The 71,733-nt window shown below is 47.5% G+C and overlaps 1 protein-coding gene across 2 annotated transcripts; it reads right to left on the reverse strand.

Annotated features, from left to right (window-relative positions):
- Positions 1-16,630: 16,630 nt before the first annotated feature.
- LOC119825357 (arachidonate 5-lipoxygenase activating protein) lies at positions 16,631-39,575 on the reverse strand. 2 transcript variants are annotated; one of them, XM_038346191.1, is made up of 6 exons: positions 39,466-39,575; positions 36,891-37,047; positions 32,721-32,820; positions 24,188-24,258; positions 19,342-19,423; positions 16,631-17,171 (listed from the first exon to the last, which is right to left on the reverse strand). In XM_038346191.1, exons 2-6 carry the CDS (start codon positions 36,934-36,936, stop codon positions 17,009-17,011), a joined length of 462 nt encoding a protein of 153 aa, XP_038202119.1. In that variant the 5' UTR covers positions 36,937-37,047; positions 39,466-39,575; the 3' UTR covers positions 16,631-17,008. The 2 variants fall into 2 exon arrangements, with proteins under 2 accessions (XP_038202119.1, XP_038202118.1); XM_038346190.1 differs by lacking the exon at positions 36,891-37,047 and having other exon boundaries at positions 39,466-39,571.
- Between the last annotated feature and the right edge of the window lie 32,158 nt (positions 39,576-71,733).

A 71,733-nucleotide genomic window follows, 5' to 3' on the forward strand; every position in this document is an offset into this window, starting at 1 on the left:
GTGACAGTTGCCTCCTCTGGTTCGGTGACACACTCAAAAGTTGACTTCAATACAGAATGCGAATCACATTCTCATGACACATTTTCAGGGAGGTTATAAATTTATTACATAGTTTTATATAAATACTTGTCTGTGCATGAGAAATGGATGGACGGTTGGATGGTTTGGTAAATAGATTAATGGATGGGTAGGCGGATGGTTAGATGAATGGATTGATATATAAGTGGGAGGATGGATGGGTGGGAAGATGGATGGATGGATGGATGGATGGATGGGTGGACAGATGTGTTAATAGATGGGAGGAAGGCTTAGTAGATAAGTAAGTGGATATATGGAAAACACTTCTAGTACAGAGCAGGGGAAGGACAGGATGTTATAAATAGGGTCACAAGAATCTAGTCAAGATGCAAATGATGTAGATAAGGCTAGAAGCAGTTCATGGCAGTGACAATATCCTCTTTTTATATGCTGGAAAGTCCAGTCACGAAGAGCAATTAGGAGACCAGAAAAGAGCAGAAGATAGGAGACCTGTGGTTTAAGTGGCCCTTGATGTGGAAGTGCCCTTGATGCATCCTAACCAGAACTAGGATGGCCACTTCAATAAATAAAAACACACAGAGAAATCTGAATTTCATATACATGCGTATCTACCAGTGTAGTACTAGAGACACTTTTTTTCTTTTGGTTTTTGATTTTTTTTTTTTTTTTTTTTTTTTTTTTTTTGGTTTTGAAGACAGGGTTTCACTGTGTAGCCCTGACTGGCCTGGAACACAGTCTGTAGACCAGGCTGGCCTCAAACTCGCTGAGATCTGCCTTCCTTTGCCTCCCGAGTGCTAGGATTAAAGGTGTGTGCCACCACAGACTGGCCAGTTAATTTTTGTTAACGCAATCACTTTATTGCAATAAATTCACAAATAACCACATCACACAGCTGGATTAAGGCATAGACACTCGCATGTGCTGGCCGATGGCCACTGTTACTGAGACTCATGTCCTGTCCTTCAGTGTGCTCTGCCTCTTAACCACCTGGAAGGAAGAAACCTGTAAAAACTTCATTTGGCCTCTTTCCTGCATTATGGAAAGTATTCTAAGTACAGAACATTCTAAGTCCAGAAATGGCGATGAACATTACAGCCACAAAAACCAGCCTTTGGTTTTCAGCCCACTGGGTTCATAAATGACTTCCACCCAAGCTGGGGACTATTGTTTTACTGTGAAACGTAAGATTTCATTCATAGTGTGATTTACTGAATGGAGCCCAGGAGGCCTTACTGCTTCCACCTTGGAAGGAAGTATACGTGTTCGTGAGTCATAGGGAGTTCCTGTCACTGCAGAGAGCCTAACAGAAAACAGTCTGTTGTTAGCACAGAAGCCAGTTTAGTTTGGTTTTGGGGATGTGGTGTTTTGAAGGAGCATAGCCCCCGTATATATGCTCAGATACCTGCAGGTTGATGAACTGTTTAAAAAGGATTAGGGGGTGTGGCCTGGTTGGAGAAGGCGTGTCACTCAGAATGGCTTTAAGCTTTCAAAAGCCCACAATAGGCCCAGCCCTCCTCTCCCCCCCTCCCCCTCTCTGCCTCCTGCCTGTGGATCAAGTTATAAAGCTCTCAGCTACTGCTCCAGCAACAGGCTCACCTCTTTGTCACCATGCTCTCTGCCAGGATGCTAGCGGATCAACCCTCTGGAACTGTAAGCCAGCCCCCAAGTAAAAGCTTTCTTTTGGAAAGGTCATCTTGATCACGGCGTCTCTTCACGGCAGTGTAACAGCGACCACGCCAAGTGTTTTTGTTTTTTGTTTTTTTTTTTCTCCCCTGCTTTGGTTTACTCTGTTTTGAGACGGGCTGGCCTGGAGCTCACTATGTAGCTCAGGTTGATCTTGAACTCATTCACGATCCTTTTGTTTCTGTCTTCTTAGTGCTGGGGTTATAGGTATGTGCCACGCATCTGGCCTCACGGATCTATCGGCCTTTAGATAGATGCCGTTCTCTTCTCCCTTTAGATTCACACTGCCTTGGCTTGTTTTCTTGATAGTTAATTCCAGAAGCCATGGGGAAAAAATTAAAGGAATCTTGCCTCACCCTTCCCTCATACATGAGTCATATTGCAAGTTAACATTAGAGTCTCTACAGAGCAAAAAAAAAAACAAAAAACAAAAAAAAAAAAAAAAAAAAAAAAAAAACAGTCATAAGCTGATGCGTCCATCTTCCTGGGCAGAAGACCGTCTGGTCTGTCACCCAGCCCCAGCCTGCTGGGATGTGCCACCTCCCATGGGTGGAGATTGACAGCTGAATCTGAATAATCACTCCTGACAGAACCACTGTCAGTCACCCACTTCTCACACGGGTCCCGCGCCCGCAACCTCTGCGGCAGCCCTTATTCTTATGTCTGCGTCTCCATGGTGCAGGCTCTACAGTCCAGCTTCTCAACCTGCGGTCACAGCCCCGCAGTGACTGTCTAAATACTGTGAACGTTTCGGCAGTAACCAATGCCTCTGAACACCAACCATTAATTCAGAATCAAAAGGGAGTCACAGATGTGTTCAGCAGCCCTTGCCTTTGCAGCATCCAGAACTTTCCGGCAGCCTCCGTGCTGAGCACTTAGCATGAATGCTTTGTGACATGCGTGCCATCACAACATATCAACAGGCCTTCCCAAATTCCTCAGCTCACAGTCAAGATGATTGTATGTTATGAATTTTTATATTTTTGTGGTACATAGGAGGCTTTCTGGTTTTATAGACACACGATAGCTTAGCTATAGAAAACAAAGATATTTTTTAGATTTTTTTACCTCAGCGTGTAAATATAACATTAGCATATCCTTGGATTGCGTTGTGTTAGAATGTTTGGTTTTAAAAATTGCTGTTGGAGTTGCTGGCTCGAGTCTCATAAATCCTGTAAATTTCCAACCATGTCTGAAATGGCCCTAAACACACGTCTGCCATTTCGAACTACATGCTTGTGCAAGATGACATTCTCAGCACTGCCAGTCATAAAGTCAAAATGTTGAAGATGCTCTCTGCCCTGCCGTACCAAATATTCAGCCCAGGTTTAATTCTTTATGTCAAAATAAAACAAACACGCCCATCTCGTTACTATGTAAATGTACTATGTCTTTACCGGATTGTAAAATTATATGTCTGCCAAAGATTTCTTTCGAGATCAATTTCAGTCTGAGGTGCCCGTAAATGTTCGGTGTGTATACCTATTTGTGCACCTATGTGCCTGGGATCACATAGAAACATCTTGGTCAAAACGAGGTTCTAAGTGGAAAAGGTTTGCCTAGCCCTGGCGCAATGTAAATGCACTTGGTGGTTAAAACACCAGGCAACTGCCGGATATGATGGCACACACCTGTGTGTGACTCCAGCCCTGAGGAAGCGGGGTGACAGGGAAGAAAGTGAGCGGAGGGCAAACCCAAGACCGGCCTAGGGAGACCCAGCTGCAAAACGGGGAGCATAGGAGAAGGAGCCGGTCATGCTCGAGGTGCCTCTTGCCGTCTGGATGAGATGAGGCCTGCAGGCGCATGGGTAAAATACGGTGTTCCAAGGAGGCTGGAGATTTCGGCAGAAGTATGCAAATGAGCATTACGGAGCTGTGCCAGGCTCTGCAGACTGGCCCCCAGGGCATGCTGGGAGCTTGATGGCCCTAGAGAAGGTTTTGTCTGGATGATCAGTTTTGAGATGAAACTTCTGTCATGGAGATCAGGTCCCATTCATCAGCCCCCATCTGTGGCTTCCCCAGAAGTAACCAGATAAAACAAGTTTGTGTCTGAAACGTCGAGGCTTTGGGAAAACCAACTTCCGCGGGATTTTCTCCCTGTGTTCTGATAAAGTAAACTGGAAGGCTCCTGAGTTCTGTGCATTCGAGCTGTGGGGTGGGAAGTTCATAAACCTCCGCGTGACGTCACCACACCATCACGTGACCTCCAGCACAGTCTCGGGGATCAGAGGCACTCTATCTCGAAAAGGCCATGAGCGAAATACAGCCAGCAGCTTGTTCTAACCTAATTTCTAAAGTATGCGCTGGGCAGGACTTCAAGTGAATTCCTGGGTATGTGTGGGTGCAATATGTTGCAACTTGTTGCCGTGAAAGAAGCATACATATATACCTTTTCTATAGAAATCTCTGGCAATGCTTAAGATATATGCAAATGGCTTGAAGATAAGAGAAACCATACACTTTCTTTTTATGTGCTAATTCTAAAAATATGGTTAAAATTCAGGCTGTTACCAGTGCTGAAGTGGCGGTTCATCAGTTACAAGTATTTGCTGTTCTTCCAAAGGACCTGGATTCAGTTCCCAGCACCAAATCACATGGTTCACAACCATATGGACCTCCAGATCCAGCTTCTGGTCTGCCTGTGCACCTGCACGCCCGTGGTGCACATACAGACAAGCAGGTGTGTGCGCGCACACATACACACACCTGCATGCCCATAGTGCACAGACAGACAGGCAGGCATGCGCACGTGAGCGCGCGCGCACACACACACACACACACATACACACACACACACACAATACAATAAAAAAATCAGGACACCACAGAGATAGAAGACAAAGTATTTTAAGAAAATGAATATTTCAATTATCCTTTCTGTCGACACCATGCCAAAGCTATCATTTTGCTCTGGCACACACCAAATGGAGCTAGATTGCTTTTTCAGTTAACAAAGGACTGTAGAGTTGGAAAATACTGCCAAGTTCTGGAGTCTGGTAGGGAAATTCCTTCAAATCTTGTTTGTTTAACAGACAAGAAAGGGACCAACCACACTTTCTTTGTCAGGGCAGGGAGCCATCCTGCTCCCTTTTGACCTAGTTGTGAACTGGAAAAATCATTTTAAAAAATGAGTGAAAATATACCTGATCAACTCATTCTTGCAAATGTGATTTTTCTTTTCCCAGTTTTTAACAATGTTTTTTTACCTGTTGTGAATGTTTTGCCTGCATGTATGTCTGCACACCACATGCATGCAATGCCTGCAGAGGCCAGAAGAGGGCGTCAGATCCCCAGGAACTGGAGTTACACTTGATTTTTGCTATGTCCTGTTTTTCTTTCTTCCTTCTTTCCTTCCTTTCTTTAATAAAAAGTTTGTTTTTTAAATGGAGTTACAAACAGACAGTTGTGAGCCACCATGCGGATGCTGGGACCAAACCCAAGTTCTCTACAAGGGCAACAAGTGCTCTTAACTGCTGAGCCATCTATCTCTCCAGCTCCCAAATGCGATTTACCTTACCTGACACGTCCTCCATAAATTAGGCCAATGCTGGTGTGTCTTGGATTAATAGGCCCAGATCAATGTCTGTCTGCAGAAGAGGAAGCCATCTTGCTTTGGGCCCCAGTTAGGAGGGTAAATTATGACAGGCAACTGTCACACAAAGTAGCTAACATTCTGAGGATGCCAGCTTAGATTCTCAGAGCCCTTAAGAGCCTTTTGAAAGTTAAAGATGCTGACCATGAGCCTCTCCAACCCTGGCTGAAGCAGCGTGACTGGCACACAGTCCTGAGCCATCGCGGTTCCCAACTCTGGGACCTGGGGCAGAGCAACCTCTCTCTCTGTCTCTAATGGCCGCTTTCTCTGAACGTGAGCCTGTGTTCTCACAGCGCCCGGCTGCTGTAGCATGGGAATGGCTTGTCCCTGGAAGGCTCATGGGCCGGAAGCTTGATCTCTGATGTGGCAGCAGTGAGAGGTGATGGAACTTAGGTCGTGGGGACACCACTTGGAGCCTGGCTCTAGAGAGTGGGCTGGGTCTTGCGACAATGAGTTTGCTACCAAAAAAGCAAGCTACTGTATGTGCAACCATTCTGTGCGTTTGGCATCTTGACTCAAGTGGTTAAGCATTTCCGTGTCACGTTCTTCTCGTATGTGACATCATCTACCACTGTGGCACAGGGTGAGACCCTTTCCAGAACGCAGTCACCGCAGTCTTGGTATTTAAACCGTGTTATGCTTGTTTCTTTGGCAAGCAAAGCACATGGAGCCAGATTGTTTGTTCCAGTAAGCGAATAAGAACTGGACGGTGTGTTTGCTTTAAAGACTAAGGAACAGGTGGGTCTGTGCATCTGAGGTCACTGACCACTCTGACTGCCAGTTTGCAGTTTCCTCGTATGGAAATCATACAACACTCGCTCTGTTGCTACGAGGAAACACCCTGACCAAAAGCAGCGTCTTCCAGCTCACAGCTTGCAGTTCCTCACTGAAGGAAGTCTGGGCAGGAACCCGGAGGCAGGCCTGACAGCGACCCCATGCAGGGTGAGCACTAACCAGAGCGCTCACCACCCAGGAGCACAGCAGAAATCGTGGAGGAGCACTCTGATTGCTCACTGGCCAGCTCGTCACTTCCTTACACAGCCCAAGACTGTCTGCTCAGGGAATGGCGCCACCCACAGTGGACCGGGCCCTCTACCGTTAAGACAGTCCCCACAGGTCAATCTGATTTACTCATCAATCCTTCAGCAAAGAACACTCCTGTCTACTGGAAGATTGCCTCTTTCAGCTGAGGGGTGAACTCAGCCAGATCAACCCAGTCAACTCTATTAGTCAACAGGATAGCAGGTTCTGCAGTCGGAGAACACTGGCACCCACATTTTATGCCACTGAAATTGTCACCGCCAGCTATCTCCAGATGGGTCCCTATTTCCAGTCTTCCAAGCTAATTGTTACAATTCTGCTGTATTATTTCTGCTAAATTCCTGCTTTTCGTGGGTCATCCCTTCTCTCCTTTCAGGAATTCTTCCTTCCTTTTGGAACGTTGTCCTCGCTGTGTGGCTCCTCCTTACCCTGCCCGCAATGCGGGCTTCTCAAACCTTCCCGCCGATATCTCCCAAATGACAGAGCGGCGGCGCCGTGCTGCAGAGTGATACTTTCCTTAAGACTTGCATTTTATGACGAGAGCCATGTGGACTTCGTAATTCTATCATAAATAGTCTGTTCACGTTCGTTATCATAGCTGCTATGGTTTGTTTGCCTGCGGAATGCCCCCTGCAGGTTACTGGGTTTGCTCTCTTGGTCCCCTAGTCAATGGTGTTGCTTTGAGCATTTGGAGTATCCTTTCGGCTTCCTTAGCAGAAGTGAGTTTCTGGGGAACGGACTTGAAGCTGATATCTGCTTCTGGTTCTGGACCAAGCTCTCCGCTTCCTAATCGGCTAAGACATTGATTCTCAACCTGTGGGCCGCGACCCCTTCACAGGAGTCGCATACTAGACATCCTGCATATCAGATATTCGTATTATGAGTCATAACAGTTGTGAAATTACAGTTAGGGAATAGCAATGGAAATAATTTTATGGTTGGGGGGTGGTCATCACAACATGAGGAACTGTGTTAAAAAAAGTTCACAGCATCAGGAAGGCTGAGAAGCTCTGAGCTAAGATGTAATAAACCACTCCTCCTACCATAGCCAAGGGTTCCAGCCTCTCCAGCAGCCACACCTTCCCTCCTATAAGGGGACAATTGTGAGCCAACAGTCTATCCATAGTAACCCTTTGTTTTCTGCTTCTGCCTCTTTCCATCAAATTCTGTCCGCCAAAATACTTAAAAGAGAAGTTATTTCCTCTCAGCGAACCACCTGATTTTTTTGGATGCCTAACTATTGTGTAATGGTTTTCTCTGAGACGGAAACATTTCATCCTGTGGGGAGGCTCCTTAAGTAAGAAGGTAAACCACTCCAAACAGCTTCAGGAAGTCCCTAAAACTGACCAGATTCACTAAACCCCTCCCTGTCAGAGTAAGCAATAACAGCTGAGCGTCCCTGTGCATCCAGCAGAGCCATGAAGTAGACTACTCAGACAGGAGAGCTGCAGAGACTCTGAGGCCAGATCAGCTGCCTGGAAGAGGTTTAGACCAACTGAGTCACTTGGAAAGGACACTGTCCAACCTGCTAAGGTGCCTATTGTGGAATGGTATTTTAAGGTGTGTTACAATTGTTTGTGCTGTGGAGCCTTTGTCTAATGATGCAAAGATGTATTGCATTCTTATGTTGCATAGGCTGGACAGCAGACAAAAAGAATGCATAGAAGGAGAAAAAAAAGAGAGAAAAGATACAGGAACGAGAACAGGAGGAGAGGAGGACTCCTGCGGCCAGCCACACAGCCAGACAGTCAGACAGCCACACAGTTACACAGCCAGACAGCCACACAGCCAGACAGCCGCACAGCCAGACAGCCACACAGCCAGACAGCCACACAGCCACACAGCCACACAGCCACACAGCCACACAGCCACACAGCCAGACACGGAATGAGAAGGAAAGAAAAGATATACAGAAATAGACAAAGGTAAAAGTCCAGTGGCAAAAGGTAGATGGGATAATTTTTTTTTTTTTTTTGGTTTTTCGAGACAGGGTTTCTCTGTGGCTTTGGAGCCTGTCCTGGAACTAGCTCTTGTAGACCAGGCTGGTCTCGAACTCACAGAGATCCGCCTGCCTCTGCCTCCCGAGTGCTGGGATTAAAGGCGTGCGCCACCACCGCCCAGCTAGATGGGATAATTTAGGTTAAGAAAAGCTGACAAGAATCAAGTCAAGCTAAGGCCTGGCATTCTTAAGCCTGGGGTCTGGGTGAGGGCCCCCCAAAAGAGTAAGGACTCAAAAAATAAAAATAACTAACTACAGCTGCCTGCAGGCTGTCTGGTGTGCCCCAGGTCCCCAGCTCTGTGAGCTGTCACCCATGCTGGGGTGGGCTTGATAATGCAGCTGTCTTTCAGTCATTTCTGCTCCTGTGGGTCCCCCCTCACCCACACTCCTGTAAGTAACTCTGATAAAACACATTGATTCAGGTTCACCACGTCGGTCCGTTCTTTGATCTGTCCCGGACTCCCTGTGTGGGATGAGCAGAAATGTATGTAGTATCTCCCCAGGAAATGTCTTGTCAGACAGCGCTAACCTGATTTCTTCCCCTGCCGGTAAACGTGTCCTCCCAGGCAGGGCTGCGATCTATTTTAATTCCCATGCTTCATTTGGACAGCATGTGGCACCTGCTGGCGCCGTGTCTAAGGGGCTTCTCTTGAAAACAGGAGGCTATGCTTCACGTGGGTTTTGGGCATGTTGGTGTGCCAAGGGAAATTTTCATTTGGAGATCAGTTCTACAGAGATGAAGAGAAAAGCCTCTCTCTAAACATTTTGATAAGACTGTCCTCCCACCTGGCCTAAGCCAGTCCGCAGGAGAGAACATTGCTGCTTAGTGCTCTCGTTCATACACAGATGTACGGGGCTGTCTTCCTCCACATCCAGACAACCCCAGCCTCTCGGGTGTCTGCAAAAAATATTTTAACAGTGTGTCACCTGTGATCAGAAATACTTAATGAAGTGCTCAGATAATCCTATGGTGGCAAGCCACAAAGAAGGCTTTTTTCTGATCTAGATAGGAGGACCCAGGTGCTGTGGGTGCAACTTTCATGGGTACTTTGTACCCCACTGTCTGTAACGCCTGAGGACCGGTGGTTAGAAGGAGGCGAAGTCTCCGTTTCAGCCCCGAGGCCTCGCCCAGTTCCCGCATTACTTACAGATCAATGTTCTCCAGTGGAAGGGGCTGGGGAGACAGCTCGGTGGTTAGAGGACCAGCTGCTCTTGCAGGGACCCTGGTTCAGTTCCCAGCACCCACATGGTGGCTCACAACCATCTGTAACTCCAGTTCTAGGGGACCTGATGCCCTTCCTGGCCTCTGAGGGCACTATATGAGTACTGTACACACACACACAGACACACACACACAGTTAAGTACTCAAAATAAAATACAATTTAAAAAATTAAAGAATGCCAAGTCACTTATGAAATGAATTCTCATGATTTACTTTATTTAACAATATAGCCACAAAACTATTACAATAGATGATGTGTATGAAAACATTATGTGACATTACACGTATCTCCCATGTTGTTTTCCAAATCCAGTGTGCATTTTTACACTTGCACATCTCTGCTCCGAGAAACTAAGTTGGTGTCTGTGGTGTCACGGCACAGTACTGAAGCGAAGCTCTCGTGAGATCCAGGGATCCTGCAGGCGTCCACACTGAGAAAACCCAAGACTCCTTTCAAGAATGAGATTTGCCAGGGCTCTGTCCCCAACCCACCAGCTCCTGTCTCTGAGTGGCACTGGAGTGTGCATTTTTAAACAACTTAATATAGCCGGCCTTGTGCTTGCTGTGTCTGAAACCATCTGTTATTGTTTGAATGTGACGTGTCCCACAGGCTCGTGTGTCTGAACACTTCGTCCCCAGATGGTGACAGTGTTCTTGAAGTTTGTGGAAAATGTGGGATGAACCAAACCAAATGGAAGTAGGAAAAGACAGGGCTTAAGGATCTATGGTGAACCCGTGCTCCTTCCCTCTCCCTTCCTCTGGATAGCAAAAGCCGTGGATGTGGCCAGCTGTGTCAGATTCCTGCCACCATACTCTCTTCCCATAAAAGATGTTCTCCTTTCTCAAATGTTATAGAAAAACAAAAACAAAAACAAAATCCTTTCGTTCTTTAATTTGACTTTGTCAGGTATCTTTTGTTGTTGTTGTTGTTTTTCGAGACAGGGTTTCTCTGTAGCTTTGGAGTCTGTCCTGGAACTAGCTCTTGTAGACCAGGCTGGTCTTGAACTCACAGAGATCCGCCTGTCTCTGCCTCCCGAGTGCTGGGATTAAAGGCGTGCGCCACCACCGCCCGGCTATTTGTCAGGTATCTTGTCACAAGAAGGGGAACCATTACCCCATCCATCAGGCTTCTTGTCCCAAATATTCTTCTAAGCCCCTTAGCCCTCATTCACTGTGGCAGTTTGAATAGGAATGGCCCCCATAGACTCATGTGTCTGAATGCTTGGCCCATAGTGAGTGAAATTATTAGGAGGCGTGGCCTTGTTGGAGGAAGTGTGTTGCTGTGGGGGCGGGCTTTGAGGTCTATAGTGCTCAAGCCCAGTGTGGTACACAATCTCCTTCTGATGTCTGTAGATCAAGATGTAGAACTCTCAGCTCCTTCTCCAGCACTGTGTCTGCCTGCACGCTGTCATGCTTCCTATCATGACGATAAGGGACTGAACCTCTGAACTGTAAGCCAGCCCCAATTAAATGTTTTCCTTTATAAGAGTTACGGTGGTCATGGTGTCTCTCCACAGCCATAGAAACCCTGACCAAGGCACTGACTGTCAGTCACCACAGCCTCCATCATATGGTCACAGAGGTGAGTGTACACAGTCATGTGACCCGGCCATTCTTTTAGGCATCATTGTTCATTGAGTATTGATTATGTGCCAGTCCAACAATGTGGGGAGAATTCCTGTAAGTAACGAGCGTTGGATAAACACATGGTCTGACTTCAAGTGACAGGGAGTCCAGAGAAGAAAGGTGAGAGGCAGTGGGGGGATGGGGTGGGGTTCCCTTAGCTGCCCTGTGGCATCAGAAAAGGCCACCTGAGGAAGGGCCTGCTGGCAGATGGTGAATCTATGAGAAGAGCCGGAATTAGGTGGACCAGAGCATCACGCTGGGGTTCTGTGGGAGGAGCAACATGAAGACCAGTGGACCAGAGCATCACGCTGGGGTTCTGTGGGAGGAGCAACATGAAGACCAGTGTGGCTGAAGCCAAAACTAAATTGAGAGCATCTGTGGTGAGCAGTAAGATTGAAAGGGTAAAAGGTCTCCCCACAAAGAGGCCAGGGACTGGTTAGAGTGGCTGCCAGTTCTAACCACGCCTTTAGAGAAGAGCTACTGGAAATACTTCTCAAAAATGTTCCATAAAATAGAGAGGGAGCACACACTGCTCAACAGATTCTAGGAAGGTAGTTGTTACTCTAATGCCAAAACCAAATAGCAACAACAACAAACCAAAACAAGTTATAGACCTATTCTGTTGAAAAGCAAAGACACAAAAATTCCTAGTCAGCTCTTGCAAACCGAGTTCAGGAGCACATTTAGATCATACGTGATAGCCAAACTGGTTTCCTTCCAGGAGTGCAAGGATAGTTCAACATAAATAAATGTCACACAACAATTAGACTTAAGGACAGAAAACACATGATCTTCTCAAGAGATGTAGAACAAGCCCTTGATAAGATTCATCTCACCTTTTCATAATAAAAACTTTGAAGCTATGAACAGAAGAAACGTATCTCAACATAAAAAGACTATATATGACAAACCTGTAGAGAATGGAGAAAAACAACGAAAACATTTCTTGTAAAACTGGCACTATCATAAGTGTCTTAATTATCGGTCTATTGTTCCGATACCACGACCAGGGTGACTCTTCTCAAAGAAAGCATTCAGTTGGGGGCTGGCTTACAGTTTCCGAGGGTTAGTCCATTATTAATCATGGTGGGGAGTATGGTGACAAGCAGGCAGCTGGGTGGTGCTGAAGAAGTGACTGAGAGCTTTACATCCTGATCCACAGGCAGCAGGTAGAGACAGACACTAAGCCTGGTACTGACTTTTTAAAACCTCAAAGCCCACCCCCAACAAAATATCCCCTCCAACAAGGACACACCTCCTCCACAAAGACACATCTCCTCCAACAAGGACACACCTCCTCCAACAAGGACACACCTCCTCTACAAGTACACACCTCCTCCACAAATACACACCTCCTCCACAAAGACACACCTCCTCCAACAAGGACACACCTCCTCCACAAGGACACACCTCCACAAGGACACACCTCCTCGTCCTTCCCAACAGTCCATTGTCTGAGGACTAAGCATGCAGATATATAAGCCTGTGGGCCACTCTCGTACTAATCACCATAACCAGTGTGCCCACTCTCTTCATCTTTATATAACATAGTGTTAGAAATCCTAACTAGGGCATTAAAACAAGAGAAAGAAATAAAAGAGATAAAAGTGGGAAACCATAAAGTCAAAGTATTCCTATTTGTAGATGAAATGGCCCTACACTTAAAAGATCTAAAGTCTTCATCAGAAAATGTTTAGAACCAATACATATTTTAAGCAAAGTAACTAGATACAGAGTCAACATATAAAAATCAATGGACTTTCTGTTGTAAAAAAAGAACCTCAAATTTGCAGAAAGAACTCAGTAAAATAAAAAAAATCAGCACAAATCAAAATTAAAATCAGTAAAATAAAAACTTCATTAAATACTTAAGAAAGAAACTAATCAAGGAAGTTGAAGGCCTATACAATTAAACTTTAAACTGGGGCTGGAGAGGTGGCTCAGTTGTTAAGAGCACTGCCTACTCTTCCAGAGGACCCGGGTTCAATTCCCAGCACACACATGACAGTACACAACTGTCTGTAACTCCAGTTCTAGAGGATCCGACACCTTCACACAGACATACATGAAGGCAAAACACCAGCACACATAAAATAAAAATAAATAAATCATTAAAACTTTAAACCACTGAAGGAAGAAATTGAGAAAGACGCTAAAGATTAAAAGATGTCCCATGGTCACAGATCCACAGACTTGATACAGAGAACGTGCCTCAATTACCCAAAGCAAGTCACAGCTCCAGTGTAGTCCCCATCGAAATCCCAACAGTACTCTCCAAAGAAAAAATGGGGGCCAGGAGACCCCAAAATTGAAACAAAAGCACAGAAGGCTCTGAGTAGCCAAAGTCATCTTGAACAGGAAGTAATGCTATTGGCATCATGACGCTTGATCCCAAACTATATTACAGCCATAAGGACGAAAACATGGCACTACACCACACATGCACACGCACACGCACACACACACGCAGAGAGAGAGAAAGAGACAGAGACAGAGACAGAGAGACAGAGAGACAGAGAGACAGAGAGACAGAGAGAGACAGAGAGAGACAGAGACACATACACACACACACACACACACAGCACGCACGCACGACCAACAGGACAGGACAGAGGACCAGAAAGGAAGCTGTAGTTTGCTTTAGAAGAAAGAGCCTCTTCAACAAATGGTGCTGAGAGACAAGTAAAATAAAGACACTAAGATCCACTAAGATCAAAAGCAAACTCCAAATGAACCAGAGTGCTATGAAAAAAAAAAATACAAAAACACTAACGACTCAGACATAGGCAAGGACTTTCTGAAAAGAACTCTAATAGTGCAGGAACTAATCGCAAGAACTGACCAACGGGACTCTCGCAATTCCAGAGCTTCTCGCAGGGCCAGCGAGACAGCTCAGTGAGTGCTTTTGTGCTGTTTTCCCAAGCCCAAGGCGCCGAACTCAGTCTTCAGAAGCCACATAAAGTAGAAAGAAGACTGACTCCACAGGTGTGCCATAGCACACCCACACACACGCCCACTCACACACACTCACACTCATAGTAATAACAATTAGTTAGAAGATCCACAGCCCAGAGAATGGGAGAAAAAAAAATCTGCTAACATATATATCTAATAGGATATTAGTATCTGGAGTTCATAATGAAATAAAAAATTAAACACACACACAAAACAATCAATAAATGGGCTGCCTGACAGCAGAAAAGACTGTTCTCGGGGGACTAAAAACAAGTGGCCAGGAGATAATTGAAGTGATGTTCAGTATCCTTGGTCATCAGGGAAATACAAATTAAAACTGCCTTGAAGTCGGGTGTGGTAACCTACACCTTTAAAAACAAACAAAACTGTGGCGAGGTACCTCTCACCCTCTGCAGAAGGTCCAGCATTGAGAAAGAAAGAAAAGGACAAATGCTGGCAAGGATTTAGAGAAGAGGGAACCCCAGCTTTGTCTGGTGGGTGTATAAACCGGAGAGTGCACTGTGGAAACCAGTAGGGAGGTTTCCTAAACGCTAAAAATAAGGCTAGCACATGACCAGCAACACCGCTCCTGGGTTCATCCGTGAAGGACCCCAAGTCACCGTCCCACAAAGTATCTGCACACCCATGTTTATTGATGTGCTGTTATTCATGGTAATGAAGACACAGCCAGCTGTCCATCAACAGATAAGCAGATTGAGAAAATGCAGTCCGTATACATGGTGGAATTTTATTAAGGTTTAAAAGATGAAACTGTCATATTTGAAGGAACGTGGATTCAACTGGAGCAAAATAAGCCAACTCTTATATAGCATGTGTTCTCTCTGATACATGGGATATAGGGTGTGTGTGTGTGTGTGTGTGTGTGTAGTCAGATTTTTCTTTGGACAGTTCACAAATAACCACACGGAGACATTATTGATTATGGAAGTTCAGCCGATAGCTGAGACTTGTTTCTAACTAGCTCTTATAACTTAAATTAACCCGTTTCTATTCATTTACTTTCTGTCTTGTGGTTTTATTACCTCACCTCTGTATTGACCATCCTGCTTGCTCTGCATCTCCTGACATTTCTGCCTTCTTCCCAGCATCCTCTCTGCCCCCAAAATCCTGCATAGCTATTGGCCGTTCAGCTTTTTATTAAACCAATCAAAATGACACATTCACAGTAAACAAAAAGTTTATTCCACAAGTGTGTGTGTGTGTGTGTGTGTGTGTGTCTAAGACAGAGAGAGAAAGAAATGAAAATATATGTGAGATTATGAGGGGCAAAGAGATCTAAAGGAAGGGCAAACAGTAAACAAGAGGGGACAATGGGATATATGTGACACGAAATCAGAAGGGAGACTTTTTAGGAGGAAGGAAGCCAACAAGGACAAAGAAATGGCAGAGGATGGAGGTATGGGATTAAAACCAAAGTATGGTGATATATATGGATGAAAATTCCACAAAGAAACCCATTTCTATGTAAGCTAACTGGGATAGCTAGTTCTGGTTGTCATTGACTTGACCGGATCTGCAATCAACCAAGACACTATGCACTCCTGTGAGGACTTTTCCTGATTGGATCATTTGAAGTGGGAAGACTCACCCTAGATCGGGGCCATACCTTCTGGTGGCAGCCCACATATGAGGACAGGGAAGAAGGAAGCTTATGCCTTTTACCTGCTTGCCCTCACTCTTGTGGTAAACTCATCTATCCCATCGCTGTGGCATCCCTTCGCTGGTATTAGGATCGACTCCTTTAGGATCCCAGTGTAGACTGAAAACCAGCAGTTCTCCAGTGATACTCCAGGCTTTCAGTACCAGATTGCGACTTCAGTGCTATCCGGCCTTGTGGAAGGACTAAGATTCTAATGTGAAATAGCCTCCCGGACCGAATCCTGTAAATCCATCCAATAAATCTCCTGTATATATATATATATATATATATATATATATATATATATATATATATATATATTCTATCAATGCCGACCCCTTTACAAGAATTCTGACTAGTATACTAACGAAGAAAAGTTAAGTTATTTAGGGAAAAAACAGACTGAGTTTCCCTTGCGTGGCCCCGAGAGATGCATTTCCTCTTATCTGTCTCGGAAATCTGACTACACCTGTGTCTCCCAAGATTTCCTCTTTGTCCCAAAGGCACCTGGGTGACAGTGGTTGGATCACTCCAAACATGTCCAGAATAAAGGCTGTATTTCATTAAACATAGCCAGCGAGTGACTCATGAGTCTGTCGTGAATTTATTTATTCATTGGATCAACCGACATTGGGTGGCACTTATGACGAGCCTGACATCATTTTCAATTCTTCCAGCACATTCTAAACTGCACGACAGTAAATGTTGGGCATGATGCAAGTAGCCTAAGATGCCAACCTAATCCAAATATGAGGTAGGGGAAGATGCTTGGTCAATAAAAAGACTCTAAAAGACATCAGTGTCCACAATATGGAGATTGTGATTTTAATTATCATCATGTAGGCTGAAGAAATACTCGTAGCAAATACAGAAATATCACCCCCAAACTGAGCCATCAGCCAAAATCGCATCTATGCCCTTTATTGTCACACAAGACTCCTTCAGAGAGCGGGATAAGCCAGGAGTAGTGCAGGATGGAGCGAGACGATAAATCCTGGGCCACTGCCACGTTCCAGGGGCGGAGCTGACACAAAATAATTTTCTTCCCGGAAAAGCAAGGTTAACTGATGCTGAGGAGCCCAGAGCGGCACTAGATTTACAGCATGCCCAGCCGAGGAGCAGAAACCTTCACGGGGCTGAGTTATGATGCCTCGTATTGATCAGGTGATCGCCCCACTCTGTATCCAGCAATCAGGGGATGAGAAGCAGCGGGGAGATGGTCGTGGTTACAGTTCTTATGTAGCTCGCAAAGTCGCTTCCGAAGAAGAAGATGAGGTAATGGTTGAGCACTCCGGCAAGGGACATGAGAAACAGGAACAAGATGATCCGCTTGCCAAATATGTAGCCAGGGGTGCTGCGGAAGAAGGCGAAAGGGTGGCAGACCCAGCACAAATGACCCCTATCTCACCCCCAAAATACAGCTGCTTCTAGACACATGGGGTTTAAATTATAACTCATTGACTCAGTAATGCTCCCTTTACCCTCTTCCTTCATAGCAACGGTGAAAGCACCTGTGCTATTAACCGTTGAGCAGGTTTCAAAGCCAGGCAAAGGAGCCTGTTAGGGCTCAGTGGCACGAACTTCCCTGAGTTCTTTTAGTGTCCTCAACTCCAGATCCCTGATGACAGGATGCTGACAGGTCCTAACTCCATGATTCGTTAACCGCCTCTGCAGGGTGGTCCCTGTCAGAAGTGCCTACAAGGCTCATGCTAGAGGCTGCATGGAGATTGTGTTAGGGGAGATGCTTTAAATAAGCCAATGAAGGTCCTTCAACCTACCCTCCTGAGGCTGCCGGGGGAGAAATGAAGTTTGCACTAATGAGAGCTAAGCACCCCGTGATGGAAAAACGGTTCTTACATTCCAGGGGAGTGAGAGAAAGAAACATTTTATTCCTCCCCCTACCCTACCCTACCCTCTTGCTCGATCCCTTCCTTGCCCCTCTTCTCCTTCCTAAACATCTCTGGCAGAGAATCAGCTGGGGACAGGAGGCAATTCCTCATGAGAAATAGCTGCCTAATGGCATGCAAAGGCCGCCCATGTCCTCTGCCCCTGTCCAAGACCCTGGCTTGCTGGGCCCGGGCCCATCTGAGTGGGGATGTCATGTCTGGAAGACCGGTGAAATGGTTTGTTAAGATTGTCAGGAAAGAACCAACTAAGGGCCTGGGACAATCAGCACACAAGGCAGAGCAGAGTCAACTCAGCGGGACAGGTGTGACCCCCGCTGCCACCAAGGGAGTGCAGTTCCGTACCAGAAACTTCAGCTGAAAGGAACCCCAGAGCCTCTCAACAAGTGTTTGAAAGTTGCTCAGCAGTTGGGTAGCAGCCTTTGCCACCCTGGGACTAAGAGCATCGGCATCTGCGAGGAGCTTGTGGGAACCTCCCGGGTCCTTCTCAAACCAGGATGCAGACCCCGCGTTCCAACAAGCTCCCTGTGCGACCCACAGACAACAGAAGTTGAGAAGCCCAGCCCAACTTGCTGGCTCTTACTGCTTGGGTAGAAAATGTCGCTAAAGGCCCACGTGTGGACGGGTCTCCAGTTGGTGGCACTATTAAGAGATAATTGGAGTATGAGAGCACCCACCTCATCAGCTCACAGCTGGATGGGCTTTGGGGAAGTAGCGGTGCAATCAGAGGATGTGAGTCACTAGATCCTCTCTTAAATTCTTCAGAGTTGATTGATTGGTGCGCATGCCATGGGACCCATGCTGTCAAGACAACTTGCAGGAGTCCTTTCTGCCCACCGTGAAAATTCCAGGGAGGAATCGGGCAGTCGGGGGTTGGGAGTGACATGGGCCAAAAGACAGAAAGTGCTGAGGAGGGGCTGGGCGCGACTCATCTGTGAACAGCGGAACGGGCTGATCTGGAGCCTCGGACTTGTCTATCCCTACATCTGTGTTCTCAGTGGTCCCACAGGTCCCCAGATCTATTACTCAAGAGACGCTATAGGAAGGTGCAAACTTTAGGCCTCGTTTCTCTTGACAAACGATGAGATGTTTAACTCAAAGGAGGCCTCGGAAGTCAGACTTAAAAAGTCACTGCTGCCGGGCGGTGGTGGCGCATGCCTTTAATCCCAGCACTCGGGAGGCAGAGGCAGGCGGATCTCTGTGAGTTCGAGACCAGCCTGGTCTACAAGAGCTAGTTCCAGGACAGGCTCTAAAGCTGCAGAGAAACCCTGTCTCGAAAAAACCAAAAAAAAAAAAAAAAAAAAAAAAAGTCACTGCTGCCCCAGATTCCACCACAGAGAACAGCTGGTGTGCAGTTGCAAGCAAACAGCCCAGCATGCTAAAACGCCCCTGTGAGCCGAGGCTGTGCAAGGGGAAAATTGAATGGGGAAACTCGGCAAACCCCCACCCCAGCTGTGTTTTCAGAGCCCTTAAAGCTGGGGCGGGGGCGCGGGCTCCCTAGCCTGTCCTCCCTTCGTCCAAGGAGAGCCTGTTGAGCTTTCGGAGGCAGAGTGCTCTTTGGCAGTAATAGCCTCCTACTGGAAAAGCACAAGTCACGTCCTTCAGCGCCCTGAGACCTACCTCTGAGTTCTTTCTCCCAGGTAGCCGACAAAGTATTTTTGCCTCACAAGCAAATACATCAGTCCCGCGAAGGCGGCCGGAACTAGAAAAAATGACAACACCCATGTCAGTTTCGGCCTCCCAAACCATTGCTCAGACAACAGGAACGGCGGCCAAGCAATTAGCGTTTGATCACAAAATCCATCAGAGGCGCCGGGCGGTAGTGGCGCACGCCTTTAATCCCAGTACTCGGGAGGCAGAGGCAGACGGATCTCTGTGAGTTCGAGGCCAGCCTGGTCTACAAGAGCTAGTTCCAGGACAGGCTCCAAAGCCACAGAGAAACTCTGTCTCGAAAAACCAAAAAAAAAAAAAAAAAAAAAAAAAAAATCCATCAGAGGCCCCCGGTTCTGAAAGTGGAGGCTAGCACACTGGCTCCGTTTGGGTTTCTGTGGCTGCGCTAAAACATTCTAACCAAAAGCAACTTGGAGAAGAAAGGGTTTATTTCAGGGTACAGCTCCACCATCACCGTCCATCATCAACGGAAGTCGGGGCAGAAACTCAAGGCAGGAACCTGGAGGCAGGGGTTGGCACATGGGCCATGGAGGACCAGTACTTACTGGCTTGCTCCTCATGGCTTGTTCAACCTACACCCCAGGACCACCTGCCTGGCTAGTGGCACCACCGTGTGGGATGGAGCCTCCTCCATTAATTGTTAACCAAGTTACTATTCCACGGGCTTGCATCCAGGCCAATCTTTTGGAGACATTTTCTCATTTAAGTTCCTTCTTCCCAGATAGGTCTAGGTTTGTGTCAAGCTGACATAAAACAGTCAGCATACATACACTTCAAATGCAGCCCAAGGGCTGGGTGCATGTCAAGCTCTGAAACAATTGACTACCTTGCACCAGCTCTATGGCAGGCTACACAAAGTCCTCGCTTAAGAACCATCTGACATGAACATGTCTATCCCTAGATATGGCGGGGGGGGGGGGGGGGCTTGCGTAAGGCCATCAGCTGGGCAGGAAGGCAGGGAAGGGTCACAGCAGGAGCCAAAGCCCCAGTTCTGAGACCCATGGGTCCCTGGTGAGGATACTCTGTGCCTCTGGGGTTTCTGGAGCACAAGGCAGGTTTCTCTGGCCTCTAGGGGAGATTTCTTTGCATTCCCACATCTGGAGAAACAGCTGCCGATAGCACTCCTGTCAAACATATAAAATTCTAAATTTAGGGTTGGGAGCAGAAAATACCAGTTCCCTATGAGGAGGATGATCTAGAACAGGGGCTTAACTGGTCCTAGGTCACAGCTCTCCTACTATGTGTGGACAAGGACCGGTCACAGCTGTCCTACTATGTGAGAACAAGGACTGGCCACAGCTGTCCTACTGTGTGAGGACAAGAACCGGCCACAGCTGTCCTACTGTGTGAGGACAAGGACTGGCCACAGCTGTCCTACTGTGTGAGGACAAGGACCGGCCACAGCTCTCCTACTGTGTGAGGACAAGGACCGGTCACAGCTCTCCTACTGTGTGAGGACAAGGACCGGCCACAGCTGTCCTACTGTGTGAGGACAAGGACCGGCCACAGCTGTCCTACTGTGTGAGGACAAGGACCGGCCACAGCTGTCCTACTGTGTGAGGACAAGGACCGGCCACAGCTGTCCTACTGTGTGAGGACAAGGACCGGCCACAGCTGTCCTACTGTGTGAGGACAAGGACCGGCCACAGCTGTCCTACTGTGTGAGGACAAGGACCGGCCACAGCTGTCCTACTGTGTGAGGACAAGGACCGGCCACAGCTGTCCTACTGTGTGAGGACAAGGACCGGCCACAGCTGTCCTACTGTGTGAGGACAAGGACCGGCCACAGCTGTCCTACTGTGTGAGGACAAGGACCGGCCACAGCTGTCCTACTGTGTGAGGACAAGGACCGGCCACAGCTGTCCTACTGTGTGTGGACAAGGACTGGCCACAACCTTTCCATCTTTTAAGAAAGAGCGTGGGAGTAAATAGGACTATGTGGGTACAAACACTCTGAAAGTTCCCAGCATTATGCAAACACTAAAGCAGTTCCATTAATGAGAACCTCACTGGAGTCAGTGCCTCTGGCTCCAAAGCCACCTGCTGGTTGAGAGAGCGTTCCTGTGTCTATTTTGCAGCAGAAGAGATCTAAGCAAAGACAGAAAGTTCATAAGGACACTCATTGTTTCCCGGATCACCTCTATGCTTGGTGGAGTGCCTGGAACATATAGGCTTTCAATAATGTTTATCAAATGAATGTTATATTGAAGTCCAGCAAGTGTCATGAGGTGATTCCGATTTCCAGGTCTTTCTGATTCCAAAACCTTATCACTGCCCAGCAGCAGCGGTAACACTTATGGAGTTTCCACTGTTAATTTTAACCATACAGAAGAAACGTTTTTGAAAGGTTTTTTTTTTTTTTTTTTTTTTTGGTTTTTCGAGACAGGGTTTCTCTGTGGCTTTGGAGCCTGTCCTGGAGCTAGCTCTTGTAGACCAGACTGGTCTCGAACTCACAGAGATCCGTCTGCCTCTGCCTCCCGAATGCTGGGATTAAAGGCGTGCACCACCACCGCCCAGCTGAAAGGTTTTTTTTAATATTTATTTTTATTCCAAGTGCATGTTTTGACTTTGTGTGTGCATATGCACCATGTTCATGCAGTACCCACAGAGACCAGAAGAGGGAGACAGATTTCCTGGGACTGAAGTTACAGATCATTGTGAATTGCCATGTGGGTGCTAGGAGTTGAACTTGAGTCATACATAAAATTTAAAATAAAATTAACCATTTTTAAATGATCTAAAAATAAAGTGGGGGAGAGAAAAACAAGCTTTGAGGCCTGTCCTAATTTCTAAGTCATAAGACTGTCACAATTAATGATTTGCTTTGTATAAAGTTTTCTCATTTGGACAGCTCTATTCTGACTTTTGTTGACCCATTTCTCCTCCAGTTGGATTTCACCTGGACATAAACTACTAGCCCACAGGTATGGGAAGGGTTCATATCTCCTGCCTTATGCAGAGAATAGCAGAGAATTTCCAAGGGGAATGTGGGCCATGTGAACCACAAAACAGGTACAAGTCTAGGCTCTAAAACTATAAAATTAAGTAAACAACTTGTCCAGCTGACTCTTGGGAGAGTCTTCAGGCTGAGAGGTCTGGAACGCAATAATCTCTGGGTTTCCTTTCAGCTGAACAATTTACATAATCTCTGTATTCATAAGAAAATGGCAATGGTCAACTACAGTTGACTGACACACTTGAGACTGGGCAAGGTGGACGCTCATCATGACAGAGATGCATATTTCCGGGGCTCCGAAATACTCTAGACTCCCTTTGTATTGGTCTTGCGAAAGAGGCAGCAACAGATTTATCTAACATCATTCAGCCCCAACAAGACTCGTCCATCGCTCCTCACATGAGCTTTCTTTGGCTCGGTTTTTCAATGCCAGATACATTTTCGCAATCTCACTGAGGGCAGCAAATGGAAAATAAATGATGAGCTGCTGAGAGCCTTCAAGGTGCTGAGGGAGACCACGTGACGTTGGTTCGGTGGTTTCTATGGCCCGTGGGGGTGAGTTTCACTCTTGGCGATAACATATCCACCCACCTATTTACCTTTTTAATTTCTAAAATGATTTGTTTTTATTGCTGTTTTAATTGTATGTAGGTGTGTGTGTGTGTGTGTGTGTGTGTGTGTGTGTGTGTGTGTGTGTCTATGTGTGGGTATGTGTATGCAGTACCCTTGGAGGTCAGAAGAGGGCATCAGATCCCCCTAGAGTCACAGGCAATTGTGAGCTGCCCAGACCCTAGGTGCTGGGAACTGACCTCTGGTCCTCTGCACGAGCAGCAAATGCTCCTAATCTCTGAGCCACCTCTCCAGCCCCCATCCAACTACTTTTTAACTGTCCTTATGCATATTATTAATTTGCATATATCCAGGACAAAGTTAGCATAGAATACATGTTTGAAGTGTGTTTACAATATGAATTAGTACAGTAAAAGAATGCTTAGAGAAACTCCAGGCATTAGAAATTAAAGACCCAGGCTCTAATCCTGCCCATGAGGCTTGCCAGCTGAAGAACCCTGAACTTTGGTCCCTAAAGTGTCCTTGAGGGTGGCAGGGAAACTAATATCCACTGAACGTGCTTTTTAGAGCAGCAGAAGATGATAATAATCCAATGGTTCTTCAAATGATTGCTTCTGGACTTTCTCCATGGGCCCTGCTGGACCACCGAAGCGGCTCCAATCGCACTGAGCCAAACACCAGGCAAATGCCAGTCTCGGCAAAGGCCTGGTGTTCGGTCTTCAAAGAGAACCAAGAGCATATGATTCTGGTTTTCGTTTCATTACAGAGCACCTCAGGGAGTCAATCCGTCCTTCAGATTTGTTGAAATTGAGACTGTGTGCAGCCAATCACCCAGGTTCGGCTGGGACCCAGCCCAAGCTCTGTAGATGCATGCCCGAGGAAGGGCCAGCGTGCTGGGAGCTTATTAACAGAAGAGCCAGCAGCGGCAGTCCCAAAATAGATCCCTCTGGCGCTCTCATTTACAATGCCCTTGTATCTGAGCTAACACTGCTTACGGATTCTGAGTCACATTTAGCCTTAAACCACCCTTGTCAGCGCTGCGCCCTCAACCAGCCACCAGGGAGCAAGCATTAGCAATGCATTACCACGCCACACTGCGCCTGCACTGAGCATGCCCGAACGCAACCTCCCCGGGGCTCTCATCTCTCCAGGGCATCCTGGATGAGAGCTGTAGGTCCAGTCAAGGCTATTCAACAAAATGCCTGCTCTCTGAACCCCTGAGAGCTGCACATTATAGAAAGAGAATTCACAAAGGGAAGTCACGATTACCTTGGCTGCAAAGTAGTCCCGCAGTCCAGAGTACCACAAGGAAAGTGGGGTATGCATCTACGCAGTTCTGGCTGTAGGGCAAACAGGGCAGAAAGAAATCAGAAAACACGTGACCACAATGTGGTCTGAAAATAACCTGAAGACTCCAGTTCAAAATCACCACTGTGCTAGGGTCACCGGCCCCTCTCTTGTCTCACCCTGAGAGGGCAGCCAGCAGCACCACATCCAATAGAAAGTGGTAACAAGCGAGCATGCTCAGAATTCATTAACTGTGCTCTTAGGTGAAGGGATCAGACGCTGCCGCATTCCTTTGGCAGGGCTCCGTGGTGGGTGGTGCCCATACACTTCTTGGAATAACAAGTGAGCAATGCAGACACCGTGTGGTCACTGTCTGAAAGGGAATGACAGAGCGCAATGCCCAACCAAGGGAAACTGTGTCCTATAGAAAGGCCAGGTGGGGAAACAGATCCTCAAAGGGTTAAAGACACCAAGGCCCATTCACAAAAGCCCATGAGAGACTTCCGACAGCCCCGGGGATGCTGCCACTCTGTGCCAGGCACTGTGCTGACGTTTTGCTGTGCCAGGCACTGTGCTGACGTTTTGCCGTCTATCCTCTCCCTTGTAAGTGTCACACATTCCCTGCACTGCACTAGATGATTCTGTGGGTTTGCTTTAGCTAGTGTGACACTCGGCCACCAAGTCAGTGGCTTCAAATACCAGAGATTCCTTGTGTCACCATGGCAGCGGTCAGAGTCCAAGATGAACGTCCCTGAGCCACACATCAAGGTGTGGACAGATTTGCTTTCTCTCTGAAGCTCTGGGGGTGGGGAACTATTGCCTTGACTCTCCAGACTCTGGGGATCCCCAATATTCCTCGGCTCATAGCCCCTTCCAAAGCCAAGGATGGCCAATGAGCCTTTCTAATGGAAAGGCTGTGTCCTCATTTAAAAGATTCCATTTGTGGGGCTGGAGAGAAGGCTCGGGAGCTAACAGCACCTGATGCTCTTCTGAACCCAACTCTAGATCCTAGCATTTATCTGCATTGGCTCACAACCACTTGTAACTCCAGCTCCAAAGGATGAAACACATTCTGCTGGCATCTTTGGGCACCTGAAAACACACACGCACACGCACACACACGCAAACAAATCAAATAAGCCTGACTCACATAAGTCAGGAAAGATTTTTTTTTTTCAAAACCAACCTGCATTTCTCCACATAATGAAAAGACAGCCTCGTAGAAATAGGATGCTGTTAGGGGCCTGTTATCCTGCCTCCCACAGCTACAGTCCTACTCAGAGGAAAAACTAAGGTCCAGAGCAGCTGACCTACTCTGGGGTTTCCTAGCTCAGGAGTTGGGGCTGAAGAAGGCCATATCTCACACCTGGCCAGCTTGTCTCCAAACCCTGGAACTCTTTTTTCTTTTCTTTTCTTTTCTTTTCTTTTTTTTTTCTTTCTTTTTTTTTTTTTTTTGGTTTTTTCGAGACAGGGTTTCCATGTAGTTTCTAGAGCCTGTCCTGGAACTAGCTCTTGTAGACCAGGCTGGCCTCGAACTCAGAGATCCGCCTGCCTCTGCCTCCCGAGTGCTGGGATTAACCTGGAACTCTTTCACTGTAAAAGTAAGTATTCCTGGATGCAGCTTGCAATTCCTAAACTAAAATTAAAAAAAAAATACTTGCAGCCGGGTCGTGGTGGAGCACACCTTTAATCCCAGCACTCAGGAGGCAGAGACAGGCGGATCTCTGTGAGTTTGAGTCCAGCCTGGTCTAAAGAGCGAGTTCCAAGACAGGCTCCAAAGCTACACAGAGAAACCCTGTCTCAAAAAACAAACAACAACAACAAAATGCAATAAATATGGAAAAACAACATAACAAAGGTAAGAGAGGTATTCAGGGGGCAACATGGGTCTGCGGAAAGAAAAGCTAACAGGGACTTGGGCCTTGGAGGGACCCTAACCAGCTTCAGCATTGGCTGTCTCTTCTGGGTTCCGTTTCCTCACCCACCAAACAAAGAGTACGACTGTAGTTCTGCACTCTGAGGCTCTAAGTCAGAGGTGAGATGCAGAGGTTCTCGTGTGAGCCCCATCCAGAAACATCTGAGACACCTGAGAACTTATTAGGCCTACAAGTGCTTGTGCCACCTCAGATATGTGGCACCGGAACTTGGGCGAGGCGCTCAGCAACCCATGCCTTAGCAGGCTTTCCAGGTTCTGTGCATGGTATAATTCTAGAACAGCACTCTGGCAGGGTTCAGGCTATACAAGTGAAAGCTGAAATGCAATGTTCATACTTTTTTATGTCTCAGAACCACCAAGAAGTCTGCTGGTCTCGCCTGAGTATAGGTACAGTCTACCTATATATTACACAAATTATGTATTGCATGCTGGTCCCCACAATGCAATACTAAAGATCTTAGGAGATGGGCCTATGGGCAGTCAGTGAAGATGCTCCCTGAAAGGGTTGGCTGGGCATTGTCACCTCTCTCCCCCTCCTCCCTCTTCCTCCTTCCCTCTCCCCCTCCCCTCTTTTTCTGACTTAAACTATAAATCCGCAGACTAACACATTCCACTGTGGTCCAAGTTATGCTGTCCTCACCATTGGCCCGACCCTATGGGGGTCACCTGATCTTGTACTCGAATCTCTAGAACCACAATCACGATCAACCCCGTTCTTCGGCTAGCCTGTGACAGCTTCTTTGTTATAGCGGTGCAAAGCTTGGTTTGCTTTCGCTTTCTATGGCTGTGATATAACATCATAACCAAAATCAGCTTGAGGATGAAAAGGGTTTTATTTTTTTCACCTTACATAGAGTCCTTCATGAAGGGAAGTCAGGGCGAGGACCTGAAGGCAGGAACTGAAGCCGAGGCCATGGAGGAGGGCTGCTTACAGGCTTGTTCGGCCTGCTTTCTTTCTTTCTTTCAGATAATTTATTTACCTATTTCATGTGCATTGCTGTTTTGCCTGCGTGTATGTCTGTGTGAGAGTGTCAGATTTAGAGACAGTTGTGAGCTGCCACATGGGTGCTGGGAATTGAACTCTGGTCCTCTGGTAGAGCAGTCAGTGCTCTTAACCACTGAGCCATCTCTCCGACCCCCCCCCCCCTCAGTCTGCCTTCTTAGACTACCCAAGATAACCTGCCTAAGAGTGGTACAGCTCCGTGGGCTGGCCCTCCCACATCAATCATGAATTTAAAAACCACCCCACAGACTTGCCTACAGATCAGTGTGACAGAGGCATTTTCTTATTTGAAGCTCCCCTTCCCAGATAACTACAGCTCGTGTCAAGGTGACAAAAAGTTAACCAGCACAGCGGGATAACACATCTGGATTAGTCACCCTTCATCTATACGGTAGAGAGAGCCTAGTGATGTTGGGCTGTCCTTTCCCAACCACAAGGACCTTCGCGGCCCTCTGCGGTCTAAAGAGCCTTTCACTAGGGAAGTTAATGAACGTCATAGGTGATGGGCCCACGTCTCCTCTCCTGGAGACACCCACAAACCAGACACAGCACACAGAGCAGAACCTTGACGGTCTCAACGGGGTGGGGTGATCCCGACCCACACAAGTTCCACAGGTCTACCGGACACAGAACCCCAAAGGGCAGGAAGTCCTTGCACATGGTCTGTTTGCAGGGTCTCGTTTACTAAACAGACAGGCCCACGGTTGAACTGCAACAGCCCCGGCGTGGCCACAGTATTCCTATGCCCATTTATTAGGAGAGCCACAACCCTGCAGCCTCAGGATTGAAAACACGTGATCCATCTCCCAGCTCAAGAAAGGCAGAGAAAACCTCTTCCAGCTGGCTTAAACGTCAGCCAGCTGCACCTATTAGCAACAAGGGTTTCTCCCTGCTTCGGCCTGATGCTCATACTTTGTTTTGAAAGAGTGGTTTGGGAGGCCATGCACATGTCGGTGTGCGTGTGTGTGTGCACGTGCATGTGAGCACCTGTGTGGGGGGCGGGCAGAGGTTTGGCATCCTGGGTCTCTCATTGAATTTGGAGCTTGTGAGTTAGGCTGGCCAGTGAGGTTCAGATATCTACCATCTCTGTCTCCCAGCATTGGGTTACAAGCTTGTGCCTCTACACCCAGTTCTCTTTACCAGTCTCTTTTTCTTTCACACAGTTGCCGAGGCTCGAACTCCAGTCCTCAGGCTTGCGTAGCAAGCACTCGCGGCTTCAGTCCTTTCCACAGCCCTTGAAGTAGTCATCTTGGCTCGGGAATAAAAGGAGCCGGAGCCCTAATTGCCAGGAATCTGTACCCTAGAGGAAACTCTGAATGACTAGAGCAGGCTTTCCGCTGCTCCTGCCTGTGCTTCAGTTACCTTCTCCCTACTGAAACACACCCTGTGTGGAGTTGGTACCTGTGAGTGAAACTTCCCCCCCCCCCAATATTCCTGTTACACTTCTTTTCCTTTGGAGGAAGGAGCTTTGTATCTTTGCTTTTCCTTTTCAAAACAGAACTGGTAACCCCATCTTGACTCTCACCCTGAAGGCTGAACAGGGTCTGCTCAGCTGGTCTTACAAAAATCGCCACACTGTAAAGTTGAAGCCCCACCCACAACCTGTTTCGTGGAAAGGCCCTGGGCTATCTTTTCTTTCCTTCCCACCCCCACTCCTATCGAAAGATGATAAACACTTTAAAATCCTGTTGGTTTGCTTGAATTACATTAAAATAAGGAAGTACCATGAATAAGAACTAATCATACCATCTACGCCAGTCAGGCTCCTTGTAGATTAAGTAGCTTTAAATTACTATATGCTGCTTGAAAAATGAGCCTGCAGTGGACACCAAGGGATATGGGGTATGGTGACATTGGGGTGACATTTCTCAGAAGGTGTTCTGACAGAAAGTGAAGGGAAAGGGGAATCTCTGTGGTTAATTACGACACCTCCCTTGGTGAACTAGACTGTCTTTTGCTGCTTCTTCGGCGTCACCACGAAGCACTTGTTCGTTGTGGTAACATTTGCTAATGATTCATGAACTTGGAATCATAGAACATGGTCCAGGAAATGACATATCTCTGGACACCAGCTCATCCCACAGCCTTGCTTACCTGCACTCCCAAGGAAGAATCCACAGCCAGATAACTAGGATTTCCACCCCCCCCCAAAAAAGGCAGACACAGACTCAGTAACTGTACTTATGCTCCAAGACCAGCGTCCTGTGCCCTGTGCATGTGAAAGAGTCAAGGTCCGGCTCCTTTTATCTAGAAAACTCTGGCTCAGCACTGCCCTAGTGGTCAGATGAGCCGTCAATCATGGGATCTGACCCTGATGGACTCTACTGATGCTGGCTGGGTCATCTGTTAATCCACTGTCCCAGACTCTCCATCTATCTATATCCCTCAACAGTCATAGCTCGTGCTAAAATAACACGTCCATCCGTAAACGTCACTTGTCTTTCAGCTTATTTCCCTTCGTAGCCAAGATCTCGAAACAGTCATAATCATACACTCATCATCAAAAATCCGGGTCTTATCAGGAACATGGTGGCTCATGCCAGGGGAGGCAGAGGCAGGCAGATCTATGAGAGTTTGAGCCACCCTGGTCTACAGAGCGAGTTCCAGGACAACCAGGGATACACAGAGAAACCCTGTCTCAAAAAGGAAAAAAAAATGGGTCTTACAGCTTATGACAGATATGTTTGTGTATAAGTTGTATACAGTTTATAGTATAATATACTGTATGTATAGATATATGTGTGTATGTGTATATGTATATATGTATAGTGTACTGCTGTCATTCTGTGTATTAACAACAGGAACAGTTTCACATCCTAAATTTTAGATAGCAAGATTAAATGCATGCTCTTGGGAGAGAGAGATGGCTCAGGAGTCAAGGGCACTAGCTGTTTCTGCAAAGGACCTAGGTTTGGTTCCCAGCACCCACAGGAAGCTTACAACCATCTGTATTTCCATTTCCAATGATCTAACGCCCTCTCCTGGTCCCCATGGGCATTGCACACACGTTTTTCTTCTACCTATTCTCGGTGCTTCTGGAAGGCCCTGGAGAAGAAACTGCTGCTTGTGTGGCTTCCTATTTATCATCCTCTCCTTCCTGGTGGTCTCTTGACACAGCCAAACAACCAGGGTACCCCTGGGCTTTGCCAGGGTCCTGCTGTACAGACCTCCAGTCCCTTATGCAACCCACGCATGCATGCACAAATACTTGTTGGCCAAGTGAGGAAGTGGCCTTTGTAACAGAACCACAACAGTGCCTGAGCAACCCCTACCTTCTAGAAAGTTCTCCTCCCCGATCTTTACTTCCTACCACTCCACACAACTTCCCTGTCTGGTTATTCTCCTCCACATCTCAAGAAGGCTGAGTGGCAAAGACCCGGATTTTGAAAACTAGGCTGCAGGGTCTTCATGGTTGGGTCCCCAAACAGCAATCACTTGATACTCTCCTTGCACGCATTCTTATCTCTGGAGCCTCCAGGCACTCACAGAACTTCTAAGCCACTCTCCCCGGCCAGGCAGCTCAACCACCAGGGTACTTGTGCAACTTGGAGGCCAACAGCTAGAGGCTCCGGGTGTGAGCACACTGGACTCATAGAAAACAAAGCCATTTCTCTACCAGGGGGAAGCAGCAGAAACGAGATGGCTAAAACCCAGCATGATGGCACACGCCTGGAATCCCAGTACTGGGCAGGGTACAGGCAGGAGGACCACACATTATACATTCGAAGCTAGCCTTGGTTAGACAGCGAGATGTCTGTCAAAAACAAACAGATAAGCTGGGCGGTGGTGGCGCACGCCTTTAATCCCAGCACTCGGGAGGCAGAAGCAGGCAGATCTCTGAGTTCGAGGCCAGCCTGGTCTACAAGAGCTAGTTCCAGGACAGGCTCTTTCCCTGTAGTAGAAACTACAGGGAAACCCTGTCTCGAAAAACCAAAAAAAAAAAAAAAAAAAACAGATAAATAAAAGAATCAAGATTGCCCAGGATGCTCCATTCCTTGTGCATTGCCAGCATGGTGAGAACATGCAGGGCCACTCCACTGTGGATTCTCACCGGAGGATTGAGGAGTCTGTAAAAACTCGGTGTCACTGTGAGACAGTAATTATCGGTGCAGAAAGAGACACAGCTCATCCCCACTGCTAGAGGCTGTGGTTTCCTTTGAGCAATTTTGCCTCCACCCCTGATGAGAGATACCTTTACACCGCCCGCACGTTACATTTCTGGGGCCCTTTTGTGTTAACCCCCACCGAAAATGGTGCAGAAACATTGATACCAAACTGCATGTTCTCTCGGCTCTCCTTCAAGTGGGTCTGTAAAGCCTTTTAACCCGTGTCTTTCAATGCCTTAAAGTGACACTGAGGATTAACGAGGTCTAAATGGTAACAAAGCAATCTCCCTGTGGGTACTTGAGCAAAGAATTTCCTTGGGCTGGCGGGAGTGTCTGCTGTGGAGGGATGGGAAGCAAGCATCTAGGAGAGCCCAATGGGGACTCCTGAAGTAACTATGAGCACTCACAAGGCATGCACCAAGTCAGACACTTAAGGGCAAAGGGAGTTAGGACTGGGAAATAACAATGGAGAACCCCCACTCTGTTATTACACACACCCACCTATACCTCACAGAAAGACTGAATGATATCTACGTGAGAGAAGATTGCATTCGTTCCTGAGGTCTGTCTCATCTTCACCCCCCAAATCAGGGTAGCTCACAAGAAGCCAATGCTAGCTGAGTGGGAACCCCCACCAAGCTGCTCACACAGGTCCAGCAGGGGCCCCTTATAGAACCTCCTGACCTTCCTACAGAGTCCCTGGCTTTGAACCTACTTTTGGATGCTGTGAATTTCCCTTGAAAGTACCTTTGGGAGAATCAATGTCACCCCTAGGGTTGGAGCTGACACCCCTACCACTCAAAGTAGCCCAACATGAAAGCAAGGAGCCTGCCCTTCTGGCGCCAGCATGCCTGGCTGCCCCTGTTTAAATAGATTCTGCATAAAGGAAGATCATGTTTGAGTAATGTCTTCTCAGGTTTGTGAGCCAAATAGAACCCCACAAACCTTTTGCCAGGGCCATTCAGGAGTCTCCCAATGTTTTTTTTTTTTTTTTTCCCAGTCAAAAGTCAAGGCAAGAGGGCAGGGGAATGTATTACTCAGGGCTTCCATCTTTCTGTCCTCAGGGTGATTGCTCAAGGGGGCCCCATGTTATGAAACTCACTGATGTCACCTCCAGACTGCCACTGGACAAAGCCAGGGAGGTGCGAGGGAGGCACTTCGGGAGCTGTTGTGAATTACAGCTGGTTTGATCTGAAGAATTTCAACACCCACAGGAAACTGATCCCTGGGTGTTTCTGGATCATCAAGTTCATAGCTCCCCGCCCCCTGCCCCACTTCCTTCCTCTAAGGCTAGTGCTCAGCAAGACAAGAAAGGGCACCTAGAAATCTTCCAAGGGAAGGTCAGCCTTCCCAGAAGCCTGCCTCCTGGACACTCTGAGGTTGACAGAGGCAGATGCACCCGGAGGACAGTCTCATTCCCTCATGCCCACGTCCCCATTATTAGTCAGCACCATCAGAGTTTGAACTCACTTGGCAGTGTAGACCCGCTCAAAGGCCAGAGTCCCCGTCCTCTGGAAGCTCCTCCCATTCTGCGTCTTGCTTTCATGCTCCACCTTGTGGGCGAAGAACGCTGCCAGAAGAAAGATTGGGATTTGATTCATAATCAAGCACATTCAGGAGTCTGTTCTTTAACTGTTGTCCTAAAACATAAAACGCTTCCTGGATTTGGTGTCCCAACAGGCCTCCATGTCCTCCCCACCACAAATGTCACTTAGCGAGAATGTCTTCAGCATTGGTCCCCTCATCAAGGCATTGGTGCTGGGACAAGGCAGTAAGCAAGGCACAGCCTTGTCTTAAGAAACTCCCAGCTGAAAGATCTTAACAACCAAGAAACACAGAAATGACTCTACAGAATGGCTCAGAAGGGCCAAGCCAACTAGCTTAATTCATTGGCCGGGTCACAGAATGTCTAGAGAAAATGATACCTAAGATAAAATCTGAAGAACAGGCGGGAATTTGTCAAGTGGCTGCAAGGGAACTGGGCATACAAGAGGAATCAATCGCTCAAGTGAAGATGCCTATGCAAAGGCTGGAGGCAAGAACCGTGTTTCTGTGGTTCAGTAGATCCAGCTCAGGAAAGGGGGTGGACGGAGCTGGGGATGGGGACCCCGGAGAACTACAAATGAGCCTACAGGATGATTATTTTACAAAGGACAATTTCCCAATTATATAGGTTACTCTAATTGTTTATGTGTAGGGTTTTCCCCTGCATGTTTGTATGTGCACCACATGTGTGCAGCATCCATGGAGCAAGAAGAGGGCATCTGATCCCCTAAAACCGGAGTTAGGGATGGTTGTGAGCCACTGCGTGGGTCCTGGGAATTGAGCTAGAAGCCTCTACAACAGCAGCCAGCGCTCTTAACCGCTGAGCCATCTCTCCAGCCCCAGTGAGTGATTATTTTAATGACTTATCTGTTGTCTGCTACCATGAACCAGATGGTTAGCTGAAAACAAAATAGACTGAGATCCTTAGCCCAAGGAGCTCAGGTTTTATAGACAATAGCAGAAGGGGGGACAGGAAGCCAGTAAAGGAAACCTCTAGGATACAAGTGTACGGTATATAAAACTACGGACAAAGGAGATGGAAGTAGCTTGGGTGGGGTGCAGCCCAGTGGAAGAGCACTTGCCGGCACCTGACAGTCTCTGGGTTCTACTCCAGCATGGGAAAAAAAAGAGGCACTGAAGTTGAAGTTTGGTCAGTAGAGAGTTTGTCAAAGACCTGGGTTTCATCCCCGGCATTACATAAAACCAAGCATGGTGGCAGGCACCTCTAATCCTAGCACATGGGTGGTAAAAGCAGGAACATTCGGGATCTGGGGTCATCCTCAGGTATACAGTAAGTCTGAGGTCAGCCTGAGATACTGAGATACATGGGGGGGAGGGGAGAGGGAGAGAGAGAGAGAGAGAGAGAGAGAGAGAGAGAGAGAGAGAGAGAGAGAGAGAGAGAGAGAGAGAGACTAGTAAAAGGCCACAGACATGCATAGCATAGGACTCCCAAAGTGAGGCTCAAGCTCAAGAAGGCAGCTCTGGAGCCAAGACTCAGAGAAATGAAGTATCTAGAAATGTCCATTGAGTTTAGAGAAACTGGTGGGTCCTGGTGTGTGAACGGAGGTTGCCCTTGCTCTTTCATTCCTGGCCGCCCAGGCCCGAATAATCACACAGAAACTATATTCATTACAACACTGCTTGGCCAATGACTCAGGCATATTTATAGCTCGCTCTTACATCTTCAATTTCTATTAATTTCTACTAATCTGTGTATCACCACAAGGCTGTGGCCTATCAGGAAAGGTTCTGGGCATCTGTCTCCTTCAGCAGTTACATGGCATTTCTCTGACTCCACCTACTCTCTCTCTATATATATCTCTTCCAGCCTGGCTATAGGTTGCCCTGCTATAGGCTGAAGCAGCTTCTCTATTAACCAATGGTAATAAAAACATATTCAAAGCATACAGAGGGGAATCCCTCATTACTCCTGAGAGCTGTGTGATAAGAACAAGGAGCGACTTATGGGTTTATGCAGAGCAACTGCAGGACCAAAAACTATAACGTCCTCGGTGCATCAGGTGCTTCGAGAAAGCAAACCAAAGATGAGAAGAACTCAAGAGCTGACCAAGGTCATGGCTGTGGCAGTGTAAGAGACAGGCGGGACCCAGAGGGGATGGCATAGATGGTATGGAATAGAGGTGGTTTCTCCCTCTCTGATTCAGTCTCATATTCACATCTAGGGAGCAGAAAGTGAAGCCGGGCAGCAGTGGCTCACGCCTTTAATCCCAGCACTTGGGAGGCAGAGGCAGGCAGATCTCTGTGAGTTCGAAACCACTGTGGTCTGCAAGAGCTAGTTCCAGGACAGCCTCCAAAGCTACAGAGAGATCAGCCCTCAGGAAGGCTCAGGTTGAGGGCTGCTGAACTCCAGCTCAGCTGAGCCTCTCTTCCTGCTATCATTTAAGTGTAAGTCTCTCTGCTCTGAAAGTCTCTACTGACAGAAAACATAATAGAAAATTAGGTGTCTCCTTTCCAGGACCCAAGATGGCCTCTCTTGCCTCTTAACAGAGAAATGAGCCTGGTATCATGGAACTCAAAGGCTAGTTCCTCAGTCAGCAGCAGAACTTGGCTGCATCTGTCTGCCTCGTCCGCTGAAAAGCAAAGCCTTCCTTTTCCCCCAAGAAGAAACCTTTCCTCTGCTGTCTGGTCCACCAGTCCACCCCCTCACTCCTGTTTCTTCACTGTGGTCCTCACTCCTTTAGCTCTCAAGATGGCCCTTTCACATCACCTAAAGACAACCACAAATGCATTTAGACTTGAACAAGTCTTTCTCAGTTCGCTGTCTGTGGATGTCACCCTCTCCATCCTCCTTCTCATTCTCCGTGAGCCCTTGTAACCCTCCAGTAAATTCCAGAAGCCACGCAGGCAAAGCTATTGGTACCCCATTTCCTGGCTTATTGTTAATATTAAACCAAAACCAACAAGCTAGTGAGAAGTGCACACCCACAAATGGCTGCAAACAGTTCCTCAGAATTCACCATAAGGGGGTACTGACAACCCCTAACGATCAGCTAAATACTGTTATAAGTTGTAATGTAAATATCTGATATGTAGAGTAGCTGTTATGCAACCCCTCTGGAGGTTGTGACCCACCGGTTGAGAACTGCTCCAATCTTCATTTCAGGAAGAACCCCAGGAAGGGAGGAGGTGGCTCCGTGGTGGAGGGGACAGGAGGATGCGAACTCCTCCCACTTTTTCTCATCACTCTGGGCTGTGGGAACAACATTCCTGCCAAAAGGAGTCCTTTGTTTGCTGTCCCCAAGTCCGGGACAGCCCTCCTTCACCCACCTGCTTCCCCCAATCTCCTGTATCATTTTTCCCAAATAGATTCTCCCCTTCTTTGAATCAGTTGCTTTCCCAAAAAAAAAAAAAAAAAAAAAAAAAAAAAAATCCACCCCAAGTTAGAAGTCTTTTAAGTGAAAAATACATTTAATACACCCAACTGACTCAATGCCACAGCTCAGCCTGGACCACCTTACATGCGCTCCAAATACTCAGTTGTCTGTGGTTGGGCAGCGTCGTCTAACACCGAGCTCACCCTGCAATACTGTCACATAAGTCATTGTGAATCCTACTAAAAGTGAGAGGCGGAATGGTTCTGTAGGCGCTCTTCCTACAACTGGATAAAATTGAACCGTCAATAGCGGAAACCATAGTAAATATCCTAATTCGGATTTCTATTGCTGCAATAAAACACCATGACCAAAAAGCAAAGAGGGGAGGAAAGGGCTTATTTGCCTTTCTCTTCCTTTTCATTGTTCATCAAAGGAAGTCAGGACCGGAGCTCAGACAGGACAGGAACCCACAAGACCTGAGGCAAAGGCCGTGGAGGATGCTGCTTACTGGCTCACTCCTTAGGTATGACTTGCTCAGCCTGCTTCCTTATAGAACCCAGGACCGCCAGCCTAGGGGCGGCCCCACCCATCAATCACTAATTAAGGAAATGCCCTACAGGGTTGCCCGCAGCCTGACCTTATGGAAGCATTTTCTCAGTGAGGTTCCCCAGCTTGTGTTGAGTTGACATAAAACTAGCCAACACAGTAAAGTAGAGGCAATATGCATGGTTTTTTGGTTTGTTTGTTTGTTTAGGTTTACCTTGTGGCAAAACTGCTGGCCCCTTGGCAGGAGAGAGCCAAGGCATCTTGACAGCCTTGCTGGGAAAGCAACAGGACCTCGGTGATTCAGGACTAGGTTTCTCAGCATGGCCTGTCTTCTCCAATCTGCATTCTGCTGGCTCAAACTGGAAGCCAGCCTTAAGTTCAAACATTTTGATGACTAAAGAGTTTGCAGGCAGAGGGGGAAGTCACACCAGGCAGGCAGGCTGGGCACTGCCCATCCTCATTTAACTAGAGAATGTGAAATCAGCCTCTGCACCTCGTTATCAGGGGCAAGAATAGAGCGTTCAACACTTGGTAACAAAAGCAGAATTTTTTTTTCTAACAAGAAGGTTTCCAAATGGTGTTTTGGCATGGAGGATGAAAAGAGGAGGGGTTTTTGGTTTTTTGCATATCTTTTTAGCTCTCTCTTGCGGTTTATAGATAAAGCCCAGAGTTTATTAGAATTGCAAAGAGAGGCTGAACTTAGGACTTAGTGTTGACCTAAGCTCACAGTTACTGTCAACACCAGTGCTGGGTCTCAGCTTATTTAAATAATTCTTGTCCCAAACAGGCATCTCCAGGGGTAACAGGAGGTCCTGGAAGATAACTTCAGTTTCACCTGGTTGCCCAGGCTCCTACCCCACAGGAGAACACAGTTAATCCAAAGCCACTGTATGGTATCATCCAGGGCAACAGCATCACCCTTCCCTGAGCACAGGCAGGGTAGCTCGGTGCCAGCATTGGCACCATTATGCCTGGCTCCACCTAGTTCTGCTGGGCTCCTGGGGAATGGGGGAAGGAGGAGCAGTGGTGTGGGGGCTGTGACGGCACCACCTGCTCGTTTGCTGGCCTGACACAAAGGGACAAAAAGGGTCTCCGGTCTAACCAGGAGTCTCTCGCAGCTTCCCAATTCATTTCTGAACCAAGAGGACAATGGTGGACATGAACTCGAACTTCCTTTTAAGCCCAGTTCCAACTGAGTTGACAGGAGAGAGGACACGGTCGCCTATGCACCAATCCCCATAAGGCACAGTGTGGAGTACAGAGGAGAGAGACAGAGGGGAGCCCCTACCCAGGGGTGAGCAAACACTGTGCCTGCCTCACTTAGCTGTCTTCATGACACTGGAGGAGCCCGGCTGTCACTGTTCCTGGAAGGCAGCCTTGTTTACTGTCCTGCTGTCAGATCCCCTGGACTCCGCCTAGCGCCAAGCGAGGTCCCTGTAGGTGTCTTAGGTTGGCTGCTTCCTCCCTCTGTCAATATACAGAGCCAAAAGCTCCCTGCATGAGACAGCAGTGGTTTGAGGAAGTAGTGGCCTAAATAAGCCACTTGTTCCCTCTCTGCGTAGCAAGTTGGTCAAGTTTGATGTCGCATGAAGATGGTTGTGTCCGACGGCTCCACACTGTTGCTGCATACAGAAAGCATGCTTATGGTGTGCCAAGCTGTGTCAGCATCTCCACATTCAAGATGGGGACAGATATTACAATATCCCAAGGAGAATGGTCCTCAGTACTCCAAATTTCAAAGTGTGACAGGGCGTGCCCACGAACAATTACCATGAAGCCTTGGCGGCTGCCAATAATAACAACACTTTGATTTTCTCTTAATAGACTGGAAAACACAAAGCCCCTAGTATCCTGACCTAAACAAATGAGCCTGAAAAAGACCCAAAGCAGAACTTTGAGGCAACAGCTCTACACAGCTCTGTCCTTCGCAGGTCTGTGCCCTGTTAGGTCTTTAAGTCTTAACGGGGTTAAGGGCAATGCTAAGGAAAGGTAAGGTTTCCCCAGACAGACAGATAAGAGGTGATAGACAGAAAAACATGATAGACAGATTAGATAGATAGATAGATGACAGATGATAGATAGATAGATAGATTTGTGTGTGTGCGTGTGTGTGTGTGTGTGTGTGTGCGTGTGAAAAGCTGTACACTAAAGAGCTGGGATGTAGATGAGGAATAGAGTAATTACCTACTTAGAATATACAAGGCTCTGAGTTCTATCCCCAATCTCTCTCTCTCTCTCTCTCTCTCTCTCTCTCTCTCTCTCTCTCTCTCTCTCTCACGCACGTGCACACACACACACACACACACACACACACAATGTGTTTTTGGATGTTTCTACCAAAGAACTTTTCTAAGTACAGAAGTAAAATAATGACAAAGTGCTTTCCAGTCTACAGCTCTTAAATCAACCCCCATCCCCACCCCCCCAACACACAGATGACCTTCGTTGCCCTGCAGATTAACTAGTTCAGCCTAGCGTCCAAGTGAATGCACACCCCCTGCTTTCTCCCCAAGCCCCTTGCCCTCCACCCTTCTGCATCCGTACACTAACTGCAGACACTTGGGTCAAGTTTGTCACCAGCCCTTCAGGTTGCTGTCTTTCCTCTGTAAACGTGGCCTGTCATCAGCACTCAAGCAAAAGAAGGTCCAGGAGGAGGAAAGCCCAAACTCACACAGAAAAGCCTCCACCCCTACACACTCAGGTCCAGAGAAGCAATAGAGATAGATGCATAGTATATGTGCACACAGAGCTGTGTGTGCCTGGCTTGCAACACCCCTGTTGTCCCTTACCGTTCTGGACCACGCTGATGAGGGTGACAATGACCAAGAGCACAATGTTGCCCACAGTCTCTTGATCCATCCTTGCTTCAGGCTCTCCAGAGACAACTAGTCTGTCCCCAGCGCCTCAGCCCTACTGTGCAGAAAGGGGAAGTGCCAGCCTGGCTCTGCCTTTCACCAGCAGAGTTTCCAAAGGTCCCAGAACAGTCACTCACTGCCACTGCTCCTCCCCTCCTCCTGTCTCCCCCTCTCCTTGCTCCCTTCTCCTCCTCTTGCTCCTCCTCCTTCTTCTCTTGCTCCTCCTCCCCCTCCTCTTTTTCCTCATGCTCTCTCTCCTTCCTTTTGCTCTTCTACCTCCTCTTGCTCCTTCTCCTCCTCATTTTCCTCCCCCTCCTCCTCTTTTTCCTCTTGCTCTCCCTCCTCCCCTTGCTCCTCCTCCCTCTCTTTTTTTACACTCTTTCTTTTCTAATTATTAGTCAACAAAGTGGCTGGACTGCCGATCAGTGTTACCTTGAGAGAATAGCGGGGGAGTGGGGGAAGCAAGTGTGTGGCACTTTCTCCAATATTGCTTATCCTGGGCAGCCTCCCTGGGAGCATTCAGCATGAGTTCTGGACCCTGACCAGCAGGAGGTCCCAGGAGCCACCACCAAAAAGAAAGAAAAAGGGAAATAAGATTTTAAAAAATAAAATGAGTACAGTACCAAAAAGACCTGTGTCCTGAGTATGTCCTTTGTTCTTGGAATTCCTAGTGGGAAATGCGATTTAACACATTGTAGGATGCAGAACGGCAGCCGCATAGGCTAGGGTGAATAGATGGGTGGGTGGATGGATGGATGGATGGATGGATGGATGGATGGGTGGGTGGGTGGATGGGTGGGTGGATGGATGGATGGATGGATGGATGATGGATGGATGGATGGGAGGATGGATGGATGGATGGATGGGTGGGTGGATGGATGAGTAAATGAATGATAACGAAACAGCTGGTGTCTCATTCCCTGCAATAAAAGGAAACTATGGGGCTCAGCAGCCAGCTCCGCTGGTAAAGTGATCACCATGCAAACACGAGGGCCTGAGTCTCTCCCCAGCACTGCACAGGCCCAGTGTGGTGGCACTCATGACCAAACACTAGGAGAAGAGGGACAGGAGACTCTGTGGGGCTCACTGGCCACCAGCTCTCTCAGCTCAATACTGAGTTCAAGGCAGGGAAAGGTCACGTCTCAAAAAATAAAGTGGATGGCACTTGAGGAGCTATGGTCAGGGTTTCCCTCTGCACTCCACAGGCACGTACATGTGAGTACACACACACACACACAGACACACGCACAGAGGAAAAATGAATGATAGGGATGTATAAATTCAGCCAGAGATTAAAACTAAACCAAGGGACACATCAAGAGCCAAAAACAGGGTTACCAGACAGCCCCCCGAGGAGAATGTCTGGACAGGACTGGCAAACACCTGGAATGGCTTTCCAGCCTGATGAGGAGAATGCAGTTCCCACTGTGTCAGGAAGGGTATGGGGGGATTGTGTCCTCCATGACAGAGAAGCCGTACCCATGGCATCTCAACAATACGGTCACCTAAACAAGAACTGAACAATGATACTAGCTGGCATGTCAACCTGCCTGGGAGAAATCCCACAAGACCCCACCCAAAGGTGAATGCAGGCAATTAGTGAGCATGGGAGAATTAAATCTTCCCTGAGGACGAGCCCCTAATTGATCACCCAGTACCAAGTGGTCAGCCTTAATACATATACATACAAGCAACATTGAACGAACTCAGCAGGTTATATTTGTGTATTTATATGCATGTGTGTGTGTCTGTGTTGGCATGTAACAGTCATAATTACAGAAAGAGGCTATGGATTTGAGAAGTGGGTACCCAGGGGGAGTTATAGGGAGAAGAAGCGAATGATGTAAATATGCGTACTCGCATGTGAGTTATGTATGGATGGGTAGACCTGCTGGTGGATGATATGTAATGTCTTGCCACTCAACAGCACAGCTTTCTACGTAAACAGCAGTCCTTCGGAAATTAGAAAGATATTGCAGGCTGCCGGCAACTTTTGTCCCAGATCCAAATATTCAAGAGGTGTTTTGGTGAAAAGTCCACACCGGACAAGGCCACTGGCCACTGTCTCTGTCTGCAGCAGAGAGACACATCTGGGAGTGGGAGGGGCCAGCGTGGAGCTGGGACCACTGTCCTCCGTTAACTCTGAGATGTGTTCACAGTGGTGCTGTGCAGGCTTGGGTGCACAGGAGCCAGTGGAGTATAGTTACATGAGGGAAGATTAAATGTGGGGATCAGTTGGCACAGAGGTCAAGGAACCCCATAATCTGCCGTATGCCAGCTGCAGATCCAGGAAAGAAGAAGGCTTGCAATAGTCATAGCCCAAAGGCCTGATACCTGGGGATGCCAGTGGTACAAAGCCATGACCGAGTTCCAGAGCCAGAGAGCCAGGTTTTCCGTCCCCAGGGCAGAAGATGGATGTCCCAGCTCAGGAGAAAGATTCATTCTTTATACTATTTGTTCCTCTTGGGCCTCAATAGATTGGATATTGTTCCCCTAAATAGTGAAGGAAGATCTTCACCCAATCCAGTGATTCAGTGGGCTCTTCTAGAAACATACAGACTCACCCGGAAACACCGTTTTTATCAGCTAGCTGGGCATTCCAAAGCCCAGGGAGCTGAAACATAAATTAGCAATCACAGAGCTGCGACACACTTGGTTATGGGCTCAACACTAGCAAGATCTGTGTGAGCACCAGGGTGAGATCTCAGAGGACAAATCTGAGCATCTGTAAAGATAAGGTGTCAGCCAAAGGCAGGAGAGGCAGCTCAGTGAATAGAGCACTTGCTGCTCTTCCTGAGGATCCAGGTTCAGTTCCCAGTACCCACGTATCTCACAACTGTGACTCCAGTTCTGGGGAATCTATGCCCTCTTCTGGATGCCAGAGGCACTGCACACAAATGGTGCACATGCATACACACAGACAAACACTCATAAACATAAAAGAAAAATAAATAAGTCATTTTAAAAAAAAGCTCTTCTGACTGGCACAGCGACACATGCCTGAAAGCCTAGCGCTTAGGAGGCTGAGGCAGGAGGACTTAGAATCTGAGGTCAGCCTGGGCTACAAAAATTGGGAAGGAAATCGAACTGTCTTAGTGATGACATATCAGATGTGAAAATCAGTTCCCCTCAAAGGATCTCCAGACACACAGGAGAGAAACAGCTCAAACTGACTGGTGGGAACGGGAAATTTTTAGCTCAAAGACTCTGATTAACTGAACAACTGAAAGTCATAAAGAAGGGAGTTGGGGTTGGACCTCGGAGCTAGGGCATTTTCTCTCTCTGTCTCTGTCTCTGTCTCTGTCTGTCTCTCTCTCTCTCTCTCTCTCTCTCTCTCTCTCCACACACACACACACACACATACACACACAAACACACACACTCAAATATTGCCTTCTCAAATGGAGCACTGCCCGCTCCACCAATCACTGACCCTTCAGCTTCCCTTGCATGTTTGGCTTTCTCTGTAGAGTAACTTTTTCCACACAGTGGAAGATTTTCTCGCCTACTACTGGGCTTGTTTGTTTGTTTGTTTGTTTGGTGGCTGGGGAGACAAGGCTCACTATATAGCTCTGGCTATCCTGAAACTCCTATGTAAACTAGACTGGCCTCAAACTCACAGAGATCCATCTGCCTCTATGTCTCTGAGGCAGGGATCAAAGGTATGCAGTATGGGTAATGCCCGGCCCAACTTGGGACTTTTTAACCATCTTTAAAGGATCTGTCATCTGTCAGATCTAATCTAAGCTCTGAAGACAATGTCTGCTAATCTAAGCTCTGAAGACAATCTCAAGTTTTCATGGTTTCTATTCCCAGGAGGCTAACCAAAGGTCAGGAAAAGGAAAGAGCCTGGTGGAGGGGAATGTTCCCTGGAAAATAAGACAACAGGAAGTCCTGATGGACCCACGTTGGGCTACAACTTTCCACCACTTATAATCCAAAATTAACGTTTCCAGTCTTGGAGATTGGGGAAGGGGAAATCTGTTGGGGACATTGATCACTAGGGAACCAGGACTGTTAAACACACAGGAGCCTCTTCTCAGTGGACGAGATAAAATACCTGCTTTCCTGCCCTGGGAGTAGCTGTTGTTAATGACCTGGTGACCTTCCTGCTCTCACCCACCTTTTGCTATAGAGGTGGGCCTCTCCCAAATTCCCCAGAAGGTCTATCCCAGATTCTCCCTCCCTAGACCTTTATCTATATAGCTCCCAGTCAATAGAGCCCATCCAGATGTCACGTGTTCTTTATGGCCTGCTGACCTCTATGCTATTGGTCAGAGATCACACTATATTCTAGGCCTTTTAGCTATGGAAACCACCCTCATGGTCACACGTATTTTGTAAAGGAGTCTCTTGATAATCGCACCGTAAGTTTTACTGGGCACCTGGAATTGGACTGATTGTTGGCTGGGAATCTTTTCCCCAGTTGTACTGTGTTAGATGCTCCCAAGTCTGATCCAGGTTGACGGTGTCAGTCTCCTGCCTGGATGCCTGAGAGACCCCCTCAGAAACACACCTGCAGAAGCCTGAAGAGAACCTCAGATGTTATTCCTCAGGCACTGTCAACCTTGAGTTTTTAGTTTTGTTTTGGTTTGGTTTTCTAAGATTTATTTTGTTTTGTTTTGTTTTGTTTTTTTCTGGAAGGCCTTGTCTCTAGTGGCCTCAGGCTTCTCTACTGAGGTCTGCCTTACCCCACCATTCTGGCTTTCCTGAACTCTGGGTAGGTAAAGTTCGAGGGGACGATTTATTTCATTCTTAATCATGTGTATACCTGTATGTCTGTGTAAGTGTACGCCACATAGATGGGGTGCCCACTGAGACCTGAGGTGTGGGATCCCCTGGAAGTGGAGTCATGCCTGATCGCAAACTGCCTGACATGCGGGCTAGGAATTGAACCTGGGTCCTCTGGAAGGAAACCTCGGAGCCATTTCTCTAGTCTCTCCCCACAAGTCTTATCTTTTATTTTGTAGCATAATCTCCCACCTAGAACTCAGCAGTTAGAGTAAGCTTCTGGCTCATCGTCACACACACGGGACATTTTCTGTTATGAGAATCAAACTCAGGTCCCGGGGTTTATGTGGCAAGAACATTACCCACTAAACTCTCCAGTCCCCAAATTGCCAGGATTTTTAAATTGTATGTATGGTGTTTTGACCACATGTGTGTCTGTGAACCGCCTGCATGCCCGGTGCCCACAAGAACAGAAGAAAACATCAGATACCCTGGAACTGGAGCAAAAGATGTGTGGAAGCTGCCATGTGGGTGTTGGGAATAGAACCCAGGTCCTGGCAAGAGCATCCAGTGCTCTTAACCACTGAACCATCTGTACCTCCCTTGCAGGTCTTTTGGGTCTTTTAATTTTCTCTTTGTCTCTCTGTCTGTCTCTGTCTCTGTCTGTCTCTGTCTGTCTCTTTCTCTGAGTGGTTGTGTATGTGTGCGTATTGTGTTTACCCATAGATTGATCCCCTCAGAGATGGAGTTCAGGCAGTTGTGAGCCACAAGATGTGGGCTCTGCCCACCGAACCTCCGTCCTCTCTGACTGCTAAGCAATCTCCCCAGCTCACCAATTTTTGCTTTTTAAATGTGTCTGTACCCCACACTTGTCTTAAAGCTCATCTCCATCCCTTTCCGGCTCTAGTGATGATGTTCGCGGTGTTTATAGGAGTGCTTAGTGTGCCTGCATAGAGAATCGTATCCCTGGGACTCTTCCCGGCTCGCAGGAGACAGGACTCAGGAGGCCCTTGCTTGCTTCCTAAACCTTCCAGATCCCCACTCAGGGAACAGAGTGTGCAGCCACTTGCAATGTAGCAGGCTGAGAAGACCTTTGGTAAGTGGTTCAGGGATGTTCCCCTCCCCACCCCCCAGTGGAGAGCCTGTGGTGGAGACGCAAGTCCACTCCACCCAAGAAGAGTGTGTTAATAGTCAGCCTACATGGCCATTAAATCACAGAACATACATTAAGATTCTGGCTGCGGCAACAGAGGAGCACTTATCAGAGGTGAAGCTTCTGGAAATGCCATTTATCTCAATGGAGAGCTGCTGAGACAGAACTAAAAGGCAGGGACGCAGCGTGAGGAGGTGGGGCAGGGTGGGGCGGGATTCCTGGCAGGGCCACCTGAGGCACGCCACACCGCCACACCGCTGCTGCGCCTGTGCTGTCAGAACTGAACAGCTGTGTCCTGGGACTTGGTTTGGGCCCGGCTCTGCGCCAAAAGTCTCCACTGCTGTCCTTCCATGCAGCCCTCCAGGGGACAAATTATCCCTACCAGGGTCTGGAAAGATGACTTTTGCAGACGACCTGAGTTTGCCTCCCAGCATCTATGTCTGATGTGCACGCGCGCGCGCGCACACACACACACACACACACACAGAGAGAGAGAGAGAAAGAGAGAGAGAGAGAGAGAGATCACAATTAAAAATAAAATAAACCCAAAAAAGTTATCCCTACCATTACCAGAAACATGGTCAATAGTCAAAGGGAGACACAGAAGAGACAGAGACAGAGAGAGACCGCGTGAGCTCGCTGTAGAGCTGGAGTCCAACGGATCTAAGTTCGGCTGTGGAATCACTTGGGGATCTTGGGAATTCCTAGTCTTTCTGTACCTATGCTTTAGCAAACCTCCCAGGGGCTAACCCGTCCAGCCATGCCTCTCTGCTTCTGAAGAGAGATTCTTTAAAAAGAAAAACATAAGTTTGTTCCTGGAAATAATGTGTCCCCAAGACACCTGTCTTTCCGGTTCAGGCACTTTCACCACGGCTCCAAGGTCATGAAGTCACTGTCTCATGCCCAGACCTTGCCCCGAGACCTTCAGGACTCAATACTCGCTGTGTCACTGTGTGTGACAGGTCACTTAGACGAACGTCCTGGGAGTTATGAAGGATAATTAGCACATCCATTCATTAGCATGCTATTAGTGGTTTGCCTGTGAAGGACAGCCATTTGTCAACAGAGAGCAAGACAGCTGGGGCCAAGCAGTGACTTGAGAGAGAGCAATCCAGGCACGGCAGTGGCGCTGACCAGCTGCTATTTTAAAATGTGGGGGTCGCTCAGACATTTAGCATCAATGCACTTCCGTTGCCGTGGCAACGTGGGACCACTATGCCTAGCTGCCAGGGAGCAGCATTCACGTGTTCTCCACATGCACCTCGGAGTTCAAGCTGCCATCTCATGGCATCTCTCCCCTTCACTTCTCTTGCCAGGCTGCCCCCGTGTTCATTAAAGGAGCATTAACCAGGACGTGATGGTGAGGGACAGGGCACAGGAGACAGGGCCAGTCCTAGGGAAGTTAGGATGGTACAGACTTGCTCTACAGGTACAAATTAGATATCATTACAAAATAACTTGGTTTTGCTTCAGCTGCTCAAAAGACTATTCAGAGCAATGCTGATCTGGAGGATAAATGAGACAAACAAAGAGACCAGGCATATCTTATTCTGAATGTCACATGTCAGTAGTTAAAAAACAAAACAACAAAACAAAATGCCATTTCACATCTCAGCTGGAGTTACCTGCATAAGACTACACGAGATTGCTGGGCATTGGTGGCACACGCCTTTAATCCCAGCACTCGGGAGGCAGAGGCGGCTGGATCTCTGTGAGTTCAAGGCTAGCATGGTCTACTTAGCTAGTTCCAGGACAGCCAGAGCTTTTACACAGAGAAGCCTTGTCTTAGAGGGAAAAAAGGACTACACAAGATCAAGACATACTCCTGGGTAGATGGCCTTCAAGCCAAGCTGTGTACAGAGGAGCTATTGGCTGTGATAGTCCCTTGAGAAGAAGAAGATTCATTCTTTGTTGAGGATGTGCCACTGCTTGGCTTCACACGCTCATGCACATGTGGTCAGCACTGTCTGGATTTAGTGGGTTAGAAAAACGAAAAGGACATGATGCTGGGAGGGGGCATGTCGGTGAGTCTATGGGGGAGTTGGAAGAGGGCAGTGTGGGTAGATATGATCATATTTCCTAGTATTTGTCTGCGAAATTGCCAGAAATGTTGCTGTTTAGACTGTGTGAACCCAAGCTTCTGGCCTGTGTCAGATGACACCAAGTAACGGAAACTTGGGTTCAGAAGCCGACACAATGAGCGGCCTTGGTGATGCGATGAATGGTTATTATTGGCAGTCTCCAGAGACCTCCAGTCATTGCCAGAGGGTAACACAGCTTTGGTTTCAATTCCTTAGGAGCCAGGCTGTTGTTCTCCACAGATGTCTTCCCAAGACTCCAAGAAGATCCCCTATCTTTGACTAACACTTCAAGTATACCATTTCTAGTTCTCTTGAAGGCCCAAATAGTGCAGCAACTTGTGTGTGGCAGCTTGACCCTGCATGTGGCAGGCTGAACGTGTGTTATAGTTTAAATAAAAAACTCTGTGCTGTCCCTGAGTGGGCAGCGGGCCATGAGACCATGGCAGAATCGAACCACAAAACCATTATGCGGATCCAAAGAAGACAGACACAGAACACAGGGCTGTGAGGTTCCATGTGCTGGGTGCTCTTCAGAAGAGGAAAATCATCTGCAGAGATAGAAAGCACTTCTCGGCTTCAGGGTTGGGGCGGGGGACAGAAAGCATGTTGTGGGACTCTGGAGCCGGTCCAGTTGACGTGGCAACTGGAGAGCGGGGCTTGGGCTCACACACATTTGTTAAAATACAGCACATTGTGTACCTAAAATTGGGTTTCTTGAGCCCCCGCCCTAACTAAACCCTTTCCTCTGAAAACTGGAACTGGAGGCACTGGTCCATCTGATTGACTGGTAAAAACCCCCTGCAACTAAGGATAGCATGGGTCCAGCTGATCTAATAGGCTCAAAGCTATTCCTTGCCCTCCTCTGTATCAGATTTAATATCAAGATAAACATTAAAAAAAACAAATTTTGGAATGTATTAACTTAATGAAACCCTCTTTTCCACCAGGGGCTAAGAATGCTATCAGCTACATCTGAGGCCAATGGCTGAGATCCACCTGTCTGCTCTAACTGTCCACTTAAGGTTTCCATAAACGTATTTTAAAGAATAACTTGATATATGACTTCCTTTGTTCTTTTCCTATAAGAACTCCATGAAGCTGCTTCCACATTCAGATGCTGTATGGGGACAGCTAGATTCCCAAGCCATGGTCACTCAAATTTGGCCCCAGAATAAACTGTCTCTTATTCCATTTGAAGTGGTGTGTGTGTACTTCTTCTCAAGGCTTTTGGCCAAGGTTCTTCTCATAGCAACAGAAAAAGCAGACTGGAACACAGGCTGACGCCCTCGAGCGAAGACTTCTCCCAGACACTTGCTGGACATCTCGCTCACAGGACTATGAGCACTGCTTATACGGGCGCTCGCCTTGCTTTCTGTGTTTCTGTCATCTGGTTTCACCTTGCCAGCTGTGATCTAGTCGGGTTCCCCTGAAGACACCACCTTGGTTTATTAAATTCCTTATCAACCCTCTGAAATAAAAACGTCAATAAAACTTAAATAAACACGCACTGGGTTGTGTGGTACCTGTCAAGATTCTGAAGTCCAAGTCTGTCCTAGAGAGGCCCAGCCCCTGTCTCGGGTACAGCTTTCTTTCTTCACTTGACCAACCTTTCTCCTAACACGTATGCTTAAAAAATCTATATTTTAAATGACTTTTAGCAAAATCTAACTTTGCTTTCATACTGGCTCATCCTGAAATTCAATTCTTTCCTGGGGTGAATCCAAGGATTGAGTTTTCTATCTGAATGGAGGTCCCCAAGGGAACTCCCTGGGCTGCTGCTGTAGACAATATGGTTCTGTGTCTCTGCCTGTGCCAACAGTCCAGCCGTCCCAAGATCAGCAATGGCTCAGGGGCTTTCTTTCTTCCCGTTCTTCCATCATAGACTGTCGCTTCCACATTCCCTGCACCCTGATGACTTAGATGGCTTCTGGAACATTCATCCTCCATTGCATCTTTAGGGAATAAGAACGACAGAAGAGGGACTTACTTGCCCTTTGAAAGAGCGTCACAGAAAGCCCTACCCACCCACAGGTTTTCTTACTGTGCCTCCTGCCTTAGTGGCCAGAATATTGTGGTATTGGGATAGCTGTTGCTAGCTGCAGAAAAGACTAGAACCCTATAAGCCTCTCCCCCAGGCACAGTACAGCCCCAGTAAGGTTTGCAGTGCATGACAACAGGATAACAGCTAAGCAATTGTGCCAGTAAGGTTCGCAGTGCACAGCATTTAGATAACAGCTAAGCGATTGTCCCAGTAAGGTTCGCAGTGCACAGCATCTAGATAACAGCTAAGCGATTGTCCCAGTAAGGTTCGCAGTGCACAGCATCTAGATAACAGCTAAGCGATTGTCCCAGTAAGGTTCGCAGTGCACAGCATTTAGATAACAGCTAAGCGATTGTCCCAGTAAGGTTCGCAGTGCACAGTGTCTAGATAACAGCTAAGTGATTGTCCCAGTAAGGTTTGCAGTGCACAGCGACTAGATGACCACAAGCAATTGTCCCAGTCTTTTCTACAGAGGCTATAAAGGCAAATCTACCAGGGAATTGGGAGAGGGTGGGATGTCAGAAAAGAGGAAATGACATATTCAAACATCCTCAGTAAAAGAACATCATGATACTGCTGTGGAACTGGAAAGAATTTCCATATAGCTAGAAACCAAAGCGCAAGTGCGCGGTGGGAGGGTGCTAGGGAACGACAACAGGGGTTTCTCACTGTCCTTGGGGACAACGAGAGGACACTTGGGGATGGAGAAGGTGCCTATTATGTGTGGGGTGTGTACTGAAGGGCACGGCATGGAAACTGGGTGGGTGGTTGATGGGAGGATGAGTCACTGGAGTGAGTTCTATCGACTATGTCTTGGCGAGTCCATGGCTTTGCGGATTGTTTGCTAACAGAACCTGCAGAGCTTAGTGGGGGATGGGAAGTAAGGGAGGATTGCTAGGAAGCTGGACAGGCTTCCGTAGTCACTGAGGAGAGGCTCCCACGCCAACACGCGGACCACCAGGATCAGCTTCGGATTACGGGAAAATCGGATATATATCACCACTGCTTAATACCCGAATACAGTCCATTCTCTTGAGAAGCCCACACTCACGCTTAGAAATATTTCTTAACGTCCATATTATACTTAATCTTTATTAAAAACTGTTAGGTTGCCGGGCGGTGGTGGCGCACGCCTTTAATCCCAGCACTCGGGAGGCAGAGGCAGGTGGATCTCTGTGAGTTCGAGGCCAGCCTGGTCTACAAGAGCTAGTTCCAGGACAGGCACCAAAGCTACAGAGAAACCCTGTCTCAAAAAAAAAAAAAAAGCAAAAACTGTTAGGTTCAAGGTCCCCCAAAATGGCAGTGTTGGTGACAATGTCCTTAACAGAAAGCCTTTGACCAGGTAAACAAAAGAACACATGTGACTGGCTGCTTTGGAGGCTCATTCCTCAGCTTATTGGCCCATTTCCTGTAACACTGGGGGGTGCTTTGTTCATTTTTGATTTGAGACAGGGTTTCTCTGTGTAATAGCCCTGGCTGTCCTGGATCTCACTTTGCAGATCAGGCTGGCCTTAAACCCACAGAGATCCACATGTTTCTGGGATTAAAAGCTTGTGCCACCACTGCCTGGCATTTTGTCCATTCTAAACAATCTGTTTCTATTCCACGCCTAATTTAAAAAGCATGCTTCTGTCCGTCTCCTCCAGGCAGATACAGGATTTTCATTCAACCTGTACTTTGCTTTTCTCTTAGCCGCTAATAAAACTATCCTGGAACCTCCTCTTGAGACCATTTATAAATTCTTCTAGTATTGAGAGTAAGAACCCCAAAAGGGACTTTCAGTTTCCCCAGTGACAGAACCAGGAGTTGAACTCAGAGCTTGGCACACGTTAAACAAACACTGTGCCACTGAACTATCCCTAGGCCTCCTTTTACCCTTAAACTTAAGATACTACCTCACTAAATTGTTCTGGCTCACCTTGAACTTGTGACTCTCCTGCCTCAGCTTACTAAGCAGCTAGGCTTATAGGTTTGAGCCAGTAGGCTCTGGTTAGATAGATGTATATTAAAAATGGCTGTCTGCTGGGGGGGGAGGGGTGTTCAGTCCTGTAACCCCAGCACTCAGAAGCTCAGGCAGGAGGATGGCAAGTTTGAGACCAACTTGGATCACAGTGAATGGGAAACTGGCCTGCCCTACAAAGCAAGACCTTATCTCAAAAAGCAAAAGAACTCCTGTCTCTTAGGCCTTTCTAGAGGGAAGGAAGAGAGGGGCTGCTGGCAAGCAGAAAAAAAAAGATGCAGGGAGTGGAATCGGGGAGCCAGTGCAGAGCTCTCAGCTATAGATTAGGGATGCAGCACACTTGGCTCATCTTGGGACCAAGCTACATCTCTTGTGTACCCATAGAAGAGGGAGGAGAGATGCTAGCTAGCAATGTACGTGTGCTTTTAGGGGACAGACTATGCCACGATGTAGTCTTTGGATGAGACCAAAGAGCACAAAGGCTGTTCTATTTGTAGTTAGGTCTTTCTCTCATTAACAGACTGACACAATGTTCAAGGGAGAGAATACTTAGATCAAACGGCTAGGCATTTAAATATTCAAACGTTAAGTTTCTTTCCTCAACAAATTAACTGTATCAGGCTGCAGAGATAGCTCAGCTCTTAAGGGCACTGGCTCTTCTTCCAGAGGACCCAGGTTTAATTCCCAGCACCCACATGGCAGCTCACAATACCATGTAACTTCCATGGTGGGGGATATTACACCTTCTTCTGGCTTCCTCGGGTACTGCACAAACATGGTGCACATACGTGCATGGTTGTAAAACACTCAGCCACAGAAAACAAAAATAAATTAATCGTTAAAAACAGCCTGACCACATGAATAGAATACATATAACATTCAAACATATCTTGTTCCTGTTTTCTTTCTGAATAGACTAGCTGAAGACATCACTGTTTGTGGTGGCAAATGGATTTCATAACTAATTCAGGATGTGGCTAAATTCATAGCACTGAAATCATTTATTTGAACTTCCTGGTTCCTACATGCTTAATTGTCAATTTTTAACACTGCATTAAACATGAGGACTCTGTGTTTTTAATGGGAAACATTTACATTCTTTCATGCCTGTGATTATATTTTGTTGATTATTCCTCGATGTTGGGTTAAGTCTATTTAAAGTATATCTCATGAGACTGTTACGTGTTCGCTGCATTAGAAGGGGAAAAAACCCAGATACTCTGACATATCTTGAGAGATGGTGCAGTTTTATTGTATCTGAAGCTTGTTAGGAACTACGTGAACACAGACGAGGTACTGGGGAGGGTGGAATATCAGTGAACTGCAACCCCCTGCAGTGCATAACGTTGCAGAATTGAACGAAAATGCCGGGCACGATTCCAAATGCAAGTACATACCCTAAAAGTGTTTTTCAAATGCCAGGAGAGGTGGTCTGTGTTTGTAATTCCAGCACTCGGGAAGCAGGGGCGGGAGGATTGCTGCAAGTTTGTAGCCAGTCTAGCCTACGTCATGAATGGCCGTCAGAACGTTGCACCAAGACCCTGTCTACACTAGGGATTCTTGGCAGTCATCTCAACTGCTTCAAACTTACCCATCACATCTTTGCTTTAGAGCAGTGTTCTCAACCTTCCTGATGCCGTGACCCTCCAATACAGTTCTTCATGCTGGTGACGGTCCCTTCAACCATAAAAGTATTTTCATTTTTACTTCACAGCTGTGACTTTGTTACTGTTAGGGATTATAATGTAAATATCTGATATGTAGGATATGTGATATGCAACCCCTGTGAAAGGGTTGTTTAACCCCCAAAGGGGACGCAACCCACAGATTGAGAACCACTAATCTACAACAAGCCAATGAGCTATGTCCTCGCAAAAGACAACCCTGTGCTTGCTTGTGTGCTTGCCTGCTTTCTTGTTTGTTTTAATTATATTCATTTTATTTTGTGTGTGAGTGTTTTTCCTGCATGTATATCTGTGTACCACATTCATGCTTGATGCCTGCAAGTTCAGAAGAAGGCATCCAATCCCCTGGAATGAGAATTTGTGAACCAACATTTAGGTGCTGGGAACTGAACCCTGAGCTTCCAAAGTCTATTCAAAAGATAGTAGTCAATAAGCAATACTTGGCTCTTGGTACTGCCCTGAAGAACCCCATCATTGTATAAAAGACTAGAAAACTCGAGACCCATACCTGTAGCAGAAGATAAGGCAGAGAGCAGGAGAAATTAAAAACAAGCATAAAGGAGGCTGGAGAGATGGCCTTGCTGTTCAGAGCACATCTTGCTCTCGTAGAGGACCTGAGCTCGGTTTCCAGCACCCTCCATCAATGCTTCACAGCCCCCTAACTCCATGGACATCAGACGCCTCTAGCTCCCACACGCCCCGGCACTCTTGTGCACATAGCACGCATGCCTCTACGTAATTAAAACGAAAATGCAAATGGGCTGGAAAACGAAGGTATGTACAAAAAGATAAAGAGGGAGTGAAGAGCACCGACTCTAAAATAAATTAAAGTGAAATGAAAAGCTCAAAGCATAAGCATATGGGAGCATCCATGGGATGCAGCCAAATGCAGTCGATTTCACACATGTTGCTTGCATATTGGCAACAACCTCATGTGAGGCTAGTAGTGGCCCTACATTATAGAGGATGCTGAGATCAACAGCGGTCACACACAGAGCACGCAGCAAAGCTGACATCCTAGAGGGACAGTCATCACTACCACACATAGACTGTTTTCTGCATGTACCACACACTGAGCAGTTTATATCCATTTTATTTTTTTATAATGGGACTTTATTCTTCAGGTCCCATTACTGTCACCGCACTGTAGGTGAGTGCACGGGCGCTGGGAACTTTCAGTAACGAAACTCGGACCCTGTTCGCTGTAGACCGTTGGTTGCTTATGAGACTACACTGCACAGGGGGTGGAGGTCAGGGTTGGCTGTTTCTAGGTTCTTTGAATTTTATTCAAGAATGAAATAAAAAAAAACCACTCAACTTTGTAAGAGTAACAAGGAAACTGAATTCAAAACAAAGCAGCGGGAAAGATCGGAATCCACTGCCAGAAGCAACGGGTCACAAAACTGGATATTCAGGAGTCGTAACTACTGTTTGGGACTTTCTGCTATGGGATGTAAGCGAAGGAGGAGGTGGCACTAAGCGGCACAGAGAGGGTAGCTCTTGTTGCAGATGTTAGATTGGGCTATATATATATATATATGGCTGTTTTTCTGTCACTCATGTTCCTTCCCTAACACATTTGGTTTTATGCATAGACATGTGCTGGTAGAGAGGAGATTCTCCTTCAAAGTCAGCTTGAAGACACAATTTTACCTTACTGTGCACACACCCCAAATCAGTTCATCTTGGTTCATTCAGCCTTTCCCGTACCCAAATGCACGGGTGAAATGTTTGAGTGGAAAGTCCCTAAGGTTGATGGTTGTCAGGGTGGGAGGTGTGGGTTACTGGGGCTTTATTCTGCCCGCGTACAATGTAGCATCCTACAGGAAGCGGGCTCTTACTCAGGAGGTTGGAATGAGGCCCTGACCTGCATTTCTGATCAGTTGATGTTACTGCTCTGCAGGGCCTGTGTGCTGAGAACGGCTCTTCTCACACATCAGGAGACATTAAAATCACCCAGAGGGCTTAAAAAAAAAACCCTCCTGCCCGGTTGCATGTCATATGTAGCCAATAAGACTAAGGGTGGGAGGTGGGCATCCTTCTTCTTTAACATTGCTCAGGAGACTCTGCTGTGCAGATGTGCTGACAACTTCGAGAACCACTATCTATGGACGCCTGAGCCTGACAGATCCAAGACGAAAGGTCTGCCATTAGTGTCATGGGGCTGTGTTCCTTTAACAGGTTCATAAACCAAAGTCTGGGTATGGGCAGTGGCTATAACTGGGGAGCACACTGACCAACATAAATCCATGTTCTTGATTAAAAACCCAAGCAAGCAACAGGTTGCCTTGACAGGTTCAAGGTTGTCTGAAAAGACTGGGAAAACAAATCAATTCCTCTGATTTGCGTGGTGGGCTTAGTAGGCAGACGTCACCCCAAACCCAGCGCTGTGGTGACGTCCTATCAGGTCCTCACGTCACCATGAATATATTTCTTTTCTTTTCACTGTGAAAGCTGGATTTGGAGGTCAAGGAGGGGTCGCTCTAGGTTTCCAAGGGACACTGTTTGAATGTAAACCCTTGAAAAAGACCCTAAGGTCTCAAGAGGATTATGGAAGGAAATTAAATGGAGAGCTTTCCTGGAGGGTCTAGACATCTAAACACATCACAACGGGAGGACCCTTCCTAACCTTCATACGGTGGCCTCCACAGTGTTTCCGGGGTTAATGAAACCACAGGCCGGAACCACAGCCTCCAGCCCACCCGTAGGTTTCAGGTTTCTACCGCCTTCCTGCACTTAGTGGTACTTACAGAGAATCACCCATGCTCAAGGGCAAGCAAGAATGAGAGCGAGATAGTCTTGGCCCCCAAAAGCCCCTGAGAATGTCCACTCCCTTCATCTTTACTCTGACCACTTAACATGATGTAATTATGCCCTCAGAGTCCTAGAACATCCATTAGAATAACAATAAAATTAACAGTCACCAAGCCTGGTAAATCTGCCAGGCACCGTACCTAGTACTTTATATCCAGCGTCTCATCCGATATGAACAAAACTCCAGGAAGACAGGTTCTGTTATTCGCCCTCTGTGGTGGTTTGAAAGAAAACGGGCCCCCAAAGACAGTGGCACTATTGGGAGGTATGACTTTGTTGGAGTAGGTGTGGCCTTGTTGGAGGAAGTGGGTCACCGTGGAGGTGGGCTTTGAGGTCTCATATATGCTCAGACCATGCCCAGTATCTCAGACCACTTCCAACTGCATGCAAATCAAGATATAGGACACTTGGCTTCTTCTCTAGCACCATGTCTTCCTGTACACCGCCATATCACCCATGATGATAACGGACTGAACCTCTGAAAACGTAAGCCACCCCAACTAACTGTTTTCTTTTATAAACATTGTCATGGTCATGGGGCCTACTCAGTGGCAATAGAAATCCAAACTAAGACAGAATAAACAAATAAGGACGGTGGGGCTCACACGGCAGCTGTGACCTGGGAACAGTCACAATCAACTTTCAAAAGGCACAGTTCTCAACATCAGATCTGTCCTACTTTGGAGTGGGTGAGGGTCGAGCAATTGATGCAATGCCACATATCAACCCTAGAGAAAGAGCAACAGGAAAAACCAAGAAGCCCTCCTCCACACCAGAGCCACACACCAGAGACAATCACAAAAGAGTCCAGCAAGCATTGCCCGCCCCCCAAGTAAAGGATGATCCCTTTTGACCTTGACACGAGTCCGTACGGAGATGAAAGCACAAACAAACAAACAAACAAACAAACAAAAAACCCAATGAGTGGTAAACAAGATGCCACCTATAGGGGTCCCATGAAGTCAAATGAGCAGCTTGATAAGCCCTGAGTGTCCCAATAGGAACTGGGGACCGTAAGCTTCGGGGAGACATTGCACCAAAACCCAGGGCATGATGGCAAGCTCAGAGGCAATAAGTAGTCATCTTAAAAATGACAAGAACCGCCTCTCGATGTTTCCGAGTCCAGAATCTTCTCCCATCTGAAGCATCGCGAGAGTCGTCTGTGAGCTGAAAACTGACGGTGGGCCCCATGAGTGTCCCTTAGGCTGGTTGGGATCTGGAAGTCTGGCAGGCAGGAACTCCAGGCAGACAGTCAGTCACCTCTTGAGCAGGAACCAGAGGCAGATAGGGAGATGGTAAAGAATGAATACTGCCTCAAAAAGTAGACTACCTGCCCTCCACGAGCAGACGCTGCCCTCCACGAGCAGATGCAGCCCTCCACGAGCAGACGCTGCCCTCCACGAGCAGACGCTGCCCTCCACGAGCAGATGCAGCCCTCCACGAGCAGACACTGCCCTCCACTTACTCACCCAGGTCTCCACCCCCTCAGCCTTGTACTAGAAAAACCCCTCTCTGTTAGGAGAGCGAGAGATGGTATTCCTTGCCTGTGTGTCTTTTTCAGGAGAGAGCAGAAAGAGTTGCCTGGTTTCTCCCTCCACACATACAGGGAGATGCTCTAAAGTTGCCATTGTTCTGAACACCCTGTCAAAGGGCTTTTCCCTGCAGCTTAGCACATCTGTCACATCTGCACCAGGTTACCCAGCTGTGTGCTCTGCAGAGTCAGGGAGTTTCCACCACAGGGGCTCTTTCCGTGAGATCAGTCAGCTCATTAGGGGTCTGACCCCATAATTCCGAAACATGGCTCAGATGTAGATAGAGGTGGGGATGGGTCTGTTACCATTCCAGCTGCCAAAAACTGCTGCTCAGAGCCCCTCCCCTTAGAACCATTGTATGAGGCCTTCGAGCTGGGTCATGTCGGAGACATGATAGGTAGGCTACGTGCACCCATGTATATGCACAACACACACAATTCTTGCACACAAAACAGACACACTCAGGCAACATCACCACACACACACACACACACACACACACACAACCATACACTCATCTCTGCACTGATGGCTTATGCATCCACAAAGATCCTCGGTGTACGAAGATTTTGCCAGTTAGAAGTTTCCAGTTGGGCATGGTGCTGCGGGCTTATAATTCCAGCATGCTGAAGGCCAAGGCAGGAGAATCATGAGTTGAAAGCGTGGACGATAGAAAGACTCTTTCTCAAAAAAAAGGAGATGTAGGGGGCTGGAGAGATGGCTCAGAGGTTAAGAGCACTGCCTGCTCTTCCAGAGGTCCTGAGTTCAATTCCCAGCAACCACATGGTGGTTCACAGCCATCTGTAATGAGATCTGGTGCCCCTTCTGGCCAGCAAGCATACATACAGATACAGACAGAACACTGTATACATAATAAATAAATAAATCTAAAAAAAAAAAAAAGGAGATGTAGCCTGGGATGAGTCAACTATGCTTCAGTGGAAGGCCACACAGCCAAGTCAGTACAAATTGTTCTTCATGGGGAGAGGGGCGCAAAGTTGAGTGAGAAGGGAAGGGGATGGGCTGGAAAGAGCTGAGGGGGTGAATGTGATCAAAATGCATTGACTAAAATTCTCAAAGATGAATCCAAAAAAAAGAGGCAGAGGAGGAGGGAGAGGGACAGAAAGAGAGAAAGGGAGATAAGGAGTAGGAAGAGAAAGAAGAAAAACACAGCAACAAGAAGTCATGATGGTGGTGGTGATGGTGGAGGTGGTAATGGTGGAGGTGGTGCTGGTGGATTCTCAAGCTGTGTGACCCAAGGGACATTACAGTTAAATGGGAGTGTTTTGTTTCTGTTGACCCGGAGGTATACAATGCCCTGGTTCAAGCAAGCCCTACATAGTTGTTGCAGGATTATTCATGTAGGACAGCATTGCTTCTTTCTACCGGACTCCGGCGTAGGAGGAGAGGGTGAAGTGGGGGGCTACAGAGCTACTCCATGCCTGGAACCCTCGCTCCCACAACATGATCTGTCCGGAACTGTACCATGTGTCTCTTCTATGCCCAGATGACAGCAACAATGCCCGTCATTCCTGAGTACACTGTGTCTCACGGGCCTTCCCCTCGCCACTACCCAGGGTAGGGATGGGTAGAATTAGCTACCTGCAGAACCAGGGCCAGTGCAGTGGGGGAGGGCCAGGAGTTTCAACTTTGCCTCACTTCCGTGTACCAAGCAAGAGGAAGCCCTGTTGTCAGGTCTGTAGGACAGTGCCCTGTGTGGACACTTCCTCTTTCCCAATGCCTATGTCACTCCCCAGTCTGTCTCCTATCACAACCCCCTCCTTTGAGTCCCTGGGGCCTATGATCCTCGTCCCTTCCCTGTCTTTAGAAAATGAGCCCCTTCCACCACCCCATCCTCAGAATACGTCGCTTCCTGCATCTTGAGAAATTCTCTCAGGCGCTGCTCAAAGGCATGTGCAGCCTCCTGGTATCTGACATTTGCTGGAGAAGCGGGATGAGAGGAAGTTCTGCGGGCTGATGCAGTCACAGCTGGAGGGAAACTGGTGTCAGGCATCCCAGAACCGGGTCCCAAATGCCTCTGCCCAAAGCTCTGTACCTCTGTGGGAGGACTGTTTCCCTCTGCCTGGAGCTAAGCATGGGACGAGCTTGATGAGGGTGATGGGTATTGTGAGCCAGATAAACTGAGTCACGTTGGGCATCCTCGCTTATTAGCCAGCTATGGAAGCCCTCAGTCTAGCTTGACAAGAAACGAGTAATTTCTCCTTATAACAATAAAGACCTTAAAATAATCCTGGTGTCTTGGTCCTGGCTCCTTACAAACCTAACACGTGCCCGATGGGTTATTAGTTCAATTGTGACCCCAAAATTTAGACATGGAACCTCAGAATGTAACCAAGGTCATTACTGATATACTTCATCATACCAGGGCTGAGGAGATGACTGGTGCAATCACTGAGATAGCTCAGCAGCTAAGAGCACTGGCTGCTCTAGCAGGGGACCTGGGTTCGGTTCCCAGCATCCACATGGTGACATACAACCATCTGTAACTCCAGTTCTGTGGGGTCTAGGTCCTCTTCTGATCTCTGTGTACACCAGGCACATGCATGGTACACAGACATATATACAGACAAGACACACATATATATATATAAAGCAAATAGATCATACTAGAATATAATGATCCTTCAGCCAATACGAAAAACGAGCCTACGGGGATGCTGAAGTCGACACACTGGGGGGAAATGGCACTTATTGTTGGAGTCAAGACAGGAGTCATATGTCTGCAAGTTTGAGAAGGATGAGGGCTGCTGGCAGCTCCAGAAGCTGAGGAAAAACATGGAACACCTTCCCCCCAGAGCTCTCAGAGATCATAGCCCTGCCTACTCCTTGACATTGGTCTCTAGTCTCTGTGCAAATCTTTCCAGTGTGTCATATGTAGGTATGCAAACTCTATAAACCCAGATAATTATCCACATGAGTATTCCCAGCTCAGCGTGACTCCTTGTGTCCCTCCCCTCCCAGTGGGAGGTGCCTGTATTTCAACCCATCCCGCTGACATAGAAAGTTGTTCTAGCCTGGTTACTGTTGTAGGGAAATGTGGTAGAGTAGTGGTACTGGGATATCCTGACTTTTCGGGAAGCCACGATACCTAGAGCTGCAATAGGACAGCTCTGAAGGCTGGAGCTGCAACGGGACAGCTCAGCCCTGGAGGAATGGTGTCCTGACTATCTGGAAGCCAGGATACCTGAAGCCGGGGTGTGATGGGGGATGGTCTCCCCACAGGATATAGGGATCCTGCACTTGTCCTGGAGAACTGCTACAGCTGACATCTGCTCTGTTCCCTTACAGGAGCGTCCTAGCAGAGCTATGTGCTTCTTCTCCGGCCCAAGATGTTTCTGCCAACACTCTGCTAAAGGGAAGCCCCCTGCAGAATTGTAGCAATCTCCTCGGGCTCCAGCAAAAAGTTGTTACTTTTGCTCTGCTAGTCTTGCTCAGGCCCCCTTAAGAAGAGTCCTAGCAAGGCTCTTCTGCTCTGCTCCACCTTGCTGAGGCCCCCTAGGGAGCATCTCAGCAAGGTTTTTCAGCTCAGTCCCCTAAGGGACGTCCCTGCCAGGTTCTTCTGCTCTGCTCTGGAGAATGAAGGTTGTCACCTAAGACTTTTTTGAGAAAGAGATTTATTTAGGAAGGAAGAGTCCAGGAGAGTGGCTGCCTTTGCCACTTAACTGAAGGACTGGAGAGACTTAAATAGGGCTTCTTAGGGGTGGAATTTTCCCCAGGGAGACAAGGGATTGGTTAATTTTTTCCTGCTCAGGGATTGGTCAGTTTAGCTGGTCAGGGACAGAGATGGCTCTGACTTCATGGCCAAACTGTGTTTCTTTCAATGGTCCTTTTTAGCTTTTTGACTCTAATCTTAGAACCAGGGCATATTTCTTTCACTGTCTCTAATTCTAGGAACAAAGTGTGTTTCTTTGACACTAGTTTCAGAGCCAGGGTACATGTCTTTAGTCCTGGGTTCAGGGATAAAGATGTTTCTTTCCCTGGCCCAGGTCTCAGATGGAGGGTGTGTTTCTTTCTCTGACTCTGAGTTCAGAGTCAGGGTGCTCAGTGATTGGTCGGTTTCCTGCTCCAGTTGTCTCCTTTACCCTACAACTGTCACATATCACAATATCTTCCAGAAACAAAGACGGGATACCACTGAAGAAAGACAAATGGCAACAGCAAGCGGTGTACAGGGATTGACAAATACTGCAAGCAAGAAATGACATAATTCCCTGACTCGGAACTTGAGCAAACACTTGCTGGAAGACCCAGCAAGATCCCCACACCAGTCAACTTAAACATTCTTCACACTGTTATTAAGTAATGAAGGGCCAGGCTCGGAACAGTGTGCTGTGCTCACAGGCATCATTGGGACCTGATGTCTTGTCAACATGTCTTCTCTGGCTTTGACACTGATTTATTGAAGGTGTTAAAGAGATGGGTACTGCTCAGAAAATCACATTTTCCAAATGTTCTCAGTATTCTGAGGGAGAGATTGCTTTTTACAGTTGTAAACAGAGTTGTTCAGTAAAATACAGGAGACTCAATTAAATTTGAATTTTGAACAATGAATAATGTTCTTGTATAAGAGTATCTCAAATACAGCATGTGCTTTGGTGTGTTGAATGGGGTTTAATATCTTTTGTTAATCCTTTGACAGTTTCATATATGCGTGTAATGTATTTTGGTCATAGCCACCACCTATTTCCTTCCCTCACTCTGAACCTTTTCTTCTTCCCAGCAAATCCAACTCCACATTCATGTCTTTAATTATCATTATTTAATAACTGTAGGTGGAGCGGCGGGCTGTGTCCTGCCACCCGGCTAGGCTAGCTTTACCCAAAATAATTACACGGAAACTGTATTCTTTTAAACATTGCCTGGCCCATTAGTTTCAGCCTCTTATTGGCTAACTCTCACATTTTCCTTTAACCCATATTTAGTAATCTGTGTAGCACCACAAGGTGGTCGTTTACCAGGAGAGATCTTAATCTGCGTCTGTCTTGGAGAGGAGAAGCATGGTGACTGACTATGGCGACCACCTGAAGTGTCTGCCTTCTCTCTCCCAGAATTCTGCTCTGTCTACTCCGCCTACCTAATTTTCTGTCCTATTAAAGGGCCAAGGCAATTTCTTTATTAACCAATGAAAGTAACACATAGACACTCCTCCATCAAATAACTATTATTTAATAATTACTTAATAATTATTGTTTACTAATTATTCAATACTAATTATCTAATACTTATTATTTACTAATTATTATTTGCTAATGTTATTTAATAATTCTGTGCCTCAATGTACACAGCTGTACCATGTACATGCAGTGCCCACAGAGGCCAGAAGAGGGCATCAGATGCCCTTGAACTGGAGTTACACATGGCTGTGAGCCACCATGTAGGTGCTGGGAACTGAACCCGGATCCTCTGCGAGAGCAATCAGTGTTCTTTAACCAATGAACCACCTTTCCAGTAACTGGAATTTTTTGTTTGTTTGTTGAGACAGGGTTTCTCTGTAGCTTTAGAGCCTGTCCTGGAACTAGCTCTTGTAGACCAGGCTGGCCTCGAACTCACAGAGATCCGCCTGCCTCTGCCTCCCGAGTGCTGGGATTAAAGGCATGTGCCACCACCGCCTGGCCATAGTAACTGGAATAGTTTTCCATAGCCACATTACATTCATCAAAATTCACTGAGCATTTAAAATGCACACAGTTTACATCATGCAAACAACATCTCTAAAATAAAAGCCCTATTTGCTTAAGTTTGGGGAGTTGGGTCCCTGTGAGAGAGACTGATAGTAAGTCCTGCTAATTGAAAGCTAAAGACGAGGGCCGTCTAATGAAAACATCATGGAGTCTAGTATGCCTCCCTTCCCACCAGGTTCTCAGGCCTTCGGAAGGCGTCACATTGATTGTATCAATCATATTCTTCAGCCTTCTGGTACAGCTGGGGGGGGGGGGAACTCACCATCCTGTTGGGTGGAAATGAGAACACGTGTGCTTATTCCGAGGGAGACTGAAAGGGCCGGGAGAGCTAAACCATCAGGCCCGTGTAGGCAACTTGGGAAAGCTTTAGAAGCTCACAGCCATAACCGGGCGGCGGGGCACATCTTTATCCCAGCACTCGGGGGGGGGGGGGATTCACGTACCTTTAAGTTTTGTTAGCCTTGAGTGGTACTCTTTAATGCTTGCAATTAGTTACAAGCTTCTCGTGGATCTTTATCACCTACAGAAAGGCTGGCGCTGGCTCAGTTTTAATATAGCAGCGGAAGCCTAGCACTTAAAAATGAGTTACAAGCAGCTTACAGAGTTTTCATTATAATGTTTTATAAATTGATCTTTTTTTCCTTCCCTTTTTACTTAGTTATTGCTGACACCAATCATGCCACTTGCCTAAGAGGAAAGGCCATGTTGGAATTCATATGAGGAGTTACCCCCAAGCTCCTTGTAATACTCCTCACTCAACAGGAGACTCCAGGATCAGAAGCCTGGAGTCCTCTATCTGAACTACATACCTTCCAGGGGATGCTCATGCCAGGCCAGCAAATACAAATCCCAAGAGGGCTTCCGGATTCCCTGTGGAACCCAAGGAGGGGTAGGAGGGTGCAGGTGTTCTTTCCTGGTAACCTGGGCTCCATTCACTGGGAGGACCCCAGGTAAAGGCTCCTGGTGACAGCAGTGACAGTTCTCCGTCCTTGTGATACTGACGGTGCCATAAGAAAGTCATAATCTTGGAGCCACACGAAGGAACACATGATCAAAATTGAAAGTAACTTGGCAAAGCAATTTCTTTTCGTAAAGCGGGTAGACCAGAACTCAAACTGGACTGTGAACCTTACGTGACCCAGAGGGTCTCTGTCTTTTATCGCTAAGGCCTGTGGTGACTGGATCTGATCCCACTGGTGGAAGATCAACTTCACAACCATCTGGAAAAGGAAGGCTTGGGGGATGTGAGCCCTTGCCAAGCTAACTGCCTTTGATAGAAACACAAACACAAAAAAATAAATAAATAAAAGATTTTCCACAGTGATAGTCATATAAGCTGAAATCATGCTGCATGGTATCCCATTTTATTATTTTATTTTATTTTATTATTTTAGTGGTGGCGATGTCACTAATCGCCTAGAACAGCTTCATTTTGGAAGATAAAAGAAACTGGGTCCGTCCTACATGGCATCAGTGGCCCTGTCATTTCAGGGGACAGGGAGGAATGCAGAGTTCAGGGTAGAAAGCACAATTTTGAAAAGTCCCAGATGTGCCAGGTGGTAGTGGCTCATACCTTTAATCCCATCACTTAGGAGGCAGAGGCAGGTGGATTTCTGTGATTTCAAGGACAGCCTGATCTACAGAGTTAGTTCTAGGACAGGCCCCAAAGCTACCAAGAAACACTGTCTCAAAAAACAAAAGCAAGCAAGCAAGCAAGCAAGCAAGCAAGGTCCCAGATGCAAGTTCAAGAGAGATGGATTGTTGACGGTGTGGCTGTTTAAACAAGAAAAGTTCTATATAGTCTCAGACATCTGAACAGTTCCCCCCAGTCGGTGGCACTGTTTGGAGACATTTAGAAGGTGCAGCCTTGCTAGAGGAAGTTTACCACTGGGGGTGGACTCTGAGAACTTGGATCCTCACCTGCTTCTTGATACTCATGGTTTAAAATGTGAGTTCCAGCTCCCACTGCCATACCTGCCTCCCTTCCTGACATCATGGACTCTAACCTCAGAAACTATAAACCAAAATAGACTCTTTCTTCTATAAGTTGCTTTGGTCATGGTGTTTTATCACAGCAACAGAAAAATATTTTTTAAAAAAACTAATATAGAGGGCAATGAGTTATTAATCCAACAGCCTGAAAGACAACAGCATGGCAGGGGCTCTGAAGAGAGGCAGTTGGGGATGACAGGGAGGAAGTTGGAATCTCTTCTACTTCTCTAGGGTTAGGAGTGGCTTCACAGCATAAACCTGCAGCCAGGCTTACTAGCTCCCAAGCAGGAAGCAGAAGGGCTGGTGTGAAGCAGGAGATGAGAGCTGGTGTGAAGCAGGAGAGGAGAGCTGGTGTGAAGCAGGAGAGAAGGGCTGGTGTGAAGCAGGAGAGGAGGGCTGGTGTGAAGCAGGAGAGGAGGGCTGGTGTGAAGCAGGAGATGAGAGCTGGTGTGAAGCAGGAGAGGGGAGCTGGTGTGAAGCAGGAGAGGGGAGCTGGTGTGAAGCAGGAGAGGAGGGCTGGTGTGAAGCAGGAGAGGAGAGCTGGTGTGAAGCAGAAGGGCTGGTGTGAAGCAGGAGAGGAGAGCTGGTGTGAAGCAGAAGGGCTGGTGTGAAGCAGAAGAGGGGAGCTGGTGTGAAGCAGGAGAGGGGAGCTGGTGTGAAGCAGGAGAGGGTAGCTGGTATGAACCAGGAGAGGGGAGCTGGTGTAAAGCAGGAGAGGGGAGCTGGTGTGAAGCAGGAGAGGGGGGCTGGTGTGAAGCAGGAGAGGAGGGCTGGTGTGAAGCAGGAGAGCTAATGTGAAGCAAGGTTTGTAGCCACTGATACTCGCTTTGATGCCAAGTTCCTGGCACCTGGTAGTCTTTTAACTAGCAGTTCACAGCCATGTCTTAGTAGGTGCCCGTTGGTTTCCATGAATGGAGAAAGGCTGCTGCAGGTTCAGTGGCCTGGGCAGCAGCTGGATGCTAACATCACATTCTTACACTCTTAACCTGGACTCACGTAGTTAAAAGGAGAAAAACCGAAAGTGAGCCGTGGAGACTCCAGCTGTTTCCCCACTCCCCAACCTTTTCACGATGACTTGACTTTGCCAACCCAGAACTGTGGGAGAAAACAATACTGACCATGTGTAGTCCAGCCCTTATGCAGCCCATGGTCAGGTAGACTTGTTCTTGGCTGTTTTATCACACCAGCCTTCTCCTCCAGGTGGCAAGATGCAAAATAGCATGCAAAGCTTCAAAACTACCAAATTCCAGGTAGCCACATCGTTTCAGAGTGATGGATGCTACCGTGTGTGCTGACCTCTAATCCCCCACCAACCTCAAAGGGGCCACCGATGACCCCGGCATTCCTGTTTGAACTGTCTGCCTGCTATGTCCTTCTGAAAAAGCCATTCTCTCCAGGAATGGGATGACTGGCTGCCATCATGAAGCAGGAGATTACAATGGCAACCTCCAGAATATGTTGGTCTGCAGCATATGCTAACCCTGTTGTAAGCCTGCTGCACAAAAGCAGACAAACATGTCTCTGTCCTTCTCTGATGTCAGAATGTATTGAATAACAAGAAGGCCACAAGGTGTATCAGTTACAGTTTGCCAAGTGGTCCCCATTTCCCTTGATGTTGGCTGTTGGCAAGCATGAGTTCATTTCTACCAGTCTTCAATACTAACTCTCAGATCACACACATTACCACACAGTAAGTCTATCTTTATATGACCATATATGTAGATCTAGATGGAGTGCCTGCAGAGAGGTTAAAGAGGCCACAGCAGCAGTTGCCAAGGAGTTTAAAGAGGGCTCCCTGGCAGCAGAGACACAGCTGGATGCTAATGTTACATCCACTTAAACTGGGCAGATACAGGAAGAGTCATTAGAGAAGATGCTTGGACGAGATATTAGCAAATCCAGGCCTGGCCTGGTGATCCGCTGCCTTATCCCAGCACTCAGGAGGAAGAGACGTGTAAATGTCTGAGTTCTAGGCCAGCCTGGTCTACAAAGCAAGTTCCAGGACAGCCAGGGCTACACGGTGAGACCTAGAGCCAGGCTTGGAAGTGTTTAGAGTTGGCCAGGCTTCCAGATTGAGTGAAGCAAGAGGCAAGGATAAAGACTGGGTTCAGATGGATGGATGGATGGATGGATGGATGGGTAGGTGGATGGATGAATGGATGGATGGATAGATGGATTGGGTAGGTGGGTGAATGGATGGGTGGGTGGATGGTTGGGTGGGTGGGTGGGTAGGTGGATGGGTGGGTGGGTGAGGGGGTGGATAGATGGTTGGACAGATGGATGAATGGATGTGTGGGTAGGTGAATAGATGGGTGGATTGTTCTATAGATGGATGGGTGGATGGGTGGGTGGGTGGGTGGGTAGATGGGTAGATTGGTAGGTGGGGGGATAAATGGGTGGATTGGTAGGTGGGGGATGGGGGATGGATGGGAGATGGATAGATGAATGGGTTCAGATGGATGGGTGGATGAATGAATCACTGGGTGAGTGGATGGATGGGTGGATGGATGGATGGGTAAGTGGATGTGTGGTTGGATGTGTGGGTGGATGGGTGGGTGATGGATGGATGGATAGATGGATGAATGGAAAGCCATTTGACTAATGTAGTGGTGACTGATCTCAACCAAACCCCTGAGCATTCTCTACCTGTGTGTCCCTTGATGGCACACTGTGTGTCAGATAACATGACAGTAGGGCCATCACTTTTACATATTAGATGCCCTCCTCTCTATGGGGTCCAGGCCAGGGTGTTGCATCCTAGGACTATCTGGTGGCTTCAAGTTCTCCAACCTAGTTTTTATGACATGATTTTAATATGCCCACATAGTCATATAATTCAAATATATTTGGGTAAGTTTATAGGCGAACACTGTTACCATTTTTAGCCTATAACTCCAAAGCCAGATTTAATGAGTAAACCAATTAAAAGAGCCAAATTATTGCAAAAGCAGAAAGGGGAGATTTGTTCAATGTGGCCACACTAAGAAGAGGGATAATACAGAGATCCGGTGGCTCCCAAGTCCATCTTTAGGACAATTAAGTAGAGAGCCAAGGTTATGCTTATCTAAGTGGTCCTTCTAAAGATACTTTGTGTTTTAACAGATAAAGCTTGCCTGAAGATCAAGAGTGCAGAGCTAAGCCACTAGAGGCCAGGCAGTGGTGGCACACACCTTTAATCCCAGGATCCGGGAGACAGAGGCAGAAGGAACTCTGTTAGTTCAAGACCACCCTGGGCTACACAAAATTGAATCTGTCTAAAAAAGAAACAGAGCTCATACAAAGGTGTTTCCAGAACTAGGGAGGTGGAGACAGGAGTGATATGGCTGGGCGGAGAGAGGAATATAAAGCGGGAGGAGACAAGAGTTCAGTGCAGTCTGAGGTTTGGTGGAGACAGTTGCAGTCTGAGAACTCCCCCTGCAGTCTGAGGATGCAATCTGAGACAGTCTGAGGACATCGGCTCTTTGTTCCGGGCATTGGCAGAGGTAAAAGGTCTCTCTGGTGGCTAGCCAACACTACTTCTCTGATCTTTCAGCTTTCACCCCCATCTGACTCTGGGTTTGGTTTATTAAGACCAACTAGAATTTGTGTTACAGTCCTGGTCAAGGTGTGGTCCTGCCTATCACCAACCCATCACTGTCTCTCCTGGAGGGTGTTCTGACCATCTGTAAACTTCTTTCAGTAGAAAAAAAAATTCCCTGTGACTGGCCCAGACTCTAGGTCTGTCGGGACAGACAGACCTAATTTCCTTTGCTAAGCCCCACCTCCTAGAAGCTCTATCACCTCCCAGTGGAACTTCAGGTTGTCAGTCAAATCTTTGGCCACCCTTACTATACCAGGTTTGCGCTAGCGGGGTAGTATGCCTGTTAGATGGGATGGGCCAGAGAGTAGCAGGTGCAATTGTTTTAATGTTTGATTATCATTAAAAGGAAAACACGATTTGAAACTTCTTGCATTGACCTCGGCCAAGCGGCCCCATTTATTTTCCCAGCCACAGCAGAACCTGATTAAGAAGGTCTTCACTCTTTCTCCATCTTCCTTCCAGTCTTCCCTGGCTGTGTCCCAAATCAGACTTCATCTGGTGCAACAAAGCGTGAGGTGAGTCCCGAAGGGTTTGGCTTGGGGCCTGTTCTAAGATCAGTTAAAGCGGTGTTTACATTCTGGGTGCTTTTCTCTTCCTGTGTCACCTGGACAGGTATTCCCCTCAGGCTGTCTGTCACTGTCACAGAAGGCAAGTCCACGAGAGCCTTTCTTCCACTTGGGATTTCTGTGCGGAGGGGTTGTTGCTAGCATCTGAATTGCAGCGGAGTCGGCAGGCCCCGGCTGCCAAAGGGAGAGACAAGAGACAGGCTCTCTGTAAACTGGCAGTCTGACTTCACCCCGCTCGACAGATTGGCAGCCAAGCAGACTCCCACCTGTCAGACCCACCTGAAGTGCCCTCTTTCGAGCAGTGCCAGCTGTCAGGGGAGGTGGATGTTGTTCCTCGGTTCCAAAAGACCATATGCTAAAAATATTGATGGCAGAGACTGACACCTGAAGAGCCCTTGGCAGTGAGGAAACTGCTGTGGGGTGGAGCCTGTCCTTCAGGGAAGCTCTCCGACAGCCCAGTATAAACAAACACAGTGTCTCCCCTCAAACTCCGCCCCCCCCACACATGTGTGCTCTAAGAACAGGGGCTTCCCACGGGTAGGAGACAGGGGATTCCTCTTCTTTCTTACCTCATGCTCCCTGCTTTCTCAGTAAGGACTCATGGAAATCTCACTTTTGGGTACATGAATGAGATCTTGATATCCCATAGTTGTGGGTTGAGTATCCCCACACCCCCACCCCAGTCAATATGTTAGAACTGAAATTCCTCAGTGGGGGAGCACTGAAAAGCTGGGCCTAGTTGAGGGTGGGGTGGAGGGGGTCTGGTCACAGGAAGAGGCTTCAGGAATGAATTACTGTCTTTCTTGTGTGTCTGGGGTCGTTCTCGTGGAAGTGAGTGAGTTCTCCCTCCCGTGGGGCTGAACTGGATACTGGACCATCAGGTTTCAAGAAAGACAGCCTGCCTCCTCTCTTTCACCTCTTCTACAGACACCAGCAGCCTCCTCCAGTTTTTCCCCCTTAGTGGAAACCGCGTGCAGCCTTCAACAACCCGATTCCTAGGCTCCAGAACCTTTGACTGAGATAAACAAATGGCTGTCTCTGGTAGTCTGTTTGGTGACAGAAAAGTGGTCCCAAGTGAGCAGATTGTCCTTTCAGATGTCTGTGTATGTGTGTGGATATGTTCACTTGTGTGTGTGTGTGTGTGTGTGTGTGTGTGTGTGTGCACGCGCGCGTGAGAACCCCACTTGCCCAAGGACAGATAAGTTCCAGGAATGCTGGGGCTATGGCTCTTGGGAGATACCAAGCCATGTGTTTTCACTCCCCTAAACAAGTTGTTTGCCCCACGCGCTTGATTGGATGGGGGCGGGCGGGTACATAAGCAGGAAATAACATCCGAATTTATCCTTATCCTTATCCCTGATTGGACCTGATGAGAAATACGATGGCCTTGCGGTTTTGCCTTTTTAAACCACTGCAAAACATGACTGGTCGCCATTTTCTGGGAACCCCAATGGACCTAGCTATAATCTATCATCCTCCTGGCCGGTATTTAATTAAAGCTTGCTTCAAATTTGGCTCAAAATTGTGGAACTGGTTTTTCTCCCGAGATTCGCAGGTTTAGCAGGTGCTCACAGTATCTAAAAGAGGGTGTCAGATCCACCAGAGCTGGAGGTACAGGCAGTTGTCAGCTTCTGGGACACATGGGTGCTGGGAATGAAACTTGGTACCATACACTAATAGGTGTATTTCCGTAACCGCAATAATTGGTTTCTCTGCCAACGCAGTAAGCCAGCTCAAGCTGAACTGAAAAGGAAAAGAACAAGTATATTTGAGCAGAGGAACTCCCAGGTGAGGCCTCCATCCCCAAAGTCACTCCAGGATTAAAGCAGGGAGCTTACTTAGCCTGTGGGCAAGGGGTAATGACGTGCCCTCCGCAAGCTGGGTTTGTGCCCAAGTGTAGTCAAAAGCTGAGCACTTTAGGTGGGGTTTGGGCTGCTGGCTACTTCACGGGAGGAGCTGTTGCTGCTGCCAAGAAGGCAGTGCTGGGCTTTTTAGAGCTTTTGCTTTGTTGGAGATTCTCTGAGAGAGTGGGGTTGGGGAGGGAAGGAGGGAGGAAGGGAAGGAGAGAGAGAGAGAGAGAGAGAGAGAGAGAGAGAGAGAGAGAGAGAGAGAGAGAGAGAGCGAGCAGGAGTGAGCTGTAGGTTCCAGCCAAACGTACACGCTCTTGACCGCTGGCCCTCTCTGAGGCCATCTTCTTCCAGTTCCCAGAGTGATGGAGGAGGGTCATCTGTCTATGTGTTACTTTTATTGATTAATAAAGAAACTGTCTTGGCCCTCTAAGAGGACAGAAAATTAGGTAGGCGGAGTAGACAGAACAGAATTGTGGGAGAAAGGAAGCAGAGTTGGGGAGACGCTTTAGGCAGTC

This window comes from Arvicola amphibius, chromosome 10, assembly GCF_903992535.2.
Source record: "Arvicola amphibius chromosome 10, mArvAmp1.2, whole genome shotgun sequence".
In the NCBI taxonomy this organism is placed as follows: Eukaryota; Metazoa; Chordata; class Mammalia; order Rodentia; family Cricetidae; genus Arvicola; species Arvicola amphibius.

Coding starts and splice junctions, on each gene's coding strand:
- LOC119825357 (XM_038346190.1), bottom strand. CDS start 39,535: ATGGATCAAGAGACTGTGGGCAACATTGTGCTCTTGGTCATTGTCACC. Junction 32,821..39,465: donor CATCAGCGTGGTCCAGAACG/GTAAGGGACAAC, acceptor TTCTTCTGGCAG/CGTTCTTCGCCCACAAGGTG. Junction 24,259..32,720: donor GAGCGGGTCTACACTGCCAA/GTGAGTTCAAAC, acceptor TTTGCCCTACAG/CCAGAACTGCGTAGATGCAT.